This window comes from Cotesia glomerata, linkage group LG7 (genome assembly GCF_020080835.1).
Source record: "Cotesia glomerata isolate CgM1 linkage group LG7, MPM_Cglom_v2.3, whole genome shotgun sequence".
Lineage (NCBI taxonomy): Eukaryota > Metazoa > Arthropoda > Insecta > Hymenoptera > Braconidae > Cotesia > Cotesia glomerata.
This window is the reverse complement of record NC_058164.1, coordinates 14,409,940-14,482,028: the sequence shown is the minus strand read 5'-3', so window position 1 is coordinate 14,482,028 and position 72,089 is coordinate 14,409,940. Positions and strand designations below refer to the sequence as shown.

Below are 72,089 nucleotides of genomic sequence, written 5' to 3'. Positions count from 1 at the left end.
TTTATTTATTAAAATAATTGCTTTCAATGATACTTTTGAATTTTAATCAATTTATCAATCAAAATATTTTTAATTGATTGTTCTAAATTTCATCTAAACATTTTGATGTATTGATATAGAGACTTTTAAAAAACGAATTATTCAGTCAATTATTTTTTTCAATTATCCATTTAGAATTTAAATATATGTTTATTGTTTATAAATTTTTTACTATTTATTATAAATATTTCAGCCAAAAATGTAATTCAAAAATGTTTCATTAAAAATGATTAAATTTAAAAATTATAACTGTAAATATTTGAACTATGACCTCAACAAATTTAATTGAATAATATATTTAAGTAAAGGTAAATTCAGTTACTTTACCGGAATATTTGGATCTGTCTGATAAGCTTTCTATTTTTTTGGAGGTGGTGGCTGGAAATTATTTTCTTCATCATCTGACATTATAATTGAGAGTTTAAGCATATATATAGCAATAAATAATTGTCTGTAAGGAACCTACAAAAACAAAAAAAAATATTAGTTCATATAGATCATTATTTATTATGAAATCATAATTCCATTCATTATTCGATTAATAATGATCATTATTGTACACACATTACACTATAAACTGTCAATTACCTGTCAATACGTTGTAAATTTACAATTTATTAATAATTTCCAATTTTCATATATTAAGAAAACTAATTATTAATGAAAAATGTATATTTATTTCTAACAAATTACATCGTATGTTCCATTTATTATTATAAAATTGTTCATTATATAATAGTAAAATGATTTATATACTGAGTATAAACTATAAACAATGATCGAGCTTTTGATAATAAATATATTTCAAGTTCATCGCTCTTACTTTATATATATATATATATATATACACCCTCTGGTTGATGGCGCTAGTAGTTTCCACTAATACTAGTGCAAGTAAAATATTATGGCGCGACCAACACAGGGTTACTATGGAGAGCTGGCTTAACTGTAGAAAGAACATTCTGAAATGAACTATATAGATGAGCGTCTATGTATATTACGACACGTGGTGAACCTAAGTATTTTATTATTTCTATTTTCATAAATCGCGTTGATAATTAAAATATTGTTAAGTTGAAACATTAACAATTTTGATTTCACAATGTTTATAATAAACTGTGATCGTGATCAGTCTTACTGTAAAATTAAGGATGCCGATGTGATTTTTAACAAAGACGAGCCGCCAAAAAAAGGCGACAACGTGTTTTTTTATTACAACAAAAGTAAAGAAGTTGGACAGATAATTATGAGATCTGGTAAGCTATATTAATATAGTATAATTATTAAATTTTCATAAAAATGATTAAATTTATTAATTAATTTTAAGAATTAAAATATAAATTTCGTTTTTACATAATTGATATGATGAAAATTAATGAAAATTAAGTTAGCCGACATCTGAAAATTTTAAGATTTTTTTTTCATCGATAAAATTATGACAAAAAAATAAAAAAAAATTTTCATTTGTAAAAAACTTGAAAAACTGTAAGTGCAATTTTTTAAAAATATTTTTTTGTTTTAATCTAATTATTGAAAAATAATAAAAAAATTAAAAATGTCGGCTAACTTGAGTATTATTGAAAATTAAGTTAGCCTACAGTCAAAAATTTTTGATTTTTTTTATTTAAAAATTAGAACTAAAAAACTATTTTTAAAAAATTCCATGTGTAATTTTTAAAATTCTTTACATGTGAAAAAAGTTCTTTTAATTTTTTAAAAATTATTTTTCAATAAAATAAATTATAAAAATTTTCAAATGTCGACTAATTTAATTTTCATATGATGATGTCATGTATTTTTTACGTTCACCTTCATCAAAATAAGATTTGGACGTAAAGTTTAATTTATTATGTTCTTTATCTAATTTAATACAAATTTTATTATTTAGATAATGAAGAAAAAGTTGAAGAATATTTTAAAAAATTTGCCAAAACGAAACACGTTCAAAAGCGTAAGATTTCAACAGGGAGTGATGATTATGAACCTGAGTTTGTGGGGAAGAAACGTCTCAGAAAAATCAACCCCAAGTACGCGTCAGCTTCATTTGAAAATATGGAGTCGTTTTCTGAAAAAAAAGATGATGAAAAAAAGGTATGTGGATTAAATTTTAATTATATCCTATTTTTTGGTGTAAAAAAGCCAATAATAAAGTTTAAGTAACGGTATGTTCGGTAAAACGTAAAATATATTCAACTTATATCTTTTTAGTGCAGCTTTTATAATTTTTTGAAAAAAAATTTCTCGTTTGTTTTTTTTATTATCTCAAATTAAAGTTTCAATAATGGATTATATGATTACTGAAATTACGATGAAATTGACAGACATTGAAAATTTTTTTAGAATTTTATGGCAATCGAATTATTATAAATAAAAAATTAATTAAAAAATTTCACAGGTAAATATTACTAAAAATTATAAATGAAAATTTTTAGAAGCATTAATGTAGAAGCAAAATAAAAATTTTTTTATTATAATTAATTTGTTATGAAAAATTTTCAAATTGACAGCTGACAGCTAACTTCAGTATCTTTTACTGAATAATAATCAGGGAATTTTATTTTTACATTTATTTTCCTAATTAATTGTAATTTACAGAAAGAAAAGAAAGATGACCGAAAAAAAAATGCTGAGAAGATTCTTCAAGAAGCTATCGACAAAGAACTTTCACAACAGCGTGATACTGAAAAAAAAAAGACAAGTCATAAGCTGGATATTAAAGTTGCTAAGACAGAGTCCAAAAAACAGTCGGATAAGATTTTGAAGGATAAAACTCTTTTGAAAGATTCTTCTGGTAAGTATGATGTTTTACTTAAATTCTTAACTAGAAAGTGGTTTAAATAATTCTTTAATATTACGTGATTATTGTTACAGGCTCACCATCAGTATCAGATGCTGACCTATTCAAAAATAACGAAGTTACCAGTGACACATCTATCACTGAAAGTGAATCGAGTCTTACTTTGTCAAATAATGATTCCCAGTACAGCGGTCCTCCAGATGATCCGCTAGCTACTTCGGAACTAGAGAATGATCCATCAGGTACTAATACACCAGTAAAAAAACCACCAAGTGTTGAAAAATCTGCAGTTGAGCCACCAGTTACTCAAGAAACAGATCCTGATCTTTTTGGAAAGGATTACCCTGATGATAAGGTATATTATTTAACTAGTACTGATGAATATTTTACTATTTTTGTGATATTTACTAAATTTATGAAAACTACAATATTGTGTAAAATTTTAACTTGTTGGTCGAAAAACAGATGACTCGGTTAGTTGGTGAAACATATTGCAAGAGCCGTGACTATGACCTTGCTATATCCGCTTCAACTCAAGCATCACACCTTGTTCGTCGATTAATAACTGGAGTTTTCAAGCCATCCGGCTACTTAAAAGCTACGTTTACTGGTCAGGTGCCCAGAGCCCATAAAGTTAAAAATCCAAAAGAAATAAAACCCCTGAATATCACCGCAAAAAATGCTATAATTGGTGAGTGGCTCATAACATTTTGTTCTATATTTAATTTGGATACCCGGGAAAAAATGATCAGATCTGATCAGACATGAACAGGCATGAGTCTTCAGGTCTGATCAGGTATGAAAAATGACCGGGTCTGATCAGACCTGGCCAGGCATGTTCAGGTCTGATCAGATCTGTTCATGTCTGACTCGATCAGGTCCATAAAAAAATCGGTGCCGACGGGGATTCGAACCGTACACCTCGCGCTCTTCAGACTGACACTTTACCTCTTGACCAAATGATTCATCTTAACTTGAGAGTATCTTTCGAGCTACTTCAAGTAATTCAAATTTTATACATGATTTATCCTTATAGTTAACGGAGTTCTATACCTAATTTATTAATTATTAATAATTAATCATATATTACAGTGATTTATTCGGAACGGCTATGTATTTTTTTTCGCTCCATTAACATATGGTTCTACACTGAGAGAGAATTTTATTCAATAGTAATAAAACAGTTTATTTGGACTTGAAAAAAAATTTAGTTAATATTAATAAAATTATATTTCATATAAATAAAATTATATTAGTATTTAATAAAATTTCATAAGTATTTAATAAAATTTTCTTAAATACTAATATGTGTTTATTAAAATAACCACGAACGACGCTTTCGTTTGCTGTCATTAATACGAATATTAAGTCATTAAAAGAAATAATCTCAAAAAAAAAAAATTAATATTCATCAATTAATTATAATATATTCAAATATATTTTCACAGTAAAGTCTTTTAATAAATAGTATTAAGATTTTTAACAAGACATCCTAACCTAACCTATTTGTTTACTTCATGACGAATCACATGTAGAGATTTTAAATAATAAAAATAAATAAATATTCGATTGAATTTATGAAATCATAGTCTTTATTTTTAACAAATGCGTCCCTACATTGTCTGGTTTTCTGCTTCTGTTTTCATTTTATTAAATAATGTCTAACTCTTATCGATTCATTTGTGAAATTTTTAAATTTAAGTGCATAAAAATTAACATCCACTCGGATAACAACAGTTGTAGACTTTGTATTTCAAAATATAGTTCCGACAAAATTCAATTTTACTTAATTATTTATTCAATTAATTACTGATCAATACTTGTTAGTTAGTTGATTAATGAATTTTCTTTATATTACATGTAGATAAATATTCATTACATACTAAGAAACATTTATTAGTATTTAATAAAATTTTTATTAGTATTTAAGGAAATTTAATTAATATTTAATAAATTTTTATTTGGGATTAGCCAAATAAACGTTTTATTAAATAGTAATAAAATTTCATTACTATTAAATAAAATTGTCTCTCAGTGTTGGCTAGATATCAGACATGGACAGGTCTGATCAGGTCTGAGCGTATTTAAGGCTTCAGACATGAACAGACATGAGCAGGCATGAACAGGTCTGATCAGATCTGAACGTATTTAACGCTTCAGACATGAACAGACATGAGCAGGCATGAACAGGTCTGATCAGGTCTGAGCGTATTTAATGCTTCAGACATGAACAGGCATGAGCAGGCATGAACAGGTCTGAACGGATTTAACGCTTCAGACATGAACAGACATGAGCAGGCATGAACAGGTCTGATCAGGTCTGAACGTATTTAACGCTTCAGACATGAACAGACATGAGCAGACATGAGCAGGCATGAACAGGTCTGATCAGGTCTGAACGAATTTAACGCTTCAGACATGAACAGACATGAGCAGGCATGAACAGGTCTGATCAGGTCTGAGCGTATTTAATGCTTCAGACATGAACAGGCATGAACAGGTCTGATCAGGTATAATTTCAGGCCTGATCATACATGAACAGGCCTGCTCAGGTCTAATTTCAGGCCTGATCAGATATGAACAGGTCTGCTCAGGTCTAATTTCAGGCCTGATCAGATATGAACAGGTCTGATCAGTCCTGATCATTTTTTCCCGGGTAGCTTTGACATCTATTACTCATACTATTTAGGAATATCTCTTAGATATTTCCTAACATTTATTTTATCTTCGATTTTCTTCCTAAATATTTCATTTATCTCAAATAATAGTTTGAAATTTATCTGTTTTCATAGAATTCGCTCTTAAAGTAGCTCAGGATAAAAACTGGAAAAATAAAAAGGGCGTTGCAACAACTAGAGAAGAATTGCAACATGTAATGACACAACGTCTAGGAGAACTGAAGAGGAGCGCTGAGCTCAATAAAAAGAAAAATGACTCAACAGAATCCTCTCTATAAAGTGTCATCACACATGCTCTATTTAATTTTTATATTTGTCGGTTTTTTATTTTAAAAATAATAATTATTACGGTAGTATATTTGGATAACTTTAAGTTCTCACTTTAAATTTAATTTAAACAGTGTTTAAACACAAAAATGTATGCAATAATTAATCTTAGTAATGTCAGTATTGTATAAAAACCAAATTATTTGATTAACTAATAAGTTATTATTAAAATAAGAGATGATGGAAACCAAGAACTGATTTAATCATAATGTTTATACTAATAATATTTGAGATTTTTATTACATAACTTAAGTATAGTTATTGCTACTACCAAATTTTAATAAAGTACTATTAAAAATTATAATAATAATAATGATTTGAAGTTAAATTTCATTTTTTACAATTGAATTTTTATATAATCATATATAAGTATATATAATCTTATATGATTATATATAACCATATCTAATCCCCAAACTGGACACAATTATCTTTGAATATTTATAATTATATATAATTAAATCTAATTATATATGATTATATATGAAAATTGGCCAAATAAAATTATATATGATTATATATATTCATATATAATTATATATATTCATATATAATTATATATATTCATATATAATTATATCGAATCATATATAATTATATATGATTATAGCTGTTACCCGCCCGCTCCGCTGGGCGCTTTATAGAATTGTATTTTTAGATCTAGATTTGAAATTTAATTGGAAGATTGTTTTGACTTGCACAGATTCCAAATTCCATCAAATTGGTCTGTATATTTTGTCCACATGATTATTCTAGCTAAAATTCATTGTAACTTTCAATGTGCAATCACTATAACATTCCCGTGGCTTTCTTCCAAAAATGAATATTAATTGACACGAAGAAAAAAAATTTTAAATGAGCATTGTAAGTTTTAGTTAAAGTAATTGCAGGTCTTATGAGTGAGGTTGAAATCTGCCTAGCTTAAATTGTGACGAATTTCGCTGTTAATTAAAATTTTCTTCCGTAACATCAATTATACATAGAAAATTATTTGTACTTGTTTTTTACGAATTTTCTTAAAATGAGTAGCCAAATTTTTTTTCTATATCTCATGTGTTTAGAAAATGCAATGCTTTTAATCTGTTACATTTTCGCGATCCCGTAATAAGAACAATTCATCGGTTATGTGATCAGCAAAAAAAAAATGTATGTAAAATTCTAAGTCGACTTTTTTGCCGCTGCCAACGAGACGATTGTTGTAAGAAAATATCACTATTAAGAAAGAAAAATATTTAAATCCGTTGACCTTGGAGGCCATCCCGGTATTTGCCTGTTTCTCTTCAGATTCTATCAAATTTTATATTTGTAGGAACTGTATTTAAAGAATATGAATTTTTTGACAATTATTACTCCCGCACTTCTATGTGGGGGAGGAATTTCGTAAGATCCTATTCGAGATAATTTCTACATTATAAATAAAAGATTTCAACAAAACTTCGAGTCTATAAAAACTATCTATTGGAAATGAGAAATTTTCATTGTTAACGCCCCCACTATCCCTTTTGGGGTTAGAATTCGAGAAAATCCATTCTCAGCTGAACTTGACATCGTACACGAAGATTCCTACCAAATTTAGAATCTGCAGGAGTTACAGTTTGGAAATTAAAATTTTAGATTTTAACACCCACCCCCGCAATCCCTATCGGAAGTAGAATTTTTTGGGATCCGTTTTGAGATGATCTCATGACAAATGAAAGATTCCTACCTAATTTCAAGTTTGTAGAAGTTACAGTTTGGAAATGGAAATTTGAAATTCTAACACCCACCCCCGCAATCCCTGTCGGAAGTAGAATTTATTGAAATCCGTTTTGAGATGATCTCTACATGACAAATAAAAGATTCCTACCAAATTTACGCCTTTTAGAAGCTATATTTTGGAAATTAAGATTTTTTTTTGTCAACACCCACCCCCGCAATCCTTATTGGGGGTGATTCGTCGTAAAATCCGCTCTTAGATTATTTCTACATCACATAGAAGATTCTTACCAAATTTGGAGTCTATAAGAGCTATAGCTTGGAAATTAAAAATTTTAATTGTTAACATCCACCCCCGCAAACTCCTGTGAGGTATCTTAAAATTCGTTCCTATATTATTTCTACATCTCTTAGAGAAAATTCCTACCTAATTGGAGTCTGTAGAAGCTATAGCTTGAAAATTAAAAATTCTCATTGTTAATACCCACCCCCACAATCCGTATTGGGAGTAGGATCCCGAGAAAAAATATTTATATATAATTATATATATTTATATATAAATTGGTTATATATGATTATATATGAAAAATGGCCAAATATAATCATATCTAATCATATATAATTATATATAACAATATTTAATTATATATTTATTACATCTAATTAATTATTGGGTTAATTTTATGGATATAGTATTTAATATGGTCCTACGCAATTCTCTGTAACCAATTATAATGCAAAAAAAATATCTAGCTATAATTTTACGGCTGTAACACCAGCGGTCACCCATCCAACTATTAACCCTGCTCAATGCTGCTTAACTTTAGTGATCTCCGTGCGTCTTGAAGTTTCTGTCTGCTGTGCTGCTGTCTTAGATGACAATGATTCTATGATCTACATAATGTATCATATGGGTTTATCATAAATATAATATAAAAATTGATTTTATAATATATTTGGATAGTCATAATTCATAATTTATTTATTTGACCGAATTTCATTATAATATAACACTTATTTAAATAATAAAATAAATAATGATTTTACTATTAGGTAGTAGCAGAGCAGACCAAAACATCTCATAGGAAATGTAACAAATTTTGTATTTCAGAATTATTTAAACGTAATTATAAACATCATTTTACACTTTTCGTGATTACCAAAAAAAAATTTTTTTTCAAAGAAAAAATTTTTATATATGTTAATTATATATAAACATATATAATTATATATACTTATATATAATTATATATGGGATTATATATAATCTTGGATGGCTATATATTGCTCCATATATAGTCATTTATAATTATATATGATTATATATGACCTCATATACAATTCCATATATAATCATGTATGATTATATATAACTATATATGGAACTATATATAATCTTGCTTGGCTGTATATTGCTCCATATATAGTCATATATAATTATATATGACCTCAAATACAATTCCATTTATAATCATGTATGGTTGTATATAATTATATATGGAACTATATAATCTTGCTTGGTTTTATATTGCTCCATATATAGTCATACATAATTATATATGATTATATATAACCTCATATACAATTCGGTATATAATCATGTATGATTATATATAATTATATATAATTGTATATAATTATATATGTGATTCCATATATAATCATATATAGTCATATATGATTATATACAATTATATATGATTATATAGAAACATTTTTTCTCGGGATGTCATTAAATCCACTCTTGAATCATTTATACATCACATAGAGCAGATTCTTACCAAATTTGGAACCTATAGGAGCTACAGTTCGGAAATTTAAAATTTTCATTATTAACACCCACCCACGCAACCCCTTGTAGAGTAGGATATCGTTAAATTCGTTTATAAATTATTTTTACATCACTTACAAAAAATTCATACAAAATTAGGATTCTCTAGGAGCTATAGCTCGGAAATTTTAAATTTTCATTGTTAACGCCCACCCCCGCAATCCATATTGGGAGTAGATTGTCATAAAATCCGCTCTTAGATCATTTCTACATCACATATAGGAGATTCCTGCCAAATTTGGAGTCAATAGGAGCTATAGTTTAAAAATGGGAATTTTCCATTGTCAACGCCCCCGCAACCCCCCTTGTAGGTGGAATTTCGTAAAATCCGTTCTTAGCTGACCTTTACACGGCGAAAGGAATATTCCTACCAAATTTCAAGTCTCTACGCTTTATGGTTTCAGAGATATCGTGATGAGTCAATATATAGGTGGAAATCTCTTATATATATAGATATAGATACATATATATATATATATAGATATCTAATCATATATGATTATATTTGGCCATTTTTCATGTATAATCATATATGATCAATTTATATATAAATATATATAATTATATATAAACATTTTTTCTCGGGTAGCTATAAAATTATAACTAGATATTTTTTTTTGCATTATAATTGGTTACAGAGAATTGCGTAGGACCATATTAAACACTATATCCATAAAATTAACCCAATAATTAATTAGATGTAATAAATATATAATTAAATATTGTTATATATAATTATATATGATTATATTTGGCCATTTTTCATATATAATCATATATAACCAATTTATATATAAATATATATAATTATATATAAATATTTTTTCTCGGGTATCTGGTGAACTATTGACATTTTTAAAGATATAAACTCATTTCGATGTTACACTCATCAAGAGTTTTCATTTAAATACCCACATGCATTTTGATATATTTTTCATATATACATATATAATTACATATAATATATATATATATAAATATATGAAAAATTGATGTGGGTACTCAAATAAAAGGTCTCGATGAGTGTAATGTCTAGATGAGCTTATATCTTTAAAAATGTCAATAATTTACAAGATACAAGGTCATTTCTTAATTATTGACATTTTTAAAGATATAAGCTCATCCTGACGTTACACTCATCAAGAGCTTTCATTTGAGTACCCACATGAGTTTTGATATATTTTTCATATACACATATATATATAATATATATAAATATATGAAAAATTGATGTGGGTACTCAAATGAAAGGTCTCAACGAGTGTAACATCAGGATGAGCTTATATCTTTAAAAATGTTAATAGTTCACAAGATACGAGGTCATTTCTAAATTATGCTTCTATAGATAGAGCATTTTCGAATGCAGCCTAAATACTTATCATCATAAATTGACTATTGGTGAGAATGATATGAAACCTTGACAAAGTACAAATTCAAGTTAAGACCTTTGCAATGACACTAAATTTCACTAAAAAAATCGATTTTATCCTATCACTATCCAGGAGACAAAATTATTCTTACTCTCTTAATAATTTAGATTATTATAATTATTATTGTTGTTTTAACTATTATTGACTGCCACATGAAGAAATCATGTAACTGCCACAGTAATGTATTATGTGGCAGGCTCAATTTTTTTTTCGTGTAGACTCTACCGAAAAATAATCGGTATCTGTTACCCATTTTTTTCGGTTGAGGGAACCGATTTTTTTTCGGTAGATGCTACCGTTTTTTTCGGAAGCCTTTACCGAAAAAATCGGTAGCCTCTACCGAAAAAAATCGGTAGCAGATACCGATTATTTTTTTCCGTGTAAAAAAGTCGATTTTTCAATGATTGTTAATAATTTATATCTCAGCTTCTATATAACATAAAGACTCCTACCAAACGACATTCTTCTCAGTAGACTCTCTACTTTTAAGAAAAAAATAAGTATTTGGTCTAAACTCATATAGGGCTTAGCAGACAGCCTCTAACTAACGAACTGTTTTGGTTCAATTTTACCTATTTGTAAAACACTAGTATATGTACAGTGTTTGAAGTTAAGGGTTGATCAGCAGCTAATTTCTTCTATTGGGGTATACTTTAGTAGAATCTATTCAATTTTTACTTGATTGCTTCTATTAAGTGAAGTTATAGCCATCTGAAACCAATTAAATTTTAAAAAATTGCAGTTTTCAGATGGCTAGAACTTTTTTCTCCGAACTTCGATTTCCTTCAAACTTTCAGGAAAGTTGCTTTATTATGTTCCTAAGAAGCCCTGAAAATTTGAGCTAGGGATTCGAGCTTGTACAGTCAACGCTCTCTGTATTTGACTCGCCCGTACAGGACCATTCTCTGTATTTGACTCGTCCTTGTCCATAAGAGTTGTGTAAAATCGTCAAATACAGAGGAAGAATGTGGTCAAATACAGAGAGGTCCAATACAGAGAGCGTCGACTGTATTTAAGTTATGAATTTGTTAATATTGCCAAAATTGCGTTGTTGAATATAATATTTGCTGATAATTTCTTACATATCTATCGAATTATTCATATAAGGTAAAAGCCCCAATTATTGACAGTGATCTAAATATTGACACCCTGAATTATTTTTAAATACATTTAATTATCTGTAATAAGAACAACTATCATATAAATTTTTATTAAATTCTAATTAATTAAAAAATTTTGAAAAATTACTGTCAGTTTAAAATATTAAATATTAATTATTAAAAAAAATAAAGTTAGCACCAGTTTATTAAAACATATGCATTTTCTGAATCCGCTTGACGAGCTGAGTCGAAACATAGCAAAATTTTTTAAAAGTTCCGTCATGAGGACCAATGCAATAGTTAGATTTCTATGAAATCTACTAAAAATTGTTATTGAATAATGATTTTTTTCATCAAAAATTCAAAACAATATCCTGTAATAAATTCAATAGAATTTCTTAAATTGAATAAAGTTTACTGTCAAGTTTAGTAATCTACGCGAATAAATTAATTTTAAACTTTGATAGGAAAATACAAATAATCTTACATTAATATTTGAGCTGAGTTTTACCCGCTGTTTTCCATGGAGCTTCATGCAGTTGAGTTTCTTTTATTTTGACTACGATGGGTCTTGCATTTAAATAATTGTACACGGAAATAAAATTGAAGGAGTTTTTACTAATTTACTATTGTAATTTTTACTAAATAAAAGAGTAACGGTGGACTATACATCTTATTTAGTAATTTTTACGATCTACTATTGTAAATTTTATCCAACAAATAAGACAAGCAAGAGTCTTAAAAAGTCGAATACTATAGAGCAAATTATACAATATGTGTTTGTGAACTTTACCATTCAACTATTGTAAAAATTCACAGTTGGTTTTTTTAAAAGAAATATTAGGGAGGGAGAGAGATAGAAGGTTGGACTAATTGGCACCTGTACAGTAATCGAAAAAAGAAACCGACATTTTCGTGCTATCTGGGAATCGAACCCAGAATTCTGTGTTGGCAGCCAGAGACTCTCCCTCTACGCTATCTGAGGTAAACTAAGACACATATCCTTTAACATTTACATAAACTCGGAGTCTAGCGCTGTGCACGGCCATCACTCACACTAATTGAGAAACATTCCAATTCAACTATTGTAAAATTTGCTATAGTTCTATTGGAAAGATACAGAGGCAGCACTGAAAATTTTCATCTCTTACTTTTTACAATAGTAATATCGTATTTTTTCATGAATAAATAGTATTTTTTCTTCTAAAATATTTGAAAATTAATAGTAATCAAAGTATAGTCCAGCTTTACAATAGTTGTATCGTAAATTTTCCCAGAAATTTTTTCCCGTGTAGTTATACACACAGCAGAGAATACACTATACATTAGATGAGTCGCTATATATTTTTAAAACAGAAAATAGTAGGAAGAGAATGTTAGAAAATAGAATAGACAAGTAATGAAAACTATGCTGTATAAAGATTAATAGAGAAAATAGTGGAGGAGGAAAGAATTTTACACTATAGTTGTTGTTTACAGAATATACCATTCCATCAGCTGCGTTTAACATATTCTTCACTCTTCGCTCATCTTTTGCACGCACAAGACGCTTAAAATCAATCCATTCTCAAATATATTTTTACTGTGAGCGAGTGCTTTTGAATTTATTAATATTATTACAAATTATTGGTTTAGTTATACGCAATGAAGAGTTTAACTATTTTTTGTTTCTTGTCCGTCTTGGTAAGTTTGGTTACTGGAGAAGAACTGCAGGATGACTATAAAGTTACAATTTTTGGGCCAAGTCTGCGTAAGTTTTAATTTTCTCATTATTATTTTACAATTTTCAAATCCACCCGGAAAATTTTTCATGAAACAATACTTTAGTTATTTTTATTAGTTTATACTACCATTGCTATAATCGTGAAATAACTGGTAAAAAATTAAGAATATTGGTTGTAAAATTGCAAAAAAATTTGATAATTCTAATAACATTATTAGTAAGTTATTGAAATTAATTATTTAAGAATTTTTTTATCATTCTTAATTTTTAGATTTTCATCTTTATAATCCTTAGATTTTTTGTGTGTAGTGATAATAATAGGATTATGGGTATCTAATCATTACAAAAAAATTTTGTTGACAAACTTCCTCTTTTTTTTTTTTTTTTTTTTTTTTTTTTTTTTTTTGGAAGAATTTATTTATTTTATGTAACTAGATATTTCTTGTTGTTAACGAATATGATGATTAATTGATTTATTCTTTTATTATATTTTTTATCATTGTAAAAATTAAATTTTACAATAAAAAATTTTTATTTTTTCAAACTACTTTAGTTGGCAATTTGTTATTGAATTGAAAATTTTGTGATAACACTGATAATATTTTTAGACAATGTTTGAAGACCTTGTGTTTTAAGTCAATTATTTGATTTAAAATAACATGTAAAAATTCTTTATTTAAAATTTTTAGATAAAGCTACATTAGTTTTTCCTTATGAAATACACCAATTTCTTATTTTCATAATAATTTTTTTTAACGATGAACTTGTATTTCAAATCTAGAAAAATAAATTCTTAAACTCATTACAGTTTAATTAATTTAGATATTGCTAGTTATCAATAATAATGCGATGACTCATAGTAACAATACCAGAGAGCAATCAATGAATAATAAAACAAATAAATATTTAAGTTATTACATAATTCGATAAATAACAGTATAACGCGTCAGCAATAACTCTTGATAAGAAAAACAATTTATACCGATTCACCCCATGAATAGAGTATATCTATATAGTAATCTACTTAAATCATTTTGAATTGTATCAAATTGTTTTTTCTCAATAAGAGAAAATGTTGCCGAAAATATGATACAATAAAAATCAAAATTCTCGTCGTTTACATTTTTCAACATACTGTATAGCAAACATCAACGTTGGAATTCCTGCGTTTGTATATTGTTCTTACATTGCTGTACGCTTAAATTTCATACTGCATTTATTAGATTTATTTTTCATTATCTTTTCCTGGGAATCAAAAAAAAATCCAATCTTATTAACTCAATAAATATTATTATACTTAAATCTTAAGTAATGAAGTTTCATTAAATTATAATTATTAATTTTTATTTAAGAAAATATTAATAAATTATTAATGTGAAATTTTGATTGCAAAATGTAGGAATAAATAATTAGTTGCTGATCATTATTTACCGCCACTGGTAATTAAATCTGAGTTTCTGAATTCCATTTTGTTATTGAGTAATTAAAATAAAAAAAATTTTATTATTGTCTATAAATTTTCAATCTAAACTATGAATAAAATTATAATTTATTTTTATAATTAAATTTTTCATAAGCTAACTAATTTTTGGAATTTACAGAGAATTTAACTATGGTATGTACCAATAATGAGCAGTGCAATGCACAATTTAAGGATTCTCAATGTTCGAATGGAAAGTGTTATTGCCGTAATTCTGAAAAGTCGGATACAGTTCCATTTCTTTGTACATTGGATAATGCTATTAATATAACTACTAAGAACTTTGGTAATATTATATATTTATTTATTTCTTATGTTAGGAAATTTTAAATAACAAATTTTAGAAGCAAATTGAAATAAATTTTTCTGTTGATTTGATTTACCATATTTTAATAAACGTTTAGCTTCTTTTTCTTTTATTATAAGAAGAAAACATATTTAAAATATGTTTTTAAAATTTAATTATTCCGATTATTTAATTATAAACTATTACCATAATCACTTAGAGTCATGTGCTAATTTATTATGAATACTTATAGGCGTTATTGGGCGTAAATGCGAAGACGATGCCGATTGTGGTTTTGAAAAAAGTCATTGCAACAAGACACATCAATGTTGCTGCACTCCGGGATTTACCGAGGACACTAGAAAGCATAAATGTTTAATAGGTAATTTCAAAAAAATAATCACTATCAGCATCATGTCTTTCATCGAGTTAATTTTTTTGCTAGTAATATATTTTTGTTAATTCATTTCTTGGCTTAAGAATTTAATAATTATATTTTTTGAAAAATTGACCAAAAATTTTCAAGTTTTATTTAAGGGGTCATTTTGGTTTTGGCGCTCGAAAAAAAGCAAATATTCATTATTTTTTTACTCAGAAACTATCATAGATATTGATATAAACTTCATTCAGCTCAATATATACACTCTTGAATGATACAAAAAATATCTAACTTTATTTTTTTTTATATTTTTTATATGAATAAACAGCGGGTGAACGGAGTTCTTCCAAAAGTTGGTATGTCGCTGATGTACATGATAACTTGATAACGGCTCATCTAAAACATAAAAACCAAAATTATATACACTGATAGAAGGATTCCTTAACATTTAAGAAATATTTCTTAAATACTAAGAAATATATATATATATATATATATATATATATATATATATATATATATATATATATATATATATATATATATATATATATATGCTATATATATATATATATATATATATATATATATATATATATATATATATATATATATATATATTTTAAATACTACGAAATATTTCTTAAATATTAAGAAATATTTTTTAAATACTAAAAAATGATGTTTAAGAAATGATTTCTTAAATACAAAGAAATCTTCTTAAATACTAAGAAATCCTTCTATCAGTGTACCTTCAATATATAAGTAGTTACGGCAGGAACTACAAATGCACTGTACAAATGGCTGAGATTAAGACAAAACAACTTAAAAATGAGCCTTTTTTCCAATTTTTAGTCCTAAAAAAATAGTAAAAACCAAAACTTTGATTTGGTTGTAGTTCGTGCGATAGCTACTACTATGTGGAATATGTGGCTTAAATTTAATTAAGACCGGTCAATCGTTTCGGAGATATCATGTACGTCAACCAGAAAAGCATAGTTCTAAGATAAACGCATTTAAAGATTTTTTAATTGAAAAAAAAAAAAAAAAAGAAAATCTTACAAAGACAATCAGCTATGCCAGCACCATACAAAATCCCTTCAGCCTGTTTGAAAATTCGATTTCCTTTCACTCGAAAATTCACATAAACCTCGTAAAATAATATATTTACAGTGGTCTGATCACTTGGAAATTTTAACACAATACTTGTAGAGTTATGTACTTTCGAAAAATGTAAAAAAATAAAATAATAATTTTTTCAAAAATTACAAACCAGAATGATTCCTTAAGACAGTTATATGATAATTAATATCTTGGTTGAAAATTGTCTTTGGTAAGAGAAAATTTCAATTTTTCTTATAAATTAGAAACGAGTAAAATAATTCGTTTTCTCTAAGAATTTTTTCAGGAATTCAAAAAACCTTAATCATAATTGGAAGTTAATAATATTGAGATAATCTTTATTTGATAAATAAATAACATCATTAATAAAATTGAAAAAAAAAACCAATGAAAGAAAAATTGTTCATAATTTTGCGTCTGAAAAGATTAAAAAAATAACAGAGTTTTTTAATTAGCAATATTATAAATTTAGTTGAATCAGTTTAATTTGCTGATCAATATTTTATATGGCAGATTGAACCAATAAATGGTGTTTTTGAAAATTTTCATTTAACTTTTAACTAATGACTTCAAATTAATTTTTTAATTCTTATTCTCGTAAAATTACAACTGATCTTTGTTTAAGAAGATCCACGCGAAGTAGTCAAGTTTTTAAAACTTCCTGAAAATTTGTAAATTTAATCTACATAGCCTAATAATCAATAAAAAAATTAAAAAACAGTAGGTTTCCGGGATATTTAATGAAATAATTAGGTTTGAAAATTGTAATTTTTACATGTAGTTAAATGGAGGTTTCACCAGCCGTGTATTTGGTTAAGAATTTAATGCAATTAACGATTTAAAAAAAATTTTTTTTTTCATTGAATTTGATAGAAAATGTAATAAGCTTTCGATTAAAACAATAAAAAAAGTAGGTATCCGAACGTTTTACGGAGATATTTTATATTTTTTATGAAAAATCACAAGGAACGTCCGTTCTTTAAATTCTTGTATTTGACTTGGCAACACCGCTTGCGCAGTTACCCGGCGCATAAGTAACCACGATTTTTTAAATGCTAGAAAATCTTAGTCATTTTAGTTAGACAGTAAACATATTTTTTTTAATAAAGTAAGTTAAAAATACAAAGATACTTAGGGCCAGTTTTTCAATCCGAGATAAAATTTTATCCGAGATAAAAGTACTGTCAATATAATAAAAAAAAAAAAAAAAAATAAATAAATAATTTAGCGACGTGATATTGCTCTCAGTTAGTTCTCCATGAATTTGGTCATTTATTTAAATAAAAAATAAATATATCATAAAAATAATAATAACCTCTTATTGTGTCATTTAAATTATTTTAAATTAATTAACACAATTATAGATTAATAATAGATATGTCAAACGCAAGATATGAGCTCTAAGAGCTCAAAAGCATAGAACAGCGACCGCTCTGAGCTTGGAGAGCTCAAAATAAAACATAAATTGTAAATTGAAGCTCGAAGAGCTCGATAACGTTACAAGTGCAATTTCAAGCGCTCATATATGGAATTAGCGGGAAGTTGGAGGGATGGCCTTCAGGGTCATACGTATACCTAATTATTATTTTATTTATTTACAATCAGCAAGTTGTCACAGTTGGAGATGAATATTTCTGTGACATGCGGCTAATGTTTATTTATTTTAATTAAAAATAAGTGACAGATTCAGGGAGAACTACTCGTATGTAATATCACTGTGCTGAATTATTTATTTTTATTATTATATTCGCAGTACTTTTATCTCGGATAAAATTTTATCTTGGATTGAAAAACTGGCCCTTACAATTAAAAGTTGGAAATCATTTAATCGATGAGCAAGGAATATAACTTAATTAACAGGATTACATGAATAAAATTATATATTTCTCTATAAAAAAAATTAGGAAAACGGTTGACCCTGAAGGCCATCCCTGCAACTTCCCGCTAATTCCATACTTAGGCGCTTAAAATTGCACCAATGGCGTTTTTGAGCTCTTCGAGCTCAAAAATACAATTTATGGGTTATTTTGAGCTCTCCAAGCTCAAAGAGATTGTTTTCCTATGCTTTTGAGCTCTTCGAGCTCAAAAGTCTGATAGGGATTTGATGACACTATTTTTTGAATTTTTAAACCGCAATAACTTTTGAATGAATAAACCGATTTTCACGCGGTTGGCAGCATTTGACGCAGTTTTTGAAGTTTCACAGAGAATCTTAAATTTTGAATTGATCGCGCAAGGAATTTTGGAGTTATTCCGAAATAACACTTTTTTCGGTTTTCTTTCGTTCACGATATCTCTCGAACGAATCAACCGATTTTGACCGGACTGGTGGCGATCGACGTGGTTTTTTGAAGTTAAGAGCTGATTAGTTTTTGGAATTGAACTATTAAGCCGTTTAAAAGTTATTCCAGAAAAACCACATTTGAAAAAATTTTTTTTTCAGTTTTTTGAAGATTTCTCATAATCTATTGATCTGAATCGGTCCAAATAGTTTTCAAAATCTAAGTTTGGTCAAGCCCTTTCGAATGGCACCAACCGCGATGAAATCGGTCAAGCCGTTCAAAAGTTATAAGCGGTTCACATACTTTCACACACACTCACACACACACACACACACACACACACACACACACACACACACACACACACACACACACACACACACACACACACACACACACACACACACACACACACACACACACACACACACACACACACACACACACACACACACACACACACACATACATACAGACGCCGTGACAACCTCGCGGGGATAGTCAGGGAAGCTTTCTGTGACCTTCAAACGTCGAGATCTGATGAAAACTCGGTTTTTGCAAAACGGGGTGAAAACAATAACTTCCCGATTTTTGAAAATCTTCGATTTTCGTAGCGGGAAGTTAAAAATATACATTTGTACGCAATTTAATGCAAAAAATATTTGATAAACCAAACTGTTTTTCACTTTGAATATTTTTAAGAGATAAGGGAATGTCACATTTAAAACACCACAATTCTTTGGCAAGTGTACTTATTTCAACTATTCTTCGACCCCAATCCGTCGAATTTTGTTAGTCAACTTTAGATTTATTATATAGTGCCTCGTATGTTCTTTTTTTAGTAGTTTTAATAAAACGTGTAGAAAATTTTCCAAAATGCGCTCGCAAATTATGCTGGTTTATCTGAGACATGTTTACAAACAAATAAATTTCAAGGTTAGGGAACTGTTGCAGTGTTGTCAAGTGTTTACCGGTAATTCAGAGTGCTATATTTTTTTTAGTCAATTAAATAATTATTAAATGTTAATAATTATTTAATGCGTAAATTTTTCGGAAATTTCCTCAAAAATGTTATTAATTAATTTAAAAATTAATTTTAAGATGCTAAACAAAAGTATTTCCACGCATTATTTTTTTTTAGACAATCTTTACACTAACAGGGTACTTGGATTTCCTTAACTACTTCAATTTATCCCTGAATAAATAAAAAGTATTGAGACAAAGAAAAAAGTATTGAAAAGTGTGGGATTGACTAGAAAACCAATACTTTTTTCTTTGTCTCAATACTTTTTTTTAATCATGGATTATTCAATTATTTAAAATGAATGACACCTTTACAGTAATAGAAGAATATTATTAAAAACTTTACTAAAAACTACACGTACATAGCAAAAATTCTTTCATTACTCAATTTCTTAATTATTTTTCGATTCACTTGAAGAAAGTTTTTTATATTTTCACTGATTTAGAATAAAAAAAAAAAAAAAAAAAAAAAAAACATAAACAATAATTTTATAATAAATATTGTATTAATGTCTGAGTTACCAGAAAAACTGACAACTATATTGTTGCCATTCTACTTTACTGAATCAATCTAAAAAAGTTACGTAACTTCCAATTTATATTATTGTCTCGATTACAGTTGTTAAGAACATAAATGGATCGTGCAAGGATAACATGCAGTGTCTCGCATCATTCCTTCATTCAACCTGCAAAGATAATCAATGTACTTGTGAAAATGGATTCTACTTCGATCAAACGTTAAATCAATGTGCTCTAAGTTCAGGTATGTTTACTTAGTTCATCTAATTAATCAATGAACTTACATCTAAATATTTTATATCTTAATTATTGTTAAGCATTTTTTATAATGTTGAAGGATAAATTAGTTTCACCAGATTTTTTTGAGACATTCATTTTGTTGGAATTTTTTCTAAGAATAATGAAGAAATGAAATTTCCTAACCTAAAAAATTTTTTTCATTAAAAGAATACTCTTTTTCAAACTCCTTTTTTTTTTTTTTTTTTTTTTCAACTATCAATATTCAGTCTTGATTAAGGAAATCCCGATCCTTAATCAAGTTTAAAGTTATTAACAATAAGTAATTATTAACGTCAGTAACTGAATATTAATAATCAAAATTTATTTTGCAGATGCTGATTCAATATTCTCCATGTCAGCCACAACAATAATTTTATTAGTTTTCTCTTCGTTAATCTGTTTTCAATCGAAAATTAATTAATTTATCTTGACAATCATTTAAAATATCACGATACGAGTTTAATGTATTCATTCACAAGCAACCTTAGTTTGTGAGCATAGTACTGGCAATTTGTATTATGCCTTAGTTTATAATTTTATAAATATTTGTTACCTTCATGAGTTCAGAGTCTTTAAATGAAGAAGTTAAATTTTGTAGGCATGCTCATAGAATAGAAATTCTATTGTTACATTATTAGGATTATTCGAATTTATAATTATATTTGTTATGAAAAATGTGTAATAACGATTTAGATGAATGTAAATTATCGATTTATTTCTTCTGAGTCAATATGTAAATAAGAATTTATATTTAATAAGAAAAATATTTCATATGTTGTGTGTTTTTATTTTGTTTTACTCTGTATTTTTTGGATGATTGAAGTTCGAGGGAAACGTTCTAAAATTTGAGTCGTCGAAGTTTTTACTTTTCCTTTTCGCAAACCTCTTTACTGCTTCGATCGCCGTTAATTTATCAGCATACGTCAACGTATTTCATTTTCATAATTTAATTTTATGCATCGACTCACACAACGATAAATGAAGCGACCTCTTGTTTAGTTACGTACTTATAATTAGTCACTAATAAATGCTTCAAGTTATCGGGGTGTTGTATTTTAAGTAATCGAGATTTTAAGTTCTGAAAGGAAGGGTACACAATTTCTTCAAGATACAGAGATTTTTAAGTTATCAAGGTTTTACAAAGATTGAAAAGTATATTTTTATAAAATAAAGTCGAATTTAATTTAAATACAATCGAAATTTTCTCTGCGCTTTCAATTAATTTGTATTTTATGCACGACTCATGATGTAAAGTTGCACATCATCAGATAGAGACTTTAATAAAGAATAATTATGTTACTTTTGAAGGCTAATTTTATGTATCAAGAACCGAAAACAACATCAAAATATAAAAAAAGCGTGTAAAAAATGATTTCCCTCCCTGGCAGATCTGAAATACCGTAGAATTACAGTATTATACGGTAAAAATACGGTCGATATACCGTATGGCCACCGTAGATTACAGTAGCATTCTACTTGCACGGTAGAAACAGTAAAACACCGTAACGTACAGTAAGGAACGGTAAAAATACGGTATAGAACAGTAAAATTACAGTACAATTACGGTAGCGTACGTTGAAAATACGGTAGAATATATACTTCTGAACTTTCCGCACTACCGTATTCCAATGGTAACCTACCGTCAAATGTACCTTATTTTAGCGATAAGTTACCGTACAATTACGGTACATTACCGTACAATTATGGTACTTTAGCGTACAAAAACAATACTTTTTTTACAAGATAATTATAGTATTTTACTAACAATTACGGTATTTTACCGTACAATCACGGTATCTTACCGTACAATAACGGTAAATTACTGTACAATCACGGTACTTTGTCGTACAATCTCCGTAATTTACGGTGTCATATTGTATTACGGTAAATCACTGTACGTACCGTACTCTACCGTAAATTTACCGTACTAATACCGTACTATACGGAAAAAAAATCCTATGAAAAATTACAATAGTAACATCGTAATCCAGGACTAGACTTTCAGTATCTCGATTTTTACGATGCTGCCGTCTACAGAATACAATTTGAATTATTGAAAATTACGATGTTATTTAGTAAATTTTTTTTCGGTAAGAGCAAGTGAATAAGGACGCATACTATATGTTTTAATAAAAGAGAGACAAAGTCCAGTAGTTTGCGACGCCACCACCGAAAGATGACCAACTACTGTATCGAGGGTCTTATTCTGTGACTGAACATAAACTTTAGATATTCCCTCCGATAGCGTTAGGGGATAAACCTTGGACTAGTGGCGGAGAGGACACCGGGTTCGATTCCTGAGTGATACAGAGTTATTTTTTCGGTGACCTAAACTTCTTTTTAATTTAAGTGATAGAAATTTACGATGTTGCATCGTATAAATTACGATGTCTAAACTGCAATGTCCTATACTAAAAATTACGATGTTTTCATCGTAATTTTTCGTACAATTTTCTTTCCGTGTAAATTTACCGTACTCTACCGTAAATTTACCGTACTCTACCGCACTTTGGATCCGTCAGGGAGCTGTCAAGCAGTAAAAAAAATGTCCGTATAATCCGTAAACATAAAAACTCCAGAAACTAATTTTGTATATCTATAAATGTTTTTTACACATACTTACACATCACACCAGACGCGCCTGTGCAAAAAATGCATCTAGTTTTTGTTTAAAGTCTTGCGTTAGACGGAGCCATAAGAGAAATCGATAATAAGAAAACAAATAATTTTTTCTTTTATCATAATAAATTAATAAAATTTTTTTTTTCTATTTTTTTACAATCAAATGAGCATTATGAGTTGTGCACTTTTGGACTTTCTAAACTTTTTTTTTATCACTGCACTAGTTAGAAAAAGGGATTTGAAAATATTACGTCAATGCAAAATGAATATCTATATATTTTTCAAAACAAATCTTTTTCAATCTTTTCAAATCATTTGACTCATTTTAAATTCTTTTTTCTAACCAGAGTAATGGATATTTAGCTAGATTTCTATTTAAATTATTGTGAAATACTGGTAAAGTGTAAAATTGTGTATATTAAGATATTTAAAATTGTAACCATGCTACTCTTTCTGAATGCACTTAATTATTACATTTAGTTAAGATATACTTCAAATTTAAAGTATATTATTTATAAATAATACAAAATTTTTATATTTAAGCAAATACTTCTAATCTTAATTTTATTACTTATGTGAAACAAAATTCTATGTATTTTACTTCATGCTATTTAGCTTTGTGCCTTGGCATTTAAATTACAATAAATAAATAAATAAAATATTTAATCAAATTAAATGCATTTATCTTTTACATACAATGAAGTTAAAAACACAACGATTTTTTAATAAAATTAATTATAAAAGAATAACGTATAAAAATATAATTTTATTTTTCCAAAATTTAAGGAGACGCAACAGTTTGTTTAATTAATTCATTAAACCACGATGATAATGATAGCAACTTATGCAAATGGTCCGGTAAGTAACTCACTTTGTTTGTTTGCTCAAGTTCGCTCTAGTGGGCAATTGACAACACCACACGAGTTATGATATTATTTCAAGTTTGTGCTTTTAGCTTGACCTTTCAGAGATTACCCACCGTCATCCTTTCATTCGTACTTGCCCAAATTTAAACCTAGAGGGCGCAAAAAGGAGACTTCGCATCTCCCCCCCCCCTTACAGTCATTTGAAAGTTGTGACGCTTAGCGCAACCAGCTCACGGATGCGTTCTTCAGTGTTCAGTACAGGGGGTCCGCACTCGAGTGGAGGGAATTGTAATAGATTAGTTTCGGAATGAAGTATTTTAACCATGGTGGCGCAGCATGCGCCCTCGAAAATATGTACAATGTAGCCTCATTATAATATATACCTTGTATATAGTCCATCAAATAAAGTTCCTTGACTGAAAAAATTCAGCTTCAAATTCATCGTTCAGCAGTATTTTTTTTTTTTTTCTTAATTATTATGTATCAACATTATTATTTACTTTTTTCAATAAATAAATTAATAATTCACAAAAATAAGCAAGTTATCCAGTCAAATAATATTGGCAATAGTGACTTATAAAATTCTCCAAATGCAGTTTATATATATGTAACTGTCAATGATCACCGGTAAGCGCTCCAGCTATGTTGGTTAAGCGTAGGACTTCTGTTTTGTATCCGTGGGTTTGATACCCCGTTATACGATATCTTTTTTTTTTTATTTAAATTATTAAAATTATTTGAAAAAATAACAATTAAAATATTTCACTTTCAGAAAATTTGAAAAACTAAAAGTTAAAATTTTAGAAAAAAATTTTTTTAGTTTTAATTTAATTATTAAAAAAAAAAAATTATTGAACATCGGTAATTTTAGTATCAATTTTTAGTGTAAAAATAAAAATATCTAATAAGTTTATAACAATAAGTTAATTACTACACTACATAATTGTAATTGTAATTGTAATTTATTGAAAGAGGCCGTAGGACGTAGTCCTCTAACGGCCAAAAGCATATACAGAGTATACAAAATATCTTAAAATTAAGTACAGATCAATATAATTTTAAGTAAAAATCAAAAACAAAAAGTGCTCATAAGCTATTATCGACAATCAAAATAGATTCTTATAATGTTAATGTTAATATTGATAGGTTTCTCAACGTCGATTTTATCACAATATAAATTATAAATTTAATTAATCAAGATTAATAATGAATACTGAAACAAAAACAGTTTACTTCAAGTCTTATACCATATTGCACAGGATAGCAAATAACTAAATTGCAATTGGTCAAAAATGCAGAATACACACTTAGAGATTGGCACGCTCAGTAGCTAATAAGTGTTTATAACAACTTGTTTTAAATATTGCTAGTGAGTCAGCTGCTGTTATTGATGGCGGCAAGGAATTCCAAAAGGAAGTCCCCAGAACCACAAAGGAGTGCTGAAGAATTGAAGTACGTGGAATCGGCGCCAGAAGTGTATCAGTCCGATTATTGTCCCTATGTCTCGCGACATTATGGTTCATCCTTATTCTATCCTTTAACAAAGCATTTTTATTCATGACTAACAATAAATACAGCCCATCAGGTGAAGCCGACGATGATATGGCAAAAGCCACCCAAGATCAAGCCGCGGTCCATTAATGTGTTCTCCAAGTCGTTTACGCAGCACAAAGCGCGCACAGTTATTCAGAGCAACTTTCAGCTTTTTCTCAAGGTCCTGATTTAGGTTAGTGAGAGCTACGGCACAGTAGTCAAAAATAGGAAGCACCAAACTAGTTACTAATTGACGCTTTAGAGCAACGTTCAGTTCATTAACCGACTGGCGGAGGCTGTATAACACTCTCGAAACTGAATTACAAATCCTACCGACCTGATCAACCCACGATAGTCTCTGATCAATTAAAACACCGAGGTATTTGAAGCTAACAACATAGTCAATATTTTCATTTCCCAATACGATACTCGGTATCTGGTCTAGCTTGATCAAGTTAACATTGAATGCACTGCCTAATATCATAGCCTTTGTCTTGGAGGCATTAATCTTCAGTTTATTTAATCGACACCACTCCAACACGGCAGCAATATCTTCATTCATCCTCTCAATTGCACTATTCAGGTCAGTGATTTTACATGTTAGATAGAGTACACCATCATCTGCGAAAAAGAGATAACTGCTATGTCGTAGACATGTAGGAAGATCATTGATGAACAGCGAGAATAACAGTGGTCCAAGAACACTTCCCTGAGGCACTCCTGTAAAGCAATTCCTCCATGTCGACAATTGTGCACCATCTCTAACTGCGTGTCTTCTTTCCGACAAATAACTGTATATCCAGCGAATAACTTCAATCGAGAACCCAAGCTTATAAAGTTTGCCCAATAAAAGCAAGTGATCAACAGAATCAAACGCCTTTGCTAAGTCCAAAAATACCGCCAAGATAACCTGCTGTTCATCGATACCAAACCGAATATCACCAACGAACTTAAGAACAGCAGTTTGAGTACCAATACCAGGTCGAAAACCAGTTTGATGTTGATCAAGCACATCGTAATCATTGAGAAATTTAATGATCTGGTCAAGCACAACACGTTCACATATTTTCGACATCGCACATAATATTGAAATCGGACGATAGTCTGAAGCTGATTGCGGGTTACGAACTTTAGGTATAGGTGTTATAAGCGACGATCGCCACTGGGTCGGGAAGAAGCTACTATTTATCGACGAGTTAACCAGATCTGTGATCAACGGACCAAGCAGATCTTTGAAAGTTCTCAGCACATGAATCGGAATTCCATCAACCCCCTCAGCTCGCGAGGAGCCAACCGAAAGACACTTGACTACATCACAGACATCAACATGTGAGAACGTAAATTAAGCATTCGTCCTCAGCTGAACAAAACCCGCAATCACTTCGTCAAACAGTGGTAGCTCTCTGCCTTGAATTATAGTTGCATAATAGTTATTTAGTTCCTCAGAACTAAACCGCAGAACATCCCGCGACTTTGTAGCAGCTACTGTCAACCCGAGCCTGTCCATTTCACTCCAGAACTGTTTCGTAGATCCAACACGGCTAAACACTGACTGAAGATAGTTCGCTTGACTCGTCTTCCACATTGCCTGTGCCTGACGACGTAGTCTAACATAATGTTCCCAGGCCTGCCGATGACCATTTCTTTTAAAGCGCCGATAACACCTGTCACGTTCTCTACGAATGTCTCGCAGCTCCTGCGTTATCCAGGGAGCTGGGCGACATTTAGCCGCAAATTAACGCACAGGAACACACTGGTCCACAATGTCTTTAATCAAGTTGTTTAGCTTATCTAGTCTCGAATCTATAGTCTGCCCAACATCACCATAATCAATATTGAGCTCCGGAAGCCTCAAGTTAGTCAAATCCGCTGCGGCTCCAAAATCAGCTTCTTTCCATGATCGACATTTGACTATTCTCCTTGTCGATTTCTGATGCTTATACTTTAGGCAAAAATAAATTAAGTCATGATGTTTAACCGATAGAAAAAACATTCAATAGAAATTTATATGAGGAGTTGCGCCTTCGGGCTTGATCGCTCCAACTCGTGTAAATTCGTGTCACACCATGGCTGTCGCTCATGCGCGCCCTGGTTAGCGGGAGAGAAGCCGGCTCGCGTGGCGGGCGAAAAGCAGTTGTGCTTGGACGCTTGTACTAGTACGACTACTCTGTGTCAATCGTTTTGATTTATCACGTATAATACGCATTTACTTTAACACTTAAAATTTTCATTAAATATTATTAGTTTCATTAATTTCAATTACCAATTAAATTCTCGAATCATTAAATTTCATTAGTAATTATTCAGTGAGTTAAATAAATCAAAATTAATAAGTGACGCCACGCGGTTATTACGCGCCATATTGAGAAAGGATTGCATCAGCCACGCGGCTTTAGTCAATCCATAGTTAATACGCAATACTTATAATAAATTACATTAAATATGTAAATTCATCGTTCGACATTTAACCATCATTCTATCAAATCAAATGTCATCAATTATTCAATTCTGACGTCAAATTATCTAATTAGTTCCTACACTAATAATTATAATCTATCAGTATTTACACTGACGTTGTACGTCGATTACTTAGTATTGCACTATCAATCGACTCTAGTTAACTTAAAAGTTAGCGTCAATTCACGAATTCTGAATTAATACATTTTGCGTTTCTAAGAAGGTTGAGCTCACCTCGTGTTGATTGCGACGGCAATTTACACACAGTCTTATTCGCACTACACGCTTTGCGTTCTTACTTGTACATTTTTTCATTCGAGGAGGTTTTTTCTCAGTGCAACTGAGTTTTCCTCCTCTGGGGATAAATAAATCTTCATTTTATTCCCCTACAAATCGACGCACAATTTATTTAATATCCTAATCCCAAATTAACTATAATTTTTAAAACAATTACGGAAACTATCCTAAGTGGATAGTTTTCGACAAAACATTTGGTGCCTCCTGTGAGGTCTGAAGTGCACACGAACCCTGATTTGCGAAGACGAGCAAGACGATCCAAGGATCCAATCACTACACCACCCAGCTGCTGCCAGCATCGTTGGACTTCAACACATATGAGATAAGTTTTTGAATTATTAAAATTTATTCAATACTAACTATCATATCATTTTATCACTTGACAATATATTCAACTTATTCATTTGTAATTTTAATTAATTGTCTAAGTTTGACTGACGGATTGGTTGTCACTAGGCAATCAATTTATCAATCGAATAGTGCAATTGGTTATCATTTAAATATTTACGTACGTTATTATTCTTATTATTTACGTATAATTTAATTTAATTAATTATTTAATAATCGACAATTAATTAGTCATTGTATGATGACTAGTTATTGTTCGACAGAATAATTAATTATTAATTAATCTCTATCTTCATTATTAATTCTCAAATTATTTATTATTAATTATAATTAAGTGTTTAAGTCGTTTCTTAGATAAATTGATCACCACAAGTAATCTATTTATTATAGAAATAAGACAATTAATTATCAATTAATATTTATCACGATTATTATTACTGTTATTTTTATAAATTTATCACAAAATGGATAACCCAAGGGTTTCTTTAGAACAAAAACGCGTAATGATAGCTTCGAAAATTACTAAACTTCAGGATGAACTAACAGCTGAAGGTGTTAAAACTAAGTCCATTAACTATCGCTTTACAAAAGTAAAGGAATTATTTGAACAATATGAAAAACTTATTGAGAAACTCGAATTAACTACACCAGAGGATAATGAAGTAAATCTCGCGGAAGACGTTCGTACATTATTTTACGATCTTATGGATCAATTTGAAAAGTTAACTCAATTGAATAGAACTAACCATAATAATTCACATAATGCAAACATTAGTACGAATAATACTACAGCGGGAAATACTACCTTTGTTGAGACTCAACGACTTGCTAAACTCCCTACTACTGATTTACCTAAATTCGATGGTAATTTTGAAAATTGGCTATCTTTCAAAACGACATTTAAAACACTTATTGATACACGTAATGATCTTGATGATCTAAACAAATTTTTATACCTCCGCGGATGTTTAATTGGCTCAGCAACTAACAAGCTAGCGCTTTTTGATGCGAGTGCAGAGAATTATATTAAAGCTTGGGATTTTTTAACTAAAACATATCAGAAGAAAAGAGCATTAATTTGTAAACATTATGACTCGATACTTAATCTTAATACAATTTCGATCCCAACAACAGATAATTTAAACAAGTTGATAGATGATGCTCGGCAACATATAAATAATCTACAGTCATTTCAAATTAATATTACCGAATCCTTACTTGTACGAATATTAGAAAATAAGTTACCATCAGAAATTAAAACAAATGGCAAGAAACGTTCACTGACAACGACACTCTCCCAACATTCGAATCATTTTGTGAATTTATCTCAAACTTTGCCTTCAGACTTAATACACACAGACCCGATAAACATCGCGATTCCGATCATTCTTCCAAACGAAGACGTAATGAACACTCGAATAATAATTTGAAGAAACAAAAACTGACACGCCAGTTCGAGCTTTAGTGACAACCTCCTCTTCTGCCTGCCCATGTTGCAAACATTTACATCCACTCTATAAATGTCACACATTCAATGCATTAACTGTAGGAGAACGCATAAAATTCGTAAAATCTAGTAAACTCTGCAATAATTGTCTTCGCGTACACCAGGGAAACTGCACTTCTAGCAGATGTCGAGTCTGTAAGAAATTCCATCATACTGCATTGCACATTAATCAAAATGCAACTCAACAAACAAATAATGCTAACGTATCAAAACATGATTCTGCCAAAATCGAATCACCCGCTACTGTAACAACTGATAAGGGATCTACAGCTTGACTAGTCGTTCATAATTATACAACCATACTTAGAACACCGCGTTTTCAATTGATGATGAGTGCTCTCATCCAGATGCGTGACTCAGCAGGTAAATTCATACAAGCTCGCGCTTTACTTGATACCTGTGCAACAGCTAATTTTATTACTGAAAATTTGACTAATAAATTAAAACTTCCTATGCAAAATTGTTCTATTCCAATCGGGGCTGTTAATGGAATGCAAACCCTTTCAAAACATGTCGTACAAATAAATTGTAAATCTTTAAACGATAAATTTCAAAGAACATTGTCATTTTTAACCGTTGATGAAATTGCAGAATTAAGTCCGAATGAAATGTTTCCACGTAATAAAATATGCATACCTAAAAACATAATACTCGCTGATCCACAATTTCACATACCAAGACCTGTAGATGTCCTTATCGGTTCAGGTACCACACTTTCTCTTCTATCTGTCGGACAGATTAATCGCTCACAAAATGATTGTGATTTAATACTACAAAAAACACAACTGGGCTGGGTCGTAGCGGGGGGAGTCAATAATGATAAAGATGTATTTCCTGTAACTTGTCAATTAACTGATCTATCGAGTCAATTAACCAAATTTTGGAATATTGAAGACCTAGGTTCTAATGATTCTCGATCCTTTGATGATTCTACGTGTGAGACCTATTATCAAAATAACACTACTCGCGATACTGACGGTAGATATGTAGTAAAATTACCCTTTCGCGTAGACGATGTCGATTTCGGAAATTCTAAACAACTAGCTTATAAAAGATTTCTATCCTTACAGAGGAGACTAAATTCAGATTCCTCATTAAAGGCTGAATACATTAAAGTCATGAACGAATATATCGATCTTGGCCACATGGTACACGTACCGGATGATAGTGGACCTGGGTATTATATGCCCCATCATCCGATAATTAAAACATCTAGTACTACCACCAAGGTACGCGTTGTATTTGATGCTTCAGCTAAAACCGATAAAGGTATCTCATTGAATGAAGTTCTACTAACTGGACCTACTATACAAGACAATCTCTTCACTATTATTTTGCGTTTCCGCACCTTTGTTTATGCTATGACTTCTGACATCGCTCAAATGTATCGGCAAATCTGTATTCATCCGGATCATCACAAATTTCAACGAATTCTTTACTATCATAATAACAATATTAGCACTTTTGAACTTAAACGAGTTACGTTCGGGGTTTCTGCAGCCCCATTTTTAGCTATACGCACCGTAAACCAACTTGCTGATGACGAATCTCATAATTTTCCTGTAGCTTCAAAAATATTAAAACGAGATCTTTATGTCGATAATCTACTAACTGGATCTAATTCTTTGACCGAAATTTTAAAATTGCGTGATGAAATCATTCAACTGGTGCGAAAAGGTGGATTTGAACTCAGACAATGGGCTTCAAATCATCGACATGCACTGGATAATTTCGATCAAAGAACTTTAGATTTAGATTGTGCTATCAATGATGATCCAATTTCTAAAACTTTAGGCATTGCATGGAATTCTCTAACGGACGAATTTATTTACACAGTCAAACCAATTGACTCGTCGCGAAAAATAACTAAGCGAACCATCTTATCTGATATTGCAAAAATTTTCGACCCTATCGGAATTCTGGGTCCTATAGTATTAGCGGCAAAAACTATCATTCAAGAATGTTGGAAATTAAAGGTCCACTGGGACGAAGCGGTCCCACAAGAGCTACATTTACACTGGTGTAAATTTGCTGAACAATTACCTCTGATTAAAGATTTTTCTATTGAGCGCAATATTTTACTTCCCAATCCGACTGACATACAATTGCACGGATTTTGTGACGCTAGTAAAGTGGGCTATGGTGCTTGTATTTATATAAGATCAGTAAATGAACGCGGAAACATACTCACAAAATTAGTTTGTTCTAAATCTCGAGTTGCTCCCATCAAAGATGTTACAATTCCAAAATTAGAATTATGCGGAGCATTATTACTTGCTAAATTATATAAAGACACAATTCCCTCCTTTGACTTTGATATTTCTAAAGTTACGTTTTGGTCTGATTCAACTATTGTACTTCAATGGCTCAAACGGTCTCCCTAACTCTCTGAAGGTCTTTGAAGCAAATCGCGTAACAAAAATTCAAACTCTTTGCAGTAAAGTCGAATGGCGACATGTTAGAACCAAAGACAATCCGGCAGATTGTTTATCTAGAGGTCAACTTCCTTCTGAATTCTTAAATAACAAAATGTGGTTAGAAGGTCCCACGTGGCTCTCACAGGACTCTCTTAATTGGCCTAACTTAAAGCCTGCTGTTCCTTCCGAACTTCCAGGTACTCGAAAAATTACCTGTTTATTAGCCACTACTGAGAATTTGTTTAAACGATTTTCATCATATTCCAAACTTATAATTTCCCTTTCTTATTGTTTACGAATGTTAAAAATAATGCCTTCAAATACAAATCTTTAAGCGTAGAAGAAAAATTATCAACTGAAATAAAAATCTTGACTATGATTCAAAACGAACAATATCATTATGAAATCGAACAAATTAAGGAAACCGGAGAGACTAAGAACTTACGATTGCGATGTCTCAATCCATTTATCGATTCAGATGGACTACTGAGAGTAGGAGGTCGTTTGAAACATGCTCCTATATCTTTTTCAAAGAAACATCCTATTTTATTACCTTCACGTCATTATGTTACCGATTTAATTATTAGAGAAACACATGAAAAATTATACCATTCAGGTATACAGAGTACGCTTTCAAATCTTAGACACAAATTTTGGCTACTAGACGGTAAAAACCAGATCCGTAAAATTGTAAAAAATTGTGTCACATGCATTCGACATCAGCCTGTAATACTGCAAGGTAAAATGGCTAATTTACCTAGATCTCGAGTCACCGAATCAGCGGCATTTTCCCACGTGGGTGTAGACTACTTTGGACCGCTCTTTATTAAAGAACGTAAATTCAGAAACAGAACAAAAATTAAAGTCTATGGATGCGTCTTTGTTTGCATGGCTACTAAAGCTATACATTTAGAAATTGCTAGCGATTTAACAACAGAAGGTTTTCTCGGGGCATTTGGTCGTTTCATTGGTCGACGAGGAGTTCCAACTCACGTCTATTCGGACAATGGTACTAATTTTGTAGGCGCAAATAATCAATTGAGAGAATTGTATGTGTTATTTAATTCAAAATCCCATCAAAATTCCGTTAACGAATATGCTGTACGCAAAAACATTATCTGGACGTTCAATCCTCCACTATCTCCTCATTTTGGTGGTATTTGGGAAGCAGCGGTAAAATCCTTCAAACACCACTTTAAACGAGTGGTAAAAGACCAACTTCTCACTTTCGAAGAATTGAATTCTCTAACCATCCAAATAGAATCTATACTAAATTCTCGTCCTCTCTGTTCTCTATCTAGTGATCCTAATGATCCTATTGCCTTGACGCCTGCTCATATTTTAATAGGACGTCCTCTCACAATGCTGCCTGAAAATGATTTTTCTGATGTTCCAGATAACAGACTCAATGTTTGGCAATTCATTATCAAGGCTAGACAAGACTTTTGGAGACGTTGGTATTTGGAATACCTCCATGAACTTCAAATTCGGCAAAAATGGCATTCCTCTCAAGGAGAAATTTCAATCAATCAAGTCGTCTTATTGATGGATAAAAACCAACCATGTATGCGGTGGCAGCTGGGAGTGGTGGTCGACATTCATCCAGGAGATGATGATGTGACAAGAGTAGCTTCAATCCGAACGGCTCAAGGGATATACAAACGAAATATCACTCTACTATGTCCTTTACCAATCAATTCTTGAATTTTATAAAATCAAACATTGTAATCATGTAATGTAACTAATTGTAAACACTATTCATACCATCTTGCTCAGCCTTCGCAACGGGGGGAGTATGTTTAACCGATAGAAAAAACATTCAATAGAAATTTATATGAGGAGTTGCGCCTTCGGGCTTGATCGCTCCAACTCGTGTAAATTCGTGTCACACCATGGCTGTCGCTCATGCGCGCCCTGGTTAGCGGGAGAGAAGCCGGCTCGCGTGGCGGGCGAAAAGCAGTTGTGCTTGGACGCTTGTACTAGTACGACTACTCTGTGTCAATCGTTTTCTGATTTATCACGTATAATACGCATTTACTTTAACACTTAAAATTTTCATTAAATATTATTAGTTTCATTAATTTCAATTACCAATTAAATTCTCGAATCATTAAATTTCATTAGTAATTATTCAGTGAGTTAAATAAATCAAAATTAATAAGTGACGCCACGCGGTTATTACGCGCCATATTGAGAAAGGATTGCATCAGCCACGCGGCTTTAGTCAATCCATAGTTAATACGCAATACTTATAATAAATTACATTAAATATGTAAATTCATCGTTCGACATTTAACCATCATTCTATCAAATCAAATGTCATCAATTATTCAATTCTGACGTCAAATTATCTAATTAGTTCCTACACTAATAATTATAATCTATCAGTATTTACACTGACGTTGTACGTCGATTACTTAGTATTGCACTATCAATCGACTCTAGTTAACTTAAAAGTTAGCGTCAATTCACGAATTCTGAATTAATACATTTTGCGTTTCTAAGAAGGTTGAGCTCACCTCGTGTTGATTGCGACGGCAATTTACACACAGTCTTATTCGCACTACACGCTTTGCGTTCTTACTTGTACATTTTTTCATTCGAGGAGGTTTTTTCTCAGTGCAACTGAGTTTTCCTCCTCTGGGGATAAATAAATCTTCATTTTATTCCCCTACAAATCGACGCACAATTTATTTAATATCCTAATCCCAAATTAACTATAATTTTTAAAACAATTACGGAAACTATCCTAAGTGGATAGTTTTCGACAAAACACATGAGAAGACAAGAAAGGTTGGCCCGACTGTCCCCATGAATCAAGAGCCGATAGATGACTAACAGCACAAACATCAATCCAAGTATTCGCATCAGCAGTGTGATTAGTCGGCTGCAGTGGAACAATATTCATTCCATTTCTTGTAAAGAAGTCTCGTAATCTAACTGCCTTATCATTATTCACTAATAAGTCCGCATTAAAGTCACCAAGGACGCACACAAACTTGTAATTAATCATTCTAGTCTTAAAGTCATCTTCAAACGTGCACATGTGGCCTGCTTTTGGCGGCCGATAAACTATAGCAACCAGAATCTTGTGCTGAGATGGACCCCATACTTCTGCGATTAGGTATTCTGGCAAAACAACCTCTCCAGCTCCAGCTGACGAGCTAAGAAGACAAGCATCAAGCTCATTCCGGATGTAGAGCGCAACTCCACCACCTCGTTTACTATGTCGATCAACACGCAACATAGTGTAGCCTGGCAGGTCGACCTGGTAGATAATAATAATAATAATAATAATAATAATAATAATAATAATAATAATAATAATAATAATAATAATAATAATAATAATAATAATAATAAGCGGTGCTTGCTACGTGGCCTCCAAGCGGCGCATCGCGGGAAACGCAGACCATAACAACAGGTCTGTAGGCGAACGACGTAGCCGATGCAGTGGGCCAACTACCCACTGCATTGAAATACTGAGTTACAACAAGACGTAATCTCAGAAGTGCTCCCCACAACCGGTTCTTTTCGGATGAGGACCATTCATCAGGTGGGAGGAGCACGCCGGACCCGATGAACGATGACGACCCTGGCGCTTTAAGGACTTACTTTAAGTGGACGGAGGAACTACGAGTCGACCTCTTGGTGTGCTACCAACGTAGCGAGCCAGGGGTGAGTGAAAGAGTATGGCCCGGATGCACACTCTTTGGAGTGATATGCACCCGGAGCTAGAGCATTTTACGCCTAAACACCTGCGTAATTATGCCGCTTATCTTCGGCGTAATAGAAGATCGCTTGTGCCGGATAGAAGGCAGTCTAATAGACTTTCCTTTCCGGCGCAATTACACCAAGAGCGACGCCGTTCCTCCTTGGATGACAACAATCCCTTTATAGGACGGCAAGTAAGTATATCTAAAAAGATAACTTACTCCCAACAACAGCTAGAAGCGGTAAATGAAGATCTCCGTGCAAACATCCTGGAGGATTCCACCCTGCTCACTGTGAGCCAGGTTGTGTATGGTGCAGCAGTTTCGGCTTTTCCGAGAGAGAGACATTGTCTCTCGATCGAGGCAAGGTTGAGACAGCGCATCTCACAACTTGGACTCAAAATTGACAGATCCCGGAAACAGGTCTCCCGCATTCAGTGTGTGATTGAGTTTGAAACAACTCAAAGAGCATACACGCCTCGAATTCGGCGCATTGCTGCTGAACTTCGGTGGCGTCATCACACACTGAATAAGAGTACTCTTCTTGTCATCAATAAATTGCGGGCTCTAGTGACTGCCAAAAAGTCACTAGAGAAAAGGCTGAAGCGGTTGGTCGACAACTCGTTGTTTCGATCCAGCCCTTCACGCTTTCTGACACCAAAGACCGATGTTACCGGGAATTATCCAACACCTGAGCGGGTGGAAGCTTTTTGGACTGAGTTGTATGGAGATCAACCAAACGTGAACGCCAATACTCCAGCTCTGCACGACTTTAAAGCATTCTGTCGGGAACACCGTAGACAGAATGCTGATGAAGAGAGCCCTGCAGTCAGTGTGAATGAAGTTCGTTCAGCTCTAAATGGCAGCAAAAATTGGGCTGCCCCGGGACCAGATGGCATAAATGTCTTTTGGTGGAAGAAGTTTACTTCTACCCACCTCCATCTGGCCCGTATATTTACATCGTACATTAGAGCTGACGAACCGATTCCAGACTGGCTCGTGGAAGGGCGAACCGTACTGATACCAAAAAAAGGTGACTTGTCTGACCCAAAGAATTACAGGCCTATCACCTGCTTGAATGCGGTTTATAAAATTTTTACAAAAATTTTAAACAACCGTATTTTGCATGAGATAGAACCTGTATGGCAACAGATATATGAACAGCGTGGCAGCAAAAGAGGCCTGTCAGGTTGCAAAGAGAACTTGATAGTTGATCGATGTGTCACACAAGATGCGATCTACTACCAACGCAACCTGTCAATGGCCTGGATCGACTATCGCAAGGCATTTGACTCAACTTCTCATGAGTTGATTTTATATCTCCTCAAATGCCTGGGGGTCAATCCTGAAATAGTGGAATGCATTCGGCGTACAATGCAGCTCTGGCGAACGCGTTTTCACATTGGAAGTGGAAACGCATTGCACATAACCGGAGTTGTAGAGTACAAACGAGGGGTCTTCCAAGGTGATTCCTTGAGCCCTCTGCTGTTTTGCATCTCACTGCTGCCTATATCTGTTGCTCTCCGTAAAACTCGTGGGTACTCTGTGGGGCCTCCAGGTGATCGAAAATACTCGATTACCCATCTGCTTTATATGGATGACCTGAAGCTGTATAGTGCTGATGAAGATCATCTACAGGCGGCCCTTAACATCGTAGCAGAGTACACGCGGGATGTCGGAATGTCTTTTGGGTTGGACAAGTGTGCGGTCGTACATCTGGCGAGGGGTAAGTGCTCTGTTACGGGTGATGATGTCGAGTTGGTAGATGGGAGCGTTTTAAGACAATTAGACGCCGGAGAGTTGTATAGATATCTAGGAATGGAAGAGCACCGCATGCATGCGGTCTCCGAAGTCCAAGCAACTCTCCGTAGCGAGTATGTTAGGAGACTCCGGAAAATCTGGTCCTCCGAACTTTCCGGCAAAAATAAAGTCTCCGCTACTAACACGCTCGCTGTCCCAGTCTTACTATACTCTTTCGGTATCTTAAAATGGGCCCGAAAGGATCTGCGAGATCTCGACATCAGAACCCGTAAGACTATCAACATGAACCGGAGCATGCACCCCAATTCATCAGTCGCCAGATTATACCTCTCCCGGTCAATCGGTGGGAGAGGTTTGCAGAGCTTGGAGCGGCTTCACGATCGTTTAGTCCTGGGTTTAACACACGAAGTTGTCAATTTCACTGCAGATGAGGATGACTTTCTTATGCAAATTGTTCATAAACATGAGAATGCGCATGAGGGGTCGTTCTTATATAAGGCAGCAATATATGCGGCAAGAACCCTTGGTCTTGGAGAAATAAACGCTCTTATGGAACTCCGAAAGGAGGAATTCAAGAGCGTCATCAGGAACGCCGAGGAAAAACTACTCCTAGGCAAACTGATGGACAAGTCTATGCACAGCGTGTTCTTCAAACACGTGCGTGATCATGGCTTGTCCGCCCAGCTGACGTTTTCCTTCTTAAAGTCAGCTGGCCTGATGTCCGAGACTGAAGGGTTCATATTTGCTTGCCAAGATGGTGTCATTAACACTCTAGAGTACCGTAGCAAGGTGCTCCAGGTGCAGCTTCCGGACACGACCTGCAGGGCGTGTAAACAACATCCAGAGACGCTTATGCACATTTTGTCAGCATGTCCTGTGCTGGCGAGAGGTGCATACATCCAGCGTCACAATGCTGCCCTGAGAGTACTGTACTACTATCTTCGTCACCGCTACGGTATTGACGTGACACCGGTGCTGCCTTATCTGCCAGGAGATATTCCCCAGGTTGTTGAGAATGACAGTTGCAAAATTTATTGGAACATGCCGTTTGCAACAACTCGGCGGATAGATCACAACAAACCTGATATTGTGCTCTTCGACAAGGCTACTCGTGACATTTATGTCATTGAGTTCTCGGCCCCGGCTGAATACAACATCTCAGCCAAAGAAGAGCACAAAAAACAAATATATCAGGATCTCCTGTTTGAAATTGGCAAACTTTACCCAGGTTACCGTGTCAAGCTCGTCGTCCTGATTGTTGGCGTCCTCGGAGGGATGAAACAGTCTTTTGTATCCTCACTTGCCAGAGTTCCAGCTTGCTCATCAAAAGCTGAATTCTTGGCGGTCAGGATGCAGAAGGCTGTCATACTAGGTTCCCTCCGTCTACTTAGGAAAATGACTTTGGCCTGCTGTGATCACTAACCGCCTTGTTGTGCGGAGTGGTCCAGCAGTAACGGATGGAGCTCAGGCTGGGCCCTCGGAGAATCGGACTCCGGGGACAACCCCCCTGAGCATTTAATAACATTTAATAACATAATAATAATAATAATGATTAATTAAAAAATCAAAACACAGCATAAATGTACAGCTATTATGCAAGTAAGTATTAATAAGAAATTGAATTCTTTAAAGTAAAAATAAAATATTAACTAATAATAATTATTTAATAATAATAAAATATATTTTGTTATTCTTATTTTTATATATTTGACATCTATATATGCTAAAAAATAAATATTTACATATACACATATAAATATTTACATATAAACAGTAAAATATACATATTTATATACATAATATTTCTATTTACAAATCATATATACATATATACAAACAATAACAAAATAAATAAAAAATTTCAGAAATATTTTTTTATTATAATTAATTTAATATTAGAATTCGAAAAATAATTAGATGTCTGTTTATTTCAGTACTATAATTTTATTTAATCCCGCTCTTAATTATTAATTCATTTAATAAAAAAAAATATTTTTCTTAATTTATTCGCAAATAATAGTAGCTACTAACTCAAACACATAAATAGGCACACAATCTTTTATTATATTTATATACAAATACTTGGCGATTATGTTAAAATGTCTAATCGGCTATAGATTTGTACTTTTCTCCTACACATATATTAATATGCATACATGTATACTCACCCGCCACGCTGCTTGCGATCGCAATTTGTTCGATTCCCAAACAATAGAAAACTCCGATTGAATCCGCGTCAACGCAACCTTACTTATTTACAATCTCTTTTATTTATAACTTAATATTATTGTTGGCAATTATTTTATATAATTAAATTATATAAAATGCCGTGGAAGTGTGCTGTGTTAGGATGTTCATCCGGAAAAAATGACCAGAGTCATTATTTTCCGAAGGATGAGATCCGTGCATTGACATGGAGGGAGATGATTAAGTGCGAGCCTCATTTATATGATGTTTCATCTGAAAATCTTTATAAATATCGCATATGCTATCAACATTTTTCAGATGCAATGATTAAATTAACTGGCGTACGAAGATGTCTAATTAAAGACGCTTACCCGGACGTTAATGTTAATGCTATTACTCGTGACGTTAATGGGAATTCCACTTTGCAGTTTTGTGATTTAAGTGGGATTTCTGACACTAATGCTGCTGATATGGAAGTGCGTAATTCTAGTGTAAATAATTCAGATGTATCCATGTTATCTGTATCTAATGATGACATTGTTCAAGATGCTGTCTGCAGTTTGCCGTCTGCAGTCGATGACAATGAAAACCCTAGCAGTGTTAATAATTATAATGACAATAATAATCTTAATAGTGTAAATAATTATGATAACAATGGTAATCCTACTAGTGTAAATAACTATAGTGTAAATAACAGTAATAATAATAATATTAATAACATTGTTGATAATAGCTCAGCTTATCAGCTTAAAATTGCGAGCTTAACTGAAGCTCTCCGTGTGCAGAAAATTAAAACTTCTGTTGTCATGTGTAAATATAAAAAAAAAATGTAAAGAAGTCAAACGATTAAAAAAATCGTTACTGCTGACTGATAATTCATCGCTGTCAGCGATTCAGAATATTTTCATCCAAATGCAGTTTGAAAACACTGGAAAAAATCCACAGATAAAGCTTACGATTATTTTAATTATATAAATTTTTATACAGAAAGAAAAAAATCTTGACTGAAGGGTAAATTTTATTGCTGCAAAATAATTTCGATTTGCCTCAAAATTATTTTGAAGTAAGAATTTTTTTTTTTCTGTATATATAGATTGTTTCTCGTAAAATTTTACATTAGCTTATCTCTTTTACTATTTTAGGCTAGACGTTTTTCAACACCGCAGAAGCTGTTGTCATTGATCATACACGAACGGTCTCCAACGGCTTATAAGCTATTGTCTGATCTGTTTGTTCTTCCTAGTCCTGGAACTTTGAAAAAAGTTCTTGACAGGATGAACTTCGACACAGGAATAGCTCCAGTTATTGCACGTCACCTACGTAATGAAGGTGAACGTCTGGCATCTTCATTGGATAGATATGTGACAATAATTTGGGATGAAGCTGCAACAGCACCGCATTTGGATTACGATCATTCAAAAGATAAAATTTTTGGATTCGAAGATTTTGGATACAAGAGGACAATTAAATTTGCCGATCATGTCATTGTGGTTGCTGCTCATTCGGCAAATCGTGATGATTGGTTTGTCCCTATCTATCATGGGTTTTGTGAAGGTCAAACTAATCCACCCGAATTAATTAGGATTATCAAATTAGTATTCGATAAAGTAATTGATTGTGGACTAGTTCCCGTGGCGACGGTTTGTGACCAGGGAACCAATAATGTTAAGGCTGTAAAAGATTTAATTTTACAGTCTAACAGATTAAGGTTACAACAAAAACAAAATCCAGGTAAAAAATTCAAATATATTTTTTTCTATACGAACTTCATTGTTTATTATTCTCTTCAACAATTATGTATAATTTTACAAATATCACTCATTCTTTCCAGATAATACTATTCTATGGCGTGGTTTGGAAATTGTTCCGTTGTTCGATAGTCCTCATCTGACAAAGGGTTCTCGAAACAATTTACTGACCAAAAAACTGGAGTACGTGCACAACGCTAAGGCGCAGCGTGAATTTTTGAAGTGAAACTTCTTTGCGCGCGTTGAGGGTAAAATTTCAAGGTCGCGTCACAATAATAATAATATGAGCGTCACAATAATCATAATATGAGCGTCACATTAAAGGACGCATATATGTACGTAGTCGGAGAGAAAAAGATAAAGATATAAAGGAAAACTATACTTTTACACTATAGAAATGTTATTTTCATATGCGCATGCGTTGTATTTTAGACTGTAGGTACACTGCTCTTAAATATTATTATTATTATGTATTTTATAACCTCGTGTTTGTTTATACTGTTTTATTCATTCAGATATTTTTATAGTAACTATTGGTAAATATTTATTGTTCGTTGACAGTTAATAAGAAATCCTTGTTGATCAAGCAGTTGTTCGCAGTAAGTAATACTTTATTTATTTCTTTTTTCATTAATACTTATTATTAGATTTGAAATAAATGTATATCAAGTAAGGTATACATTATTTAACTGATGTAATGTTAATAATATATTTATTTTTTTATATTTAATTGAATAATTAATTGTTTTAATAATTACATTTTTCTTTTTATTTTGATCACATGAATATGCGCAAAGTACCATGTATAACCTACATTCTCTATATTGCATTCTATATAATATTTATACTATCACTGTTGCCTGTCATTAATTAAGTTCATTATCTATTTTTATTGTTATTCAATTTTATTTTAGTAATTAAAAATTTCAAAAAATAAAATTATAAATTCTTTTTATTTTAGTTTAGTGTTTAAATAAAATTACTATATAACATAACGCATATGTAGTAAATTCGAAAATTTCTAATTTTATTTTATTTTCAGAAAATTTAACTACATACATTGATCAACAATCTATTAGCTGCACTCCGATGTCACCTAGAAAAAAACGTAAAACACCAGCAGAACGTACTCGTGAATATAGAGCTCGGAAGAAGGCCCGAGAAAATCCTGCAAATCCAGAGCCATCTTGCCCTACGTCGATTGATGTTCAAGTTGAAGTACATCAGGAAAATTCTGTTTCGGATCCACCAAGAAAGTCAAAAACACCAGCAGAACGTATTCGTGAGTGTAGAGCCCGGAAGAAGGCCCTAGAAAATTCTGCAATTTCAGAGCCAACCTGCTCTACGTCGATTGATGTTCAAGCTGAAATACATCAAGAAAATTCTCTTTCGGATTTACCAAAAACGTCAAGAACACCAGCTGACCGTAGTCGTCAGTATAGAGCTCGGAAAAAATCTACGATGGTCCTTAAAAACTCAGTACTAAATGCTCCATCTACTGAAACCTTTTCAACAGATAATCCGTGTACTAGGGATCAAGAGGGTGCAATTTTATCTGAAGCAGATTTTATTATTAGAGACATTCCAAATACTACAACGACGCCAAGTATCAATAACGTTACGAGAGGCTTCCAGGCTAATGATTTGCGTGTACCTTATTCTACTTTTTATCATCATAAAAAAGCTCATGAAGAGTTTAAGACTAAATTCATCAATAACCCGTTTGGACATATTTGCTCAGTCTGTGATAGGTTGTGGTTTAAAAGAGATCTCAAATCTGCATCTAATCAACATTAACAGATTTTAAATACAATTCTTCCTCTTACATCTATAAAGAAGATTGCTTTATGCACTACGCGCTTTACATCATTGAATAAAGATAAAATTCCAATGCTGTCAGTGTATAACGGGTTTAAATATCCACAAATCCCCGATCATTTACCACCATTGGATATTTTATCCGAAAGACTCATTTCACCTCGTCTTCCTTTTATGCAGATTCAACGTTTAAGGCATGTGAATGGTCAGTACGGAATTTTAGGACAAGTTATTAATGTTCCAGTATGCGTTGATACAATGATGAAAAGTCTACCAAGAAACGTTGATGACGATTACTGTATTAATGTTCATATTAAACGAAAAAAAATTCATAGATCCAGTTATTTACACGGTATGATTAACAAGCGTACTATAAAAGCTTGGTTACAATTTTTGTTAAAATCTCCACTTTATATAATGTATGAAATAACATTAGATCAATCATTTTTCGAAAATGACTCAATCCCAACTAACGTTCCTCTAGAAGATATAAGTGAACACATACCCATTGAAGAGAGTTTAACTGCTCAACAACATACACTGTTATGGAATGAGGATCAATACTTACGTATTGCACCAGGAGAACAAAATACTCCACGGAGTTTGTTGTTCGATGAACATGCGGAAGAGCTTTCATTCCCATCCATTTACTTGGGTCAATTTCGGAACTTCAGAGAAGGAGTTAAGGCAACACCATTCACAATAGCTTCAAGTGAATTACGAAGATCTGATCGTCGAGTTGTAACACCGTATCATCTTTTATATGTTGCAATGAAAATTATGCGATTAAAAGTTCGTGATTTTCTTACTATTGCGTTTAAACATGTTGGTAAAAATACAGCAGTCACTCGACAACAAATTGAGGACGAACAATATATTAATAACTGTATCGAAACCAACCTTGCTTTTCTTCGATCAATTCCAAATTCGACATGGTATTGGTCTAATCGTAAAAAAGACCTTTTTGCTATGATTAGGCAAATTGGTAAACCAACAATTTTTTTGACAATTAGTGCTAATGAAATCGGCTGGACGGACTTAATTCAAAAATTGTACAAATTAAAACGTTGTGGAGTCGACATTACACTAGAAGCTGCCGAAAACTTGCATTATCTGGAGAAAACAACTTTAATTAATGAGGATGCTGTAACTTGCGCGATTCACTTTAACAAGTTAGTGAATGTTTTGGTTACTATTTTGCAATCAAAAAAATTTATTCCTTTTGGGAAATATTACGTTGTAGATTACTTCAAGAGGATTGAATTCCAACATCGCGGAAATCCACACGCTCACATGTTACTAGGGTTGAATAACGCTCCGGTGGATGCTCTAAATAATAACAAAATTGATGCTATAGCATTAATTGATTACTTAATTTCAGTCTCATCTGAAGAAGCATCAGGTAACATGAAACTTCAGATCCACAAGCACACATTTACGTGTTTTAAAAAAATTGTTGCCAATAGACCACAGAAGTGCAGGTTCGAGGCTCCTTTTATGCCTTGTCAAAGAACCATTATATTATCACCTATGCAGAAAGAAGAACCGGATTTTCAACATTATTCTAATCATTACAAGAGTATAAGATTAAATCTTGAAAATAAAGACTATCTTGATATGGATGCATTTTATGAAGACAACGATATACATTCAGATGACCACTATCATAATATATTGCGAGCTGAAATCAATAGACCCAGAGTATTTTTAAAACGCCAGCCACATGAGAAATGGCACAATCCATTTAATCCATTTCTTTTCAATATTGTGAAGTCTAACATGGATATTCAATTTATTACGGAAGAGTATTCTTGTGCCGCTTACGTCGCCGAGTACATCAATAAAACCAACAGAGAAGTGAGCCATCTTCAACGTCTCATTATCGAAATTATGAACGAACATCCAGAGTTTGATATTGTTGAAGTTACTCGAAAAATCGGAGTCAATATATTAAATAGTGTAGAGATGACAAGTCAAGAAGCTGCTTGGTATCTTTTACGAGAGCCAACGTCCAAATGTTCCACTGTTGTAACCACTATTTCCACAATGTGGCCTACTGATCGGCAGAGAATCCGAAAAACTCAAAAAGAATTAGACGCAATGGGTGTTGGAGATGATTCAACTGATATTTGGCGTGATGATTGGTTCGACAAATATGAAAAGCGACATCAAGACTTGGAAAATGTCACACTCGCTCAGTTTGTTGCAAAATATACTGTTCAGAGCAACGGAACTTATTTAAAGAGAAATAAACAACGTATTATTCGCTATCGTAACTTTGATATGGCACAAGATTTAAACGAATATAAAAGAGAAATGGTGTCCTTACACTTTCCTTTCCGCAACGAAGATGCAGAAATTCTGTCGGAATTGAAATTCATCCAAATATATGATGAAAACGAGGATTTGATTTTAAATCGTTGACGAGAATTTGAATCAAATCTTGACATTCAAAAGACGATTCAAATTTGTCGCAATTTGTGTCGTAATGATATTAATCTTGCAAATGATGATGTTGAAGATGCAGCGACCAGATGCGCTGAACCTGTTCCATATCAACATTTGTTTCAAAATGCGAATTCAGATATCAATGCTGACATTCGTTTGGCTGTACTGAACAAACTTGGACCCATTGCCAAGAAAAAAGAAAATTTGATGTCAAATGCAGACTTTTGTAAATTGATGAGAATGTCAAACAGCAAACAAATTGAACTGTTACAACATGTAATATCACATCTATTATCTCCAAATAAAAGTCCTCTTCAAATTTTCTTGACTGGCCCAGCTGGTTGTGGCAAAACATTTGTTATCCGACTTATCATAGATATTTATAATCGTTTTACAAATACTGATGGTTTATGCAATGCATACATTGCATGTGCTTCGACTGGTAAAGCCGCTGTAGCAATTGATGGTACCACGGTGCATACAGCATTCAAGATTACTCTTTCAAAGTTACTTCCCTTAAGCATTGAAGTAGCTCGTCAGTATCGAGCACTCTTTAAATTTGTAAAAGTTATAATTATTGATGAAATAAGCATGATTAGTGCTGAATTACTTGGACACATTGATTCACGCTTAAAACAAATTACGAGAAACTTCGACATTAATTTTGGAGGATTGGAGTTTTCCAGAAGTTTTCCAGATTTTTTTTCTTGTTCCGTTTGTTTTTAAATGCAGTTTTCGAAAAAAATTTATTTAGAGCTTTTGTCTATTATTTAACGTAGTTTAACAAAAAAAAAATCAAGTTTTTTTTATGATAACCATTTTTAATTTTCAATATTAGTATTTTTTTATTCCACTTAGAAGTTTTCTGAACACTTCAAAATTTTGAACATGGTGTTATAAAAAATAAGCTTGATTAAAAAAAATTTTTTGAAGTGAAACTTCTTTGCGCGCGTTGAAGGTAAAATTTCAAGGTCGCGTCACAACAGTCATAATAAAAGCGTCACAATAATCATAATATGAGCGTCACAATAATCATGATATGAGCGTTACAATAATCATAATATGAGCGTCACATTAAAGGACGCAAATATGTACGTAGTCGGAGAGAAAAAGATAAAGATATAAAGGAATACTATACTTTTACACTACAGAAATGTTATTTTCATGTGCGCATGCGTTGTATTTTAGACTGTAGGTACACTGCTTTTAAATATTATTATTATTTAACACAATAGAATTAGCATTAAGAAAAGAAACAATTTTTAAATCACTACTGAATTAATAGAATTAATTCCTAGTAAGGAAAGAATAAATAATAGTTTTAAAAAACTAAAAAACACGCTTTATATAGAAAACCAAATTAAAAAATTAGATAAACGGTTGATCCTAAAGGCCATCCCTGCAACTTCCTGCTAATTTCTTATTTAAGAGCTAAAATTGCACTTACTACGTTTTTGAGCTCTTCGAGGAGTTCACTCCTTACGAACGATTATATCGAATATATATATTAGATTTAATATAGATTATATACAGTGATGGATTTACGCCTAGGCCCGCGAGGCCCGAGCCTAGGGCGGCATGATTTGAGGGGCGGCGAAATTTTTGAAATTCCAAAATTCCAGAGACGAAAAAAAGTAAAGACAGTCTCCTTTGAAATTGAGTTCAGATTAATTTTTGTAAAGAATTTTCTCTAGAATATATTATAATTTAATTTTTTTATTTACTTTTCAGTCTATGAATAGTATTTTAATTTTTTAAAAGATCAATTATAGTCTTTATCGAATGATGTTATTTACTTTTTGTTTCATTACTATGAAATTGATCATATGCTTATAAAGCTTTTAAAAATTATTAAATCTTAATAATTTCGCAATTTGTTTTTAACTTTAAATAAAAAGAAGATATGCACGTATTTAATATCATTGCGGTATTTATTTAAATGTCAGAAAATTTATTATTAACATAAATAATTTTTCATGAAAAATATATCCCATTTTTTTCATATTCAATGTTTTGCATTCTCAAACTAATTGAAAAAAAAAATTTGAAATTTTAGTTTTCATCTAAAGTCAGAAAAAAATCTTTCGATATTCTTTATCCAGAATTTCAAAATTATATAAAGTTTATTTATGTAAGCTGATATATATATTAAACCAGTTTACATATATAGTTACATTTATGTGTTTATTATAAGTATAAATAAAAATTTCAAGAATTTTGTTTTCTGAGTGTTTTATTTATGTGATCGTAAATTCAAAACAAGAGCGCTACGCTTAACAGAGGTCTTGACGCGTTTGACTTTGTTTTGTTTAATGCAGAAAACAAAGCATCGCGCTGTAGAAAAAATACAGAAATCGTTCCTGTCATAAATGCTCTTCATGTCTACAAGTCTCGAATCATTTTATTCTGTTTCTTAGTATTAAAAAAATAATTGATTGATAACTTTAAATGAGGTGTTAGTGGTGTTTTTTTATAATTCGGTCATAGTTCTGATTTTATTTTTTAATAGAATATGAGTGGATACCGAAAAAAACTTAGTGGTGCAGAATATCGTAAAAGAAAAACAGAAGAATCTACAAAAATAGACAGTTTACTAAAAAAAATTCCAAAAATATCTAATTTTATTACAAGCTCAACTAATTCTTCTAATAATGACGAACAACCGTCATGTTCATCTGTCGTAAGTATTTTGTTATAATTGTGAATAACTTTTTTTTCGATATGAAGTTTTAATTTCAATAAAGAGTTAATAAATATCAAGTGTCTAAAATTATTTTTTTTATAGCCAGAATTGGAAGAAACTTCAGCACAAGATAATGAAGAAGTACTGTCTAACACTTTTCCATCACAAGATACGAACAGGACGCCATCAAATTTCTCTTCATCACAACATACAGAAGAACTCCAGTCAATAACTGATATTATACGATTTAATAGTGATCCTTTTTTATGGAATTTGAATGAAGAAACACGGGATTTTATAACTATGAACGGTATACCTCGAAATAATAATACGGATTTTAAAAATTCTAAAAATGTATATAATGATAAAACAAGGTATTGTTCCAAAAGTTTATTTCAACGTACATTGAAAAATGGAGAGATTCAACGCCGTGAATGGTTAATTTATTCAGAAACTAAGGGTTCTGTATTTTGTGTTCCATGCTTATTATTCGGTAGAAGTGTTGAAACGAATGCTTTTACTGGTGAAGGATTTCGTGATTGGAAAAACTCAAAAGCACGCCTCGAAGGTCATGAAAATTCTGATTTTCACAAGACTAACGTTAGTTATTTCAAAGCTCGAGCAGTAATTCACGGGCGTGTTGATCAACGTCTAATAAAACAGCTGGATGAGGAAATTACATACTGGAAAAAAATCTTATACCGAGTCATTGCAATTATTAAATCACTAGCAATAAGAGGATTGCCATTTCGAGGAAATTCAGAACGAATTGGAGATCTCCATAATGGAAATTTCTTAGGAACAGTAGAGCTTCTTGTTGAATTTGATCCACTTTTGTCTGAACATCTAAAATTGTACGCGCACCCTGGTAGCGGAAATACATCGTACTTATCGAAAACAATCTATGAAGAAATCATATTATTGATGCAGAATAAAGTATTACAACAAATTTCTAGTGAGGTGCAATCTGCTAAGTATTTTGGTATAATTGTAGATTCTACGCCTGATATTGCACATGTCGATCAGCTTACTATAATTATTAGATATTGAGACACTACAAAATGTCCCGATGTTATCAGCCTGGCGAACTACCACCCAAAATTTTCGTTACCGACACTAGCTAAATTAATGTGTAGCCCCGTGACGTCACAAAACGACACGAGGAGGGAAAAATCAGCTACGAACCTCAAAACTTGAGCGGTGATCGGCACTTCGATCTATCCCCCGGTGTCAACCACCACGCAAAATATTTCTTAGTCATTTTACTACTATTACCACTATTACTGCTATTAGGTGACTACTCACCAAAATCTCAATTAATCTAAAAGTTTACTATTTAATTTAATATTCTGTATTATTTTCTATTAAAATTATTATTTTTCGCATCAGGTGATTACTCACCACGCTCACTAGTATTATTACTAAATTAGTTATAATCTTAAATACAAGTGTTCTGTTTCATAAATATTTCGTTACCGAAATATTATAAGTCTTGTTTAAAGTGTTGATTTGGTGAAATAAAGTTAAGTTTATCGTTATCACCGCTATACACTATTACTAAACTACCACTATTCACCTATTTATTTACTACGACTATCTATCTACAACCTGCCAAAGGGTCAATCAAAGACGAAGGGTCATCGTTGCAGTTAAAATTTGTAAGTAATTAAAATAAATTGACTGGCACGCGTGAGAACTTCTGTCTCAAACTAATAAAATCGTCTAAAGACAAAGACACTCATTGGTTCACGGGAGCGGAATATCCCAGAGCAGCGAATCCTAATTTTTAGAAGTTTAAGCGATTATTTCTTATCCGCGAGATTTAATGGTCTAAATAATTAAATTTTAAATTAAGTAAAATTTAGTGTTTCAATATGTATACGTGATAACGGTGAAATTGTTGAAAGGTTTCTAGAATTTATACCAAATATCAGCCATAAAGCTAAAGATATTGAGAATGCTTTGTTAAAATCTCTAGAAAATAATGGACATAGTGAACTGTCGTGGTCAATCTTATGATAATGCAAGCAATATGTCAGGTATTTATTTAGGCCTTCAGACACGAATCAAAACAATTAATCCTCTAGCAGATTACGTTCTTTGTGCTGTTCATTCTTTAAATTTAGTAGGATCATGTGTGGTTGAATCCGTTACAGAAGCAGTCGATTTTTTTTCTACTTTGCAAGAACTATATAATTTCTTCACTACATCCACCCATCGTTGGGAAATTTTGGTGCAGCGTACAAATTTAAGAATTAAGAGTCTTTCTCAAACTCGTTGGTCTGCTCGACATGATGCCTGCTACGCGTTAGAAAAAGAATGGTCTGCAATAATTGATGCACTGGAATTTATTGCTGAAAGCGAAGATAAGAAACCGACAACACGGTCTGAAGCTACGGGTTGCAGCGAAAGTTGCAGCATTTAGAAACAGCAATTCTAGTCATCGTTTGGAATGTAATTTTAGATCGATTTAATGCTGCTAGTTAGAAGCTTCAAGAATCTCAAGCTGATTTATCATCTGCTGTGCAGATCTATAGTTCTCTGGCTCTATTTCTTCAGGACATGAGAGACAGACAATTTTCAGAATATGAAGGAAAAGCCAAAACACTATCTGGCGTCCAAGATCATTATCGTTATGATACTCGTCGTAAAAAAACTATAAAAATTCAGCCAGATGAGTCACGAGTAAATGAAAGAATACCTTGAGACACTACAAATGTCCCGATTTTATCAGCCTGGCGAACTACCACCCGAAATTTCCGTTACCGACGCTCGCTAAATTAATGTGTAGCTCCCGTGACGTCACAGGACGACACGAGGAGGGGAAAAAACGGTTACGAACCTCAAACCTTGAGCATTGATCGACACTTCGATCTATCTCCCGGTGTCAACCACCACGTTAGATATTTCTTAGTCAATTTACTACTATACCACTATTACCACTATTAGGTGATTACTCACTAAAACTTACTATCAATTAATCCTATATTCCTTTTTTACTACTATTAGGTGACTATTCACCATAATTTACTAATAATTCACTCTTATATTTCTAATATTAAATAATATTCATTCCATTGTTACAAATATTCTATTTTGTTAAGTTACATTACCGAAATACCACAAGTTTATATTAAAAGTGCTTATTTTGTGTAATAAAGTTAAGTTTATTGTTATCACCGCTATACACTATTACTAAACTACCACTATTCACCTATCTATTTACTACGACTATCTATCTACAACCTGCCAAAGGGTCAATCAAAGACGAAAGGTCATCGTTGCAGTTAAAATTTGTAAGTAAGTAAAATAAATTAACTGGCACGCGTGAGAACTTCGGTCTCAAACTAATAAAATCATCTAAAGACAAAGACACTCATTGGTTCACGGGAACGGAATATCCCAGAGCAGCGAATCCTAATTTTTAGAAGTTTAGGCGATTATTTCTTATCCGCGAGGTTTAATGGCCTAAATAATTAAATTTTTAAATTAAGCAAAAAAATTTAGTGTTTCAATGGCGCTCGAACAGGGAAGCTGCCCTCAAATGAATGTCGTCTATTCCCTGTGAAGTTAAAAAAAAAAAATTATAAATTCATTTTCCATAAAACTAAAAATTTAATACTTTACAGAAAATTTATCTAAATAGCAAATTTTTTGTTATAAAAACTACAAAATTTATTTAACTAGTGGAATTTTTGTTATAAAAATTATATAAATTCTCAAATTTAAAAAATTTATTTCCAAGTCGACAAAAATTCTCACGTTCTCATATTAATTCATTTAGTCTCTAAGCATCATAAATCAAAAATATTTCTGTTGTGTGCGTAAATTCTAAAATTGTACAACTATAATCTTATTATTGTAAAGATAATTACGCTGATGTCATTTACTTTATGTTAGCTGAGAAGTACTCTCAGTAAAAATTTAGTAAAATTATTTTTAGTAATAACTTTATCAGTGCATAAATATTTATGAGTATTACAAACCTATTGTCTAGTATACTTTGTGTGTGCCGGGTCTTAAGTCAAAAATACGCTGCATACCTAAACTAAAGTAAAACACAACCCAAGGTCACATCACGCGTATGTCCAAAGAATCGGTTGTCTTATACTACGTTCTGAAACTCCCGAAAATAAAATAAATTCCTTTAGTTTTATTTCTCTACAAAATACCTTTTGTCTATATTAGTTGAGCCAAAACTAAATCTCTTATTTAACTTTATTATTTATAATAAAAATTTAGTGTACAATATTAATTTAATAAAATAAAATAATACCTAGCAAAATGATTCTAAATTAACAAGGGCGCCACCAGGATTTTGTATCTCGGTTCCTGGAACCGGAAACCAGAGCTGAGCTTATAATCTACAGGGAGAGAGAGTGGAGGAAGGTGGTCTGAAAGAAATAAATTTTTATTTAACAAAAATGACCGGTATTTATTTAACAACAAAATATGATAACAACTCGTGCCCTTGCACGTACACCGCTCACTTACAACTAAATTACTTCACGCTTTCCCCCGGAAAGTCGCTACTACAACTTATATCTAACGGAGGATTTCGGGCTAAAACCGGCGACTCCGACTTAGTGCTAGTCTTCCACTCGGCAATTCATCAACAAGTAGAAAACGTCGCACCAAGATTTGATTACCCTACTCGGCAATTCATCAACAAGTAGGGGTCGTCCAAAAAATTCCTAATCCCACAGTACCCTCATACGGAGCGTCTATACTGCGGCTTCTAACTTACTACCGCTGTACCCCACTTGGCGTCTATACAACGGCTTCTATCAAAATTCTTAATCCTGACGGTACCCCCTTATGGAGCATCTATATCGCAGTTTCTAACTTACTGCCGCTGTACCCCACTTGGCGTCTATACAATGGCTTCTAGGACTGTACGAGTTACTCTACTCGGCAATTCATCAACAAGCAGAGAACGCGTACACTCACATACACTTATCCCGCACGATTTTCACACACATAACCCACGCATCTTCACACATACCCTGACTCTACTTTACTTTTATTTTCCGGATTACAAAATTACTCCAAAAATGACAACATTAATTTTTACTAATAATTTTCAGTCATTAGCTCGCAATTAAAATCATAAACAATTTCCACTATTAATAAAACAGAACCTTCAATAACTTTGGATTAAAACGACACCTGAACTTATTTCGAAATTATCGCGAGTTTAATACTCAGTACATTAAATAAATTCTCAGAATATTCTCTATAAAATTAACTAAATTTTCTCGGACGTAATCCACACTGACAATTAGTTTTACAAAGAATTTTATCGGAATGATGATATTAAGTTATTGACAAATTTTCCAAAACGTTCGACGCATAATTTAATGCAATTTCTGCTCGAAATTTAATTATTGATTATATAAAATATTATTATAAAAGTCCATCCATTGATTTAGCGAATGATAAATTCCCGAAATTAATATCCACGTAATTAATTAAATTCTAAGGAATTTTTCCAAGATGATGAAATTACAGTTCTTAATTAATTTTTCATCAAAATGACCCGTGTAATTTTTGACTAGATAATTGTTATTATTGTTATTGTCGATTGGATAATTAATTAACAATAATTTATCTCGAGGTAAAAGATAACTTCCAAAAATTATTCACGGGTAATTCAATTTCGAATTGCGTCGCAATTTCTCAATAATTAATTTTCCAGTAATAAAATAGTTCCCAAAATTATTGTAGATAATTTTCAATTATAAATTATTTTAATAAATGATAACTCCATTGTTATGGATTGTAATAATAGTCCAATTGTTAATTTTGCAAATTACGGCGTAATAAAATTCACAAGGAATTTGCGCGCCAAAAATGGACGCCGGTGTTCGTAACTGCGTAGCACGTTTTGGACCTCGGGTACCGAATACTATGTCGTGTCGATTGGAATAATTCTCGATATTCAGAATTTAATTAATAAAATAAATTTATTTAAACCAACCTAAGATGTTAACAATTATCAATTGATCAAATTAACAAATTAATTACTCACGACTTCCAAACCCAAGAGGTCTAGAACATTCCTCGGGTATAATATCCCCAAGAAGAATGTTCAAACTGCTAACGAACCAAATCAATTGAAATAATTAATTATTATTGAGCAAATTATTATAAACAATTGAATTATCAAAATTTTGATTTAATGAGAAGTAGTAAAATTGATGAGCCGGGTATATGACCCCCTTGGCTCATCAAAGGAATCAAAGTCTCAATACCTATGTAATTTTTGTGCTTTGGGAAACTCAGGCTTCCTTCTTTGGACTGTTTTGGTTAGCGATGTTATTGCGTTGGTCACTGCACTACTTCTAACTCACCGCAGCTACGCGATCAGCCAAGAAACCTAAAATTTCCCCCACTTAATGCTAATGGGTCCTGAAGACCGAGACGCGCCAGTGCTGCGTCGAATAATTATCACGCGTGTGCGGTTTTACCGTCACAGGATAAATAGCCCTGTTACAAAATAATTTATTTTGTTTAACTTTGCAGTTTGAATTTCAAAATAATATTAATCGTTCATTCTAATTATTAAATCGTTATTAAATACTAAGATTCAGTTATTAAATTATTAATATCAAATATCGAATATTTACTTTATCTGGGATTATCTACTTTAATTCGTACGCGTCACCGAAAAATTATTTCTCGAGAAAATCTGGGATTAAAATTCCTGACAGGCGTGTCACTGTAAAATAATCTAAACAGAAGATTAAATAATAGTTAAAATAAAATTTAATTAACATTACAACTATTCATAATGTTTCCTCACACCCCAGTAAATCAGTTCTCGGTACCGATTAGTAATAATGCGAATTTACAAAATCAAAATTTATTAAATTTTAATCCAATTCAAAATTCAAATTCAAGTCTATATTTACAATTACAAGACGATTTACTTGGACTAGAAAATCCGCAAGGTGACATACACAACAGTACTATCAATAATAGCACTGACCCTACAAATGAGACTGACAATAACGCAAGTAGAGTACCTGACCCCAAAGATACAAACAGTGCGACTCAACCCGTCGAGGTAGTAATTAGACAATTAAGAGCCGAAGCAGAAACCTGGAAAACAGCTTGTCAGCAATTGACGTCACCCTTTGCCAGTACCTTAGCTCGAACGATGACTAACACGATAAATAATAATAATCACATCAACGACACATGCATTTCAGCCGCGGGAATTATTCCCGAGTTCAAATTTTTCAGCGGAAAATCACTCCGTGCCGCCCGCACCTGATTTTTTCCATTCGGACATGCTTCCCTACTCTACAGCATCAGCCCCAACGTTTAGTGGGACTGCGCGTTTACCGTACGCGCTTCCACCGCTTGCCCCACCACTCGTACCACCAGTGCCTCAACATGTACCAGCTACACATGTACAGTCTCATACTACGTTACCGCACGTAACACAGACTTACACAGCACCACCGACGCCATACTATGTGTCAGGTACATACGCACATTCACACACTACTGTACCTCACATGACGCATACTTATACAGCACCGATCGCCTCTTTCCATGTGCCTGCGTCACAGACACAGCAACACATACATGCTATTTCAGGCATAGTCCCAAGCGCTACTCCTTCTTATACATACCAGAGTACAGTCGCACCCTTACGGACTAATGACATTTGCCGAAATGCAAAATCAGGGAATATATGTAAATAAACTCCAAAAGATGACTTTTCGGACACACTTGTATCCTCAATAACTAATTTTCAAGCCGCGATACAGAGTATGTTCGAAAATTTACAAAAGACACTGAACCAAGTACCCTCACAAACTGACTGCGACCGTTGTGGACGCAGTGGACATATTGCTGCAGTCTGTTATTCACGAACTACAGACGAGATACGAAAAAGAGCCGGTTTACGACCCTTTACGAAAAACCCGGATCCCGAAAACCAAGTAGTTACTACGGTGATCTCCAATACACCAACTAAGGCTCAAATATCCGCGATACAAACCCTTACGGCACCTATTTCTTTAACTAGTGCCCCAGTTAGGTCAGTTTCTAACAACTGCGAACCAAATACTTTAGAAAATAGTTCAGAAACCCCTGATATTAACCAAAACAACTTAGATTACGAGTATATGGATTATGAGTCAGACTCTGAGTCAGAAATGCTTAGTTCAACACCCAAATTAAAAATCAAATCCGGTAATGAACCTAATGACCTTATGCTCATACACAATCTCAGCACACATGACTCAAACAACTCTAAAATATCAAGTCAAAATAAACGACAACCATCATTTCAGACTAGAACTGAGAGTACTTCGAAGTTGTCGTCGATAACAAGCATTAAATCAGAAACTTTACCTTCTGATCCCATAATCACTTGTAATTCTAAGAAACAGTCATTTTCATTACCATCTAAATCATTAATACCGACCCCTACAACGGCAACGACCAATACTGAAGAAGCTTCAACATCCATCACCCAGCTCAACATTGGCAGAATTCCTAGACCAACAATGGTACATCCTGGTATAACTTCTACAGCTCCAACGCCTATAGCAGCTGTATCAGATCCATCAAATAACAATGTGGCAGCTAAACTTAAAAAGCTCATGCCGCATGACAGAAGCCAGTTGACTTCATTACCTCAACCAAACTTCAGGTTCACTTATAAACGACCTGAATGGGTTGAAGATATCTGTAAAGCAATGAAGAAAATCCATATCCAAATCCAGAAGAATACACAGGACATCCAAGGACTCCAGAATGGCATGAAAAGACTCGTACAAAGCCATTCCTCATTAAAGAATTGCCAACTCACCAACCTGGCAAGTTCTGTACGTGAAGTATAACGAGATGTTGTTGTCGTCAAACAACGACTTAACTCAATCGAACCCAAAATGCATAAACTGGGAAAATATCCAGATAAATGCAAGGAGCCTGTCCAACCAGAAGCCGATTCACTTCCATTGATTTTCAAGGGAAAACAAGACACTACTATTTACAAAATTAGAACTAAAAATCGTCAGTTAGCTCAAAAACCAACTTTGGAAAAAATTAAATTCTCTCAGTCGAAAATTTCATCTCGACAAGGTTAACGAGATGAGCCTGTAACTAATCCAGCCATGGTAACAATTTTAAATTCGTTAACGCATTATCAGACACAAACAACACCAATATACGATGTCTCACGTACTCGAGAGTATACATTCAACCAAGCTTGGAAACACGCTGAATTTTGTTTTCGTCCACCTGAAAACGAGAAAAAGAACAACTTCCAAGGACACTACCAAAGATGTAGAGTACCAATTCAACTTTTTAATCCAGAATGCCAGGCTAGTAACCTGGATACAAGAACGGGGTTGAGATAAAGAACAACGAAGAGAACATCGAAGACTTCCACGAGACGCACCAGCGTTCTCTGTAAAGACAAACCCCTATCCACTCATTTACATCATCATTTATTAATTTTTATTATCTTCTAAAAAATTACTGTATTATCATTCATATCATTAATTAAATTATCACTGTATTATTATACTATTATCATTATTTTCTATTATACAACTATAACTCAATGAATAATTACAGAAAGAGCGGAAAAGCGGGGATCAGGTTTAGGTCTGGATATCTCAATTAAAACGCGTAAATTATTATCAAAAATAACACTAGGAATTTATTTACATTAAATACACTCAATATTTAATATAGTTAATAGCGGATTGTTAAGATAAAAGCGGATTTGTAAATTACAGCGTGGTTTTCAAAGCGAAGCCGGTTGACACGTGGTTGAACACTTTGCCGGCACTGAAAAAGCGGTGAAATAAATGCACTGTTAACACAAATTACCTATAACAAACTAAAGCGAATTATTAGCGGTTAATTTAAGCGGTTTAAATTATAAAATTAGCAAAATGCGGTTTATTAACAAAAAGCGAAAGTAAAGAAATACTAATGGTGACTTGATGCAGCGAAAGCGTAGAAGCGAAAGAAATAATAACAATAGTCCGTCTTCTTCCTCGTTGAGTTGGGGAAGAAGGCTATTGCGCATGTCTAGTGGGAGCGATCAGCCAATAAAGCGGTCGATTCATGACGTGATCGAGAGGCTGATTTTCTATTGGCGGTTCGATTTTTGCGGGAACTAGCGGTGGACAGGTGCGTCTCTTGAATTTGGGAGTCCCCCAGGAGCGAGTTAATCGCTACTGGGCCTTGTTCACCGAACAATAACTACTATAAAATTTATATTAAACATCTATCATACTATTACATTATAAAAACTATAATATTTAATAAATCATTTATATCGTCTAAAATTATATCTGCCAGTTTAATTTGTTTTAATTACAGCTGCAGACCAATCAAAAAAAAAAAAAAAAAACAACAAAAACAAACAACAATTAATTAAAAATTAAAATTTTATTTTTTATATTCAGCCCAGCAAATAGATCGAAGTCTAGAACGGAGTTTCGACCATTAGCTCAAGCAAACGTCCTACTAAATTAATTATTCACTTACAGGTGATCACTCACCAACTTTACAGTAAAAAAAAAAAAATTTTAATTTTAACTTTCTAATTTTTTTAATCTCTTTTCAGGTGACGACTCACCAGTCCATACATACATCCATTCCCCAGGTAATTACTCACCAACCCATTCATCGAAATTTCCGATCAGGTGATTACTAACCAATCCGTACCACTATCAGGTGACTACTTACCACATCTCTCATCTACAGCTGACTTCTCACCAACTTTTCTTACTACTATCCCATCTAAGCATCCTTCATAGGTGATCACTCACCACTAATTTCTATCATTCTATTATTCCTATACCCGGTGACGACTCACCAATTCATTCAAAGAGCTAGCTCGGTTCAAAAATTGACGGGGTAGTCTTGGCTTGGCAAGGAGGATTGAGACACTACAAATGTCCCGATTTTATCAGCCTGGCGAACTACCACCCGAAATTTCCGTTACCGACGCTCGCTAAATTAATGTGTAGCTCCCGTGACGTCACAGGACGACACGAGGAGGGGAAAAAACGGTTACGAACCTCAAACCTTGAGCATTGATCGACACTTCGATCTATCTCCCGGTGTCAACCACCACGTTAGATATTTCTTAGTCAATTTACTACTATACCACTATTACCACTATTAGGTGATTACTCACTAAAACTTACTATCAATTAATCCTATATTCCTTTTTTACTACTATTAGGTGACTATTCACCATAATTTACTAATAATTCACTCTTATATTTCTAATATTAAATAATATTCATTCCATTGTTACAAATATTCTATTTTGTTAAGTTACATTACCGAAATACCACAAGTTTATATTAAAAGTGCTTATTTTGTGTAATAAAGTTAAGTTTATTGTTATCACCGCTATACACTATTACTAAACTACCACTATTCACCTATCTATTTACTACGACTATCTATCTACAACCTGCCAAAGGGTCAATCAAAGACGAAAGGTCATCGTTGCAGTTAAAATTTGTAAGTAAGTAAAATAAATTAACTGGCACGCGTGAGAACTTCGGTCTCAAACTAATAAAATCATCTAAAGACAAAGACACTCATTGGTTCACGGGAACGGAATATCCCAGAGCAGCGAATCCTAATTTTTAGAAGTTTAGGCGATTATTTCTTATCCGCGAGGTTTAATGGCCTAAATAATTAAATTTTGAATTAAGCAAAAAAATGTAGTGTTTCAACCTTCTTCTGGACAAGAAAATTTTCGCACAAATGTTTATTACCCTATTTTAGATACTCTGAGTGTGCAATTGGCCGGACGTGAAAGTGCATATGAAAAGCTTTACGAAAAATTTAATTTCTTCGATAATTTATCTGAAATAGATACAACCGAATTAAAAAATCTTGCCAATAAATTAGTCGACAAGTATCCTGACGATTTAGAAGAGACATTAGGCAACGAATGTATTCATTTACATTACCAACTTGAAGATTCTTCAGCAAATACGGAAGATGTACGCTCTGCACAAAATATATGCAATGTATTACATTCACGTAGTCTTCGAGATGCTTACCCAAATGTTGATATTGATTTACGTATTTTTTTGAGTATTACGGCTACAAATTGTTCAGGAAAAAGATCTTTTTCTACTTTAAAAAGAGTAAAAACCTATTTACGTGCCAGTATGGGTCAAGATAGACTTAATGCTCTTGCATTATTGTCTATTGAAGCTCAACTAGTCTAAGAAATTGAGTATGATGTATTAAAAATGAGTATCAAAAAAAAAAAAAAAAAAAAAAATATTTATTTATTTGTCTAACATTTATTACTTATATATCTGAAATATTTCTAAGTTATAATTAAAAATTATATTCTAACGAAATAAAGTTATTTTAAATTTAAAATAAAAATATTGTATCAAAATTAATTAAATTTATTCTAACATTAAGAGCGGCGCGATAAACAGGGCCTAGGGCGGCATCAAGCCTAAATCCATCACTGATTATATATAGATTAGTAAATGATGGTAAATGGAATTAACTATTATATTACTCGAAGCAGACATGATACATTTATTTTCATTAATTATGCAATTAATTCATCAAAATAGCTAACAACTTGTTAATATTTTTAAATCGCAAATTAATATCGATAGATATAAATGAAAAAATTATGTGTAAACTCCAATAAACTCCAAAAATTTGTTTAAGAAACAATTTTTCTTTTAAAAATCATTATTTGTATCAAAGATTGAAATTTCATAAAAAAATTTTCAATCATCTTATGAACAACGCATTTGTTTATAACAATTTTTTAAACAATGAAATATTAAAATATAAAAAAAGTTATTTCCGTTCAGCTTCTGACAACATAAAAACGGATCATTATTAATATTTTGAAAAAATAAATTTTTTTGATGATTAATTTAAGTTTTTAATTTTGCCACAACGAAAATTATTAATAAAAAATTAAAAAATAAAAATTTTTAAATTTTTTGAACAAGGATCTATTCTGAAGCCTTCCAAGAATTGCTTCAAGAGAGAAAAAAAATCTCAAATAGTTATAGTTTAACAATTATTACACTTGCAATGTACATGTTCAAGCAGAAAAAAAAATTATTAATTAACAATTGCATAACTAATTGAAAAATTGTGATAAAAATTTTTTCAGGCGGATTATTGTTCATTTATCTATTTAGTAAGCCCCTGATTTTTTTCATTTCTGAAATTTTATATTTAATATGTTAAAATAGTTTTTATTAATTATATGTTTGAAGTAGGCATGGCTTACCTAAGCTAGAGCAGTCATTTTCGGCCGTATTTTCATCCCTCTGGGAAAATTATTAATATTGGTCCTACAGTTCCAGCAGCCAGACTTTTTTCTAGGAAATTTCCTCCTCTTTTTGAATTTTAAAAAAAATTTTTTAAATCTTTATTAGTTTTTAAGATATTTGTAAAAAACTAAACCCCCTTTTTTTTAGTTAATTCTTAATAACCTTTGCAATTTTTGCAAGCAGAACTTCATTTTTTTCAAAAATCATTTAGATCCCATTTCGAATCGAATGACACCTCAGTTATAATTTTCGGAGACTGCTGAAAAAAGTTGATCAAAAAGGTACTTGTTGACTAGACTCCATACCCTATGTACGTCTTAATACTCACGCCTGAAAAGTGAAAGGTGCGCAGAATAGGTTACGCACAAAAAAGTAACAAGGTCATTTGTTCAGTAGATTTTAGTCCTCATATTTTTTTCATACCGGGGGCCTTATATGAAAATCGATTCTTAAGGAGTAAACTCCAAAAATTAAATGTATAATTTGTATTAATTTTCGACACTTTTATTATTTTAATTGCAATTAAATTAATTAAATTCCCAACATATCTTTCTTTTTCCCTCCCTCTGAGTCTCGGAAATCTAAAGCTTAAAAGAGAATAAACGAGTTTTAAAAATTAGTTTGCCAAAGAAGTTTCACTTCTGACATGTGTACTTTGTATACACGCACTTTTTTTTCAACTTTCCGCTAAGAAAATTGAAAATTAAAAAAAATCGGGAAGTTATTGGTTGTATCCCGTTTATCGAAAATCGAGTTCTCATCAGATCTCGACATTTCGTGGTCCTACAACGCTTCCCTAAATGTTATCGCGATGATGTGTGTGTTTGTGTTTTTTTTTTTTTTTTTTTTTTTTTTTTATAGAGGAGGCAAAATACATTTACGTATGCCAGGACTTGGTATTGGTGCCAGGACTAGGTGTTGGTGCCTGAGTATATCGGACTCAGAAGTCAATATTATTTTGCAACAATACCGACTAAACATCCTCCTCTCTCCTTTCCCCATAGATTTTACAGGGAAGACTGGATCGGGACCGCGTTAGCATTACTTCGATCCAGTCCATGTTGTGTCTCACGACACCTACTTCTTGTTACTACTAATTTCTAATCCCTTTCTGCGATTTTTTCGTTTAAAAGGCATTGCGCGTAGGCTGCGACAGCTGACCAGTTTTCTTCTTTTGTGATCATGCAGGTTACCAAGCTCTCAGGGGAGAGCGTTGTGCCTATTGTTTTTTCGGTGCTGATTATGTCGTCCTTCCACCGATCACACTCGAAAAACGTGTGCTCGGTGTTGTCAATTTTGTCTGGGCAGTATTTGCACGTTGGTGTGCTGTGCAAACCCATCTTAAAAAGATAGGCATTGAACTGCCCATGTCCCATCAATAGCTGGGTCAGGAAGAAGTCCGTGTCCCCGTGCTTTCGAGAAAGCCAGACGTTGATGTTTGGGATCAGGCGCGCTGTCCATCTGCCCGTCTCTCCCGATGTCCATCGGTCCTGCCACTCTTGCTGCGTTTCCGCCTTTATCCTCGTTCTTGCGTCCTTCATGTTTTCGTCACTATCTTTAGCGTCATAGAGTTTAACTCTCTCGAACGCTAGTAGGTCGATGGGCGTGGCTCCCGTAATGACCAATACAGCCGCTTCGAAAACTGTGTGGTAGGCGCAGGCAACCCTGAGAGCGCCTCGCCGCTGTACTGCTGCTATTTTTCGCCGGTAGGTCTTCTGCTTTAATATGTCTACCCATATTTCAGCTCCATAAAGAAGTACCGAGTGGACTGCTTCTAGAAGAACTCTTTTCTTTTTTGTTCTTGGTCCCATGGTGTTGGTCATAATTCTTGCTAGGCTAGACACCGTCTTGCTGGCTTTCTGGCATGCATTATCGAGGTGTTCGCGAAAAGATAGTTTCTTATCTATCATTACCCCCAGATAGCGTAGGGCCCTTGTTGACGTTAGTGTTGTTCCTCCCATGTCCACAGCGAATGGTTTTGGGAACCATTTTTGACGAGTCAGAACAACCATCTCGGTTTTGTGCTTGGCGAGTTTCAGGTGGTGTTTATCGAGCCAAGTCTCGACGGCATCAATGGTTTCCCGAACTAGTAGTTCGGCCTCCTCTACGCTGTCTACTATTATCGTGGCCGCGACGTCGTCTGCAAAGCCCGTTAGCTCTACTTGCCATCAGGGCCGGGTGCCTTTCCTGTTTTGAGTGACTTGGCCGCGTCTTGTAGTTCCTTAGTTGTAAAGGGTGTTACTTCGCTGTTTTTAGTGTAGTGTTTCTTCTCCCGCGGCGGGTAGTTGGGGAAAAGCTCCGCTACAATGCTGTCCATTAAGGCTGGAGACTTCGGCGCCTCTGGTGGAGCCTTTCCAAGTCGTTTGGTGACAATTTGGTAGGCTTTACCCAGATATCTTTATCAAGGTCGTTACAGATCTCTCGCCACAGTTTCGCTTTGCTTGATTTGATTGCCCGGTTTAGGTTCTTTTTGGCCTGCTTATACTCGCTCAAATGTAGATCTTGATTGGGGGAGCGTTTCGCAGCTCTCGTTGCTAGCCGACGTAGTCTGTGGCATTTTTTCCGGAGTTCTGCAATGTCTGTTGACCACCAGAACGCCGGCCTAGGGAAACTCTGATTTTTCAGCCGTGGCATAGAGGCGTCACATGCGGCAGCAATTTCCTTCATCGTATTTAGCACTGCCTTTTCCGTCTCGCTGCAGGTATCCGGAGTCGGGTTGTTCTGAAGGATAGACCAGCTTCGTGCAAGTGAAGCTTGCAATGTCTCTAGATCAAGCCTCTTGGCATTCTGCTTAGAAAGGTCTCGATGTGGAACCGAAGCAGATGCCAATCCAACGTTGAATGTCACGAACTGGTAATCACTGCCGCTGTATTTTTCGGATACATTCCAGTCTTCGATCATGTTGGCAGTCCTCGGAGTCGCCAACGAGATGTCGAGGATGGATTCTTGGTACCCTGGTCTTCTAAAGGTCGTGGTGCTCCCGATGTTCAGCACTATAAGGTTGAGTCTAGCCGCGACGTCAGTGACCTCGTTACCTCTGGTGTCGGAGAAAGCAGCGCCCCACTCAGCCGATTTAGCGTTGAAGTCTCCGGCTACGATGACTTCGCCGTCGAATTTAGTGACTGCATTTTTTATATTCGCCAGTTTCTGTCGGAACACACTAATCTCTTCGTTAAGTGAGAGATAGACGCTCATGAAGTAGGTTGTGGGGGTTTGAATCCAGACAAAACCTGCTCCACTTCCGCTGTTGTTGACGGTAACTTTCTTTGTGTTCACAATCCAAATTGCTGCCATGCCAGTTTCGTCTGCGAACTATGTTTTACCTTCGATGTTTAGATATTGCTCGCAGATAAAGCAGGCGTCGATTTTATCTTCAAAGACACGCTGGTGCAGCAGATTTTGCGCCAAGGCGCACCTATTCAGGTTGCCTTGTAGTATGCGTGTCATTTCTGCCCTCTCGTGGCTTCTACAAGTGCTGTGCGGAATGCCTTGCAAGCTACAGTGCCAGAAATATGGCATAGACCATCCTGGACATTTTTGTCCGGAGCACAAAGGAAGCATTTTGGCTTCTCCATGCAGTTTACGGCCTTGTGGTTCTCTCCACCACATTTGTAGCAGCACTTGCTTCTGTCTGGTCCCGCACACTGACGTGTTTAGTGTCCAAAACCAAGACATTTAAAACAGCGTGTTACTTTTGCTACTGGGCTTATACGACAGTTCACCCAACCGATCATTATACGGGCCTTGTAAACGGCCTTAATCGCACTGGCCTCGTCTACTTCGCAGAAGGCTGCCCGATTGCATCGTGGTGTGGGTTTTGTCAAATTTACCCGTTTGACCTCCAGGCTGTCAGTGAACTCACGTTTAAGTGCTTCACGGACTTCGCTCTCGGTAGAGATTTCATCCAAGTCGAGGATCTCGATCGTTGTTGTTGGTGTTAGCGTCTTGATTGTACCGATGTTTGCAGTAGCTGCTTTTACTGCATCGGTGAAAGCCTTGCTGTCTTCGGTCTTTCGAGCTATTTCAAGGAGAACGCCTCCGTGTTTCGTCTTTTTAATAGACTTTATGTCTACGCCCGTCTCGACAGGGCTTACCTTGGCCTTGATTTCCTTGAGGAGATCGGCGTATATTCGCCATTCAGCTGGTTGAACAAGCACAGCTTTAGTTTTTGTCTTCTTCCTTCTCGGTTTCTTGGAGCCACCGTTGTTAGGCTGGTTTTGGGCTGTAGCAGATTGAGCCGCTGGCTCCTGTTCTTTCTTTTTCTTGTTTTGCCGAGTCACTTTAGTCCAGGTATAATTCCAGGCTGTCTTTTTCTGTGCTGGCTTGTCAATTTCTGCGGAAGGACTGGGCGTGGACAGCGGCCTCTTCTTATTGTTGCCCTTTCCCTGCTGTGATAATTTCTTAGGAGTGACCAGAGGTGGCTGTGATTTTTTGATCAGACTCGGAGATGTTTGAGTCGTTGACGCCGACGTCGTTGGTGATTTGTTGGCCAGCCTGTATGCCGTACTAATAGACGTAACCAATTTTCTGATCTCATGATGGAGATTCTTCTTGTCTTTTATGAAGTCGGCTAACTCTTCGATCTTGCTGCCAAGCCTCTCCATTGGTGACTGTTGGCCTGTAACGGTCGATACAGAGTTGATTCTTCCTCGGTAGGTTTGATTAGTGACAGGAGCAAAAGGTCCTCCACTTTTTGGAGGAAAGTTGCTCAGCTGTCCGTTCTCTGCCATCTGGGCTGATTTCGTACTCCCTGTAACCTTGCTAGCATTGCTAGACAGCAGAGCCATGGGGTCTACTCCGCTGTTCAAACGGTCGCTTGATAACGACGAGTTTAGGCCCATTTGCACGCCTTCCCTCGCCGGCACTGAGGTATCTCCCCTCTGCACCGTAGACGATATTTGAAATTGATCTGTCCTTTTCATATTATCTTTGGTTTTGCTAGGTTTTGGTCCACCCCGAGTATTCTATTTCCTCGGTACCCGACGCATCTGACGTGCAGATATGCCGAGCATTCCCCTATCCGCCACCTGGGGAGGCGCCCGATGCAGGACCCAGCAAGCCCGACACGAGGTGTGTTTGTGTGTGTGTGTGTGTGTGTGTGTGTGTGTGTGTGTGTGTGTGTGTGTGTGTGTGTGTGTGTGTGTGTGTGTGTGTGTGTGTGTGTGTGCCCATGGAAATAATATATATTTTGAATATATTAAAAATATATGTCATTTTATATTTTGAATATAAATAAAATATATTTATTATATACGTGAAATATATAAAAAAAAATATATTTCACGTATATTTCAAATATATTTTAATTACAGTACTTTTGGCCGTTTTTTGTAAATAAAAAATATATTTCTGATGTAAGAAAAATATACGAAAAATATATTTTTTTTGTATGATAAATATAATTGTCGAATATATAAAAAATATACTCAGAATAAATTTTCCAGACTATATTTTTTATATATTTTAAATATAATTAAAATATACTTAAGGTCTATAGGACAAAATTGACAGCCCGAGATTTTGGATTCTGTTAACTTGACAACATTTTCCAGTGCATGGTTACAATCTTTGTTCCGGAAAACTTTAAACTAGGCCAGTTTTTCGTACAGTTCAAAATGCTTAACAGTAAAAGCTTCCTGACATGTAATCGGGAAGATCCAGGTTCGATTCCTGGCTTGATTCATTTTTCATGGACTTTTTCAAAAAAACTACTCTTCATTCTCAGTGGCTTTCCATCGGTAATACTTAAAAATTGAGTCAAACAGATAGTAGCATTTACCATCTAACTAGTGTTCAAGTTCGATGGTGACCCATCGACCTAACTCTCCAGAGGACGATTTGTCCCGAATTGTTAGTGAAGATGGATATTACCATCCACTTGAATTAGATTTATACTAGCAAAAAAAAAAAAATGACCGTAAAGGCAGAAACGGGTTAAAAAGAATTTTTAATATATTCAAAATATATATTATTTCCATGGGTGTGAGTGTGTGTGTGAGTTTGTGTGTGTGTGTGTGTGTGTGTGTGTGTGTGTGTGTGTGTGTGTTTTTTTGTAGGGGAATCCTTTTTACGGATTCTAGGCATAGCTGTTTGGCCTGGATATGTGGCGACTCGACGCAGCGTCATACTAATTCGACACTAACGCCCCTACCCACTAAACCCTAAACCCCTTTTCCTTCTTTCCTCTAATCCCTCATGGAAACCGCCGTCAGGCATTACTTCGTGAGGGGAGGATCTAGTTACTGCTCTTCCTTCTAGTGGCTAAGGTGTTAACTACCTTCCTTCTATCTTCTGATATTTGCTCTTCTTCTTTCGGTGGAACGCAAGTCTTTGAGGACTTCTGTTGCAAACGTGTTGGTAGCGTTCCAGGCAGCCTCTGATGACAACATTGCTTCCACTAGTGAATCTGGTTGCATTCTCTGGTTCAGTATCCTCTCCAACTCTTTACGCTGTGGATCGAAACAAGGACATACAAAGAAGACGTGCTCCGCATCTTCAGCAACTCCTGGGCAGGACGGACACTCCGAAGAGTCATCGTGCTTAAAGCGGTGTAGATACTCTCGAAAACACCCGTGTCCCGACAGCATCTGCGTAAGATAGTAATTGACCTCGCCGTGACTTCGGTTAAGCCAAATGTCGATCCGAGGTATGAGGCGATGCGTCCACCTAACCTTCTCTGCAGCATCCCATTGTAGTTGCCATCGGCCTATGCTGTTCTGCCGTTCTTCAATTCTAAGTTCTTCGGGGCTCAGTGTAGTTGACCTTTTTCGTTGGTAAAGGGCTCGTCTTTCCTCGCTAGAACTCTAAGAGGTAGGGTTCCGGCAATGACGCACACTGCTTCTTCTGATATAGTGCGGAAGGCACTAGCTACTCGTAGGGCACTCAGTCGATATACTGGTCCAGCTTTTCGCCATGATTTCTAGGTTTCCAGTGCATCAGCCCAAATGGATATTCCGTAAATGAGCACTGATGTGACTAGTGATGACAATAGTAGCTTCCTGCTCTGCATTGGGCCTCCGATGTTAGATATCAGCCGTGCGAGACTAGCCCTCACTACTGACGCTTTGGCACTGACGTGTTCCACCTGCTGCTTGAAGTTGAGTCGGGCATCCAGCATCACTCCCAGATAACGGATAAATGGTTGTGATGTTATTTCTTGTTCTCTGACTCTCAACTTGATGGTTTCTACCGTTTTTCTACGAGTGATGAGCACTGCCTCGGTTTTATGCTTGGCTAGTTGCAAGTTCATTATGTCCATCCACAAATTGACTTGTCTGAATGTGATATCAAATGCCATTTCTATCTCTTCGAGGTGCTTTGCGACGATCACGACAGCTACGTCATTCGCATATGCTATAAGTTTGACTCCCGTGGGCAATGCTATTCTCAGGAGGCCATCATACATGATGTTCCATAGCAAAGGACCTAAAACTGATCCCGGTGGCACTCCTCCTGAGATTTCGTACATTTCTGTACCGTTCTTCGTGTCATATTTCAGAACCCTATTCGTGAAGTAGCTCGCTACCATTCTGCGAAGGTATCCTGGTACGTTTTTTTCTTCTAGAGCCCGCATAACGCAGTCCCAGTTAGCGGAGTTGAAGGCATTCTTGATGTCCAAAGCAGCCACCAAGCAGTATTTCTTCTTTCCACCCTTCCATCTCGTTCCGGCGATTGCATCCTTGGCTGTATCAACAACCAATTTGATCGCATCCAGAGTTGACCGTCCTTTTCAGAAACCAAACTGGTTCTCTGCCAGGAGTGGATCGACTACAGCCTTTATTCTCTGATGAATTATGCGCTCGAATATCTTGCCGGCCGTGTCTAACATGCAGAGTGGTCGATAGGATGACGGTTCTTCCGGCGGCTTTTTCCCCTTCGGAAGTAGCACTAGCCGTTGCTGTTTCCACTTCTGGGGAAAAGTCCCTTCCTTCAGACATGTATCGTAAACGTCCAGGAATAATGCCGCTGCTGCCCTAAGGATTGATTTCAGGGAAATATTAGGGATTCCGTCCAATCCCGGCGCCTTATTATTCTCTACTCGATTGCCTGCCTCTATCAACTCGTCCAACGTGATAGTTGGGATGTCTTCAGGGTTGAGCTGCTCCAACTTGTAGGTGAATACCGGCTGTTGGGGAAACAGCGCAGTAACAGTCTTCTCTAGAAGCTGTGGACACGTAGGTGATGGCAATGGCTGGCCTTTCAGGTGAGTCATAACCACCTTATACGGTCTGCCCCATTGATCTTTCTCTACTCCTGCAACCAGTTCCTTCCAGCAGCGTCTTTTGCTTTCTTTATAGCTGTGTTTAGTTCTCGACGAGCCTTTTTATACTCTGCCAACAGTTCTGCGGAGTTAGGTCGTCTGTAGCCACGCTGAGACTTTCTTCTTTTTTTGAGACACTGAACGTAGAATGCTAATGTGATCGTTCCACCAGTGCACCGAAGGTCTTGAATTCATGCCACGTTTCCAAGACATACTGGCGTCGCAAGCCTGGGTGACTCTTCTCATTAGGTCCTTGGTCTTCTCTTCAGCATTTTCTACGATGATCGGATCGCACTCTAGGGCTACTACTAAAGCAGTGAGGTCGAGAGATTTAACTGTTCACCCAACCGCGCTGGCGTTCCTGTTGACTCTTGTTAGATTCTGGCCAATTGATATTTCCCATAGTATCGCACTATGGTCACTGGCTGTGTAGATGTTCAATAGTTTCCAAGAAAAACCTCTTCGAGGTAAGCAACTGCTGACAAATGTAAAGTCGACAATTGAGTTTGTCTCTCCCTTAGTATACGTTGGCGTGTCACCGGTGTTAAAAAGGATCACGTCCAGTGTGGCCATTGCCTCGAGAAGTGCTTTTCCACGTGTATTAGTGAACTTGCTACCCCAGTCTGCTGCCCAGGAATTGAAGTCACCAGCTATTGCCACGGGAAAGTGTTCTTGCGTCCTCAGCCGATCAAGGAAGTCTTCAAACTGTTCATTAGAGAGACTAGGTTGTGCATAGCAACTGTAGAAGCGGAGGCCATCTACCCATGCTGCTACGAAGCCGGCTTCTTTATTGTTGACTGTTCTCTGAAAAGGACATTTACCGCAGGACCAGATGACGGCTTTGTTAGTGCTGTCGGATTCCCAGGGTTGGTTACTCAGGTGTCTATAAGGCTCATTTATAAGTGCTACGTCTGCCTCTAATTCGCGCACAGTTTGCATAAGCAGGTCATGCGCAGCCTCACAATGATTGAGGTTGACCTGCAATATCTTCATGTTCTTGGCTTCGTTATCTTCTGGAGCGCTTCTTGAAAGACGGGGCATCTGTTTGTGCCTGCATGGTGAGCTGCTTTTTCTACGCCGTGCTGTTCAACACACTGTGCACATTTAGC

General features: G+C 33.8%; 5 protein-coding genes across 5 annotated transcripts; all 5 read left to right on the top strand.

Annotated features, from left to right (window-relative positions):
- The first annotated feature begins 1,933 nt into the window (after nt 1-1,933).
- On the top strand, nt 1,934-5,935 carry LOC123268281. The gene is made up of 5 exons (XM_044733235.1): nt 1,934-2,130; nt 2,635-2,830; nt 2,911-3,191; nt 3,302-3,527; nt 5,629-5,935. Exons 1-5 carry the CDS (start codon nt 2,092-2,094, stop codon nt 5,790-5,792), a joined length of 906 nt encoding a protein of 301 aa, XP_044589170.1. The 5' UTR covers nt 1,934-2,091; the 3' UTR covers nt 5,793-5,935.
- A 7,462-nt stretch (nt 5,936-13,397) lies between these two features.
- Nucleotides 13,398-21,763, top strand: LOC123268283 (protein draper-like). The gene is made up of 5 exons (XM_044733237.1): nt 13,398-13,647; nt 15,222-15,386; nt 15,640-15,768; nt 20,812-20,955; nt 21,323-21,763. The coding sequence occupies exons 1-5, from the start codon at nt 13,542-13,544 to the stop codon at nt 21,409-21,411; spliced, it is 633 nt and encodes a 210-aa protein (XP_044589172.1). The 5' UTR covers nt 13,398-13,541; the 3' UTR covers nt 21,412-21,763.
- A 9,186-nt stretch (nt 21,764-30,949) lies between these two features.
- Nucleotides 30,950-33,004, top strand: LOC123269647. Its single transcript, XM_044735480.1, has one exon. The coding sequence runs from the start codon at nt 30,950-30,952 to the stop codon at nt 33,002-33,004; it is 2,055 nt and encodes a 684-aa protein (XP_044591415.1).
- Nucleotide 33,005: 1 nt separating this feature from the next.
- LOC123268282 lies at nt 33,006-42,969 on the top strand. The gene is made up of 3 exons (XM_044733236.1): nt 33,006-33,234; nt 42,001-42,429; nt 42,530-42,969. The coding sequence occupies exons 1-3, from the start codon at nt 33,150-33,152 to the stop codon at nt 42,670-42,672; spliced, it is 657 nt and encodes a 218-aa protein (XP_044589171.1). The 5' UTR covers nt 33,006-33,149; the 3' UTR covers nt 42,673-42,969.
- A 6,255-nt stretch (nt 42,970-49,224) lies between these two features.
- Nucleotides 49,225-56,674, top strand: LOC123269646. Its single transcript, XM_044735479.1, has 3 exons — nt 49,225-49,392; nt 49,498-50,369; nt 56,299-56,674. Exons 1-3 carry the CDS (start codon nt 49,225-49,227, stop codon nt 56,672-56,674), a joined length of 1,416 nt encoding a protein of 471 aa, XP_044591414.1.
- The last annotated feature ends 15,415 nt before the right edge of the window (nt 56,675-72,089 follow it).

What these genes read in the sequence shown, in the direction of transcription:
- LOC123269646 (XM_044735479.1), top strand. Translation starts at nt 49,225, where the DNA reads ATGAGTGGATACCGAAAAAAACTTAGTGGTGCAGAATATCGTAAAAGA. An exon ending in AACCGTCATGTTCATCTGTC is followed by an intron (nt 49,393 to 49,497) that starts GTAAGTATTTTG and finishes TTTTTTTTATAG; the next exon opens with CCAGAATTGGAAGAAACTTC. An exon ending in AGTGAGGTGCAATCTGCTAA is followed by an intron (nt 50,370 to 56,298) that starts GTATTTTGGTAT and finishes TTCAAATTCAAG; the next exon opens with TCTATATTTACAATTACAAG.
- LOC123268282 (XM_044733236.1), top strand. Translation starts at nt 33,150, where the DNA reads ATGTGGTTAGAAGGTCCCACGTGGCTCTCACAGGACTCTCTTAATTGG. An exon ending in TGTTCCTTCCGAACTTCCAG is followed by an intron (nt 33,235 to 42,000) that starts GTACTCGAAAAA and finishes GAATAGCTCCAG; the next exon opens with TTATTGCACGTCACCTACGT. An exon ending in ACAACAAAAACAAAATCCAG is followed by an intron (nt 42,430 to 42,529) that starts GTAAAAAATTCA and finishes CATTCTTTCCAG; the next exon opens with ATAATACTATTCTATGGCGT.
- LOC123268283 (XM_044733237.1), top strand. Translation starts at nt 13,542, where the DNA reads ATGAAGAGTTTAACTATTTTTTGTTTCTTGTCCGTCTTGGTAAGTTTG. An exon ending in TATAACTACTAAGAACTTTG is followed by an intron (nt 15,387 to 15,639) that starts GTAATATTATAT and finishes GAATACTTATAG; the next exon opens with GCGTTATTGGGCGTAAATGC. An exon ending in AAAGCATAAATGTTTAATAG is followed by an intron (nt 15,769 to 20,811) that starts GTAATTTCAAAA and finishes TCTCGATTACAG; the next exon opens with TTGTTAAGAACATAAATGGA.
- LOC123268281 (XM_044733235.1), top strand. Translation starts at nt 2,092, where the DNA reads ATGGAGTCGTTTTCTGAAAAAAAAGATGATGAAAAAAAG. An exon ending in TCTTTTGAAAGATTCTTCTG is followed by an intron (nt 2,831 to 2,910) that starts GTAAGTATGATG and finishes TTATTGTTACAG; the next exon opens with GCTCACCATCAGTATCAGAT. An exon ending in AGGATTACCCTGATGATAAG is followed by an intron (nt 3,192 to 3,301) that starts GTATATTATTTA and finishes GTCGAAAAACAG; the next exon opens with ATGACTCGGTTAGTTGGTGA.
- LOC123269647 (XM_044735480.1), top strand. Translation starts at nt 30,950, where the DNA reads ATGAGTGCTCTCATCCAGATGCGTGACTCAGCAGGTAAATTCATACAA.